The sequence below is a fragment of the Hyperoodon ampullatus genome, assembly GCF_949752795.1.
Source record: "Hyperoodon ampullatus genome assembly, chromosome: 14".
NCBI lineage: Eukaryota > Metazoa > Chordata > Mammalia > Artiodactyla > Ziphiidae > Hyperoodon > Hyperoodon ampullatus.
The window spans coordinates 10,363,591-10,435,679 of record NC_136927.1 but is presented as its reverse complement, the minus strand read 5'-3'; the positions used below and the strand labels follow the sequence as shown (position 1 = coordinate 10,435,679).

Below are 72,089 nucleotides of genomic sequence, written 5' to 3'. Positions count from 1 at the left end.
TTTCTTTCTCGTTCTTCCAATGTCCAGTGGCAAGTTTTTGCCTTCATGCTTTTTTTTTTTTTTTTTTAGATGTTGGGGGTAGGAGTTTATTAATTAATTAATTAATTTTTGCTGTGTTGGGTCTTCGTTTCTGTGCGAGGGCTTTCTCTAGTTGTGGCAAGCGGGGGCCACTCTTCATCGTGGTGCGCAGGCCTCTCACTATCGCGCCCTCTCTTGTTGCGGAGCACAGGCTCCAGACGCGCAGGCTCAGTAGTTGTGGCTCAAGGGCCTAGTTGCTCCACGGCATGTGGGATCCTCCCAGACCAGGGCTCGAACCCATGTCCCCTGCATTAGCAGGCAGATTCTCAACCGCTGTGCCACCAGGGCAGCCCCTGCCTTCATGCTTTTTGAAAGGGGAATATACATAGCCCGCAGCTAGGGTCAGCTATGTTACCTATTTTTCAGCAGAATCAATGGGCAGGGTGCAGCCTCTGCAAACAGACAGACCCAGGATTAATCCTGGTTCTGACACCGGCTGGTAGTATATCTTTGGGCAAGTTTCTTTACCTGCAACGTGAAAATGATGCAAACCTAGGACCCCCACATAAAGCTATCCAGGCTGTGTACTATACAAATCCAAATGTCACCAACTGCTGTTCTCAGCATGTGATCTTCATGGCTAGATATGGCAGGCTTATGTTTTGGGGGTAAATAAGAGATGCCTTGTACATAGCAGGCATTTACAAATTTAGGTCTCCTTCCTTCTGTCTCCCAACTTCCAGACATACTATTAAACCCTGGGACAACCAGCACTCCATGCTCTAACCCAGGGGGTTGGCGGACTATGGCCCCTGGGCCAAGTCTGGCCCATTTTGTGTTTCATAAATAAAATGTTATTCAAACACAGCCATACCCATGTCTATGGCTGCTTCTGCTGTATAGTGACAGAGACGGCCCAACAAAGCCTAAAATACTTAACGATCTGGCTGGCCCTTTAGAGAAAGAGCTTGCTGACCCCAGCCATAACCTCCTGTACCTCATATTTTTATTGCACGTAAAAAGCACCTGGAAATCTTATTTAAAACACAGATTCTTGGGTCCCGCCTGCCAGAGATTCTGAATCAGTACATCTGGGTGAGGCCTGAGAAACTGTATTTCTAACAAGCACCAAGTGATGCTGATGCTGCCAGCTTGGGAACCACGCTTTAAGTCGCGCTGCACTAACCATCTGAGATAATTAATTGTATTAAAATCCCTATTTTTTAAATGGCGAGGTATTAGCACATTGAAAACCCATACAAGCTGAAGCCACTTTGTGAGAAAGCTCAGAAAGCCTTAGGAATTGAGCAATTAACAACTATAAGACATTTTAAGTACAAGGTTCCTTATAGATAATTCATGTTTATTCACAGAAGGAAAAAGTTAATCTAGGCCAGAGACAGTAACCATCAACCAAAGTCAGAAATCAAAACACAAAGACAAAATAAAGAATGTAAAGTAGGCTTTAATTATTAGCCTGTGCACAAAATGAAAAATCCATCTCAAGGTTTTCTTAAATTAGAAGGTTTGGCTCCTCCTAACTGTGCCATCTGTCCAATACTCTCTAAAATACCTAATAATGGTGCATTAAGTGACAACCACATACTTCATGGCTTGAAATAATTTATATTTTTCCCCACTAATAACAGTTTGCAGATGCTTTCCTGGCAGTCCTCAAGATTCCAGACTGATTGCTAACGAAGCAGCTTACTTAAGATGTACCAGGTCATATCTGTTGTGATCCAATGAATGATATTTGGAAACCATCTTATAATGAGTCTTTATAAATTATTATAATTAAGCTGGTTGTTATTAGCCTGCCCTTCCTTGATCCCTAATTTAATTTCCTTTAATGATGTCTTTCTTCTATCCATCTTTCTACTTCAGTGCTTAAAATAAAAAAGAGCAAATCATTTCCCTTTAAAATTGCATAATGTACCTTCGTTTTATTTTGATCATTTAGATCATACCCTTTTTATTAGTAGGAAAATGACCTGAATACTATTTTGAGTCGATTTTAAATATGCAATAAGCCTCAAAAAGCACAAGGCTCTTAAAAGGCGATGGGAGAGTATACAGTTACTTCCATGTCCAGCCCAAAGGTATAAAGTTAAAAGTAAATGCTAGTTTCTGTGATGTCAGACCTTAGAGGAGCGACCTGAAACCAAAATCCTTCAAACTCCATGTGCAGATTCAAAGATTTTTGAAGTCTTACAACTAAACATGCACCCACACAGTCTAATGGAATTGCCCTTAGATCTCATAATGTGTTCCTGAAATAAATTCCCATGCCAACTGGAGTATTAAAATAAAGTGCTTTGGATGGAGAAAAAACTGGTTTACATCCTGGTTCTTTTTTATTTTATTATTTTATTTCATTTCATTTAATATTTACTTATTTATTTATTTGGCTGCACCGGCTCTTAGTTGCAGCATGCGGGCTCTAGCTCCCTGACAAGGGATTGAACCCAGGCCGCCTGCATTGGGAGCACAGAGTCTTAACCACTGGACCTCCAAGGAAGTCCCTATATCCTGGTTCTACCTCCCCCTTTCTTCCCTCCCTTCGCCCCTCCTTCCTTCTCTTCCCTCTTCCTTTTGCTGCAATTCCTTGAGTAGCTTTTCTAATGTGTTAGCTCTTTCACTTTTAAAGCAGATTAAAAATTCCTACCTCATAAATTTCACAAGTTCTATTGGGATCAAGATTTGACTGAAACAATTGTCTGAAATTTTATTCTTTCCTTTCTGCTTTTCTACATTTCCCAAATTTTCTACAGTGGACATCCATTTCTAGAATAAACTTGAGAGGCAATACATAGCTTAGTATTTAGGAGTATGGAACTCCTCAGGGTGCCTGGGTTCACACTTTGCTCCACTGCTTACAAGTTGTGTGACATTAGGCAACTAAGTAATTCATCCATGCCTTAATTTGTCATTCTGTAAAATGGAAATATAAGATGCATCCTACCTCACTGGATGTTCTGAGATTCAAATGAATTAAACTTAGTGAAGAGCTCATGGAAAATACTCAATAAGTGTTAATCATCATCATAATCATTTTGGTTACTTTAGGTGATTATAGAACAGGGTGCTATTCATTTAACCCTCTTTTCTTACTGATTCTGCCTCCTGGACATTCCCATTTATCTTCTTTTCATAATGCAAACGGAGTTTGGTTTGATGGATGATCCAGCTTTATGGGATCACCGCCCAAATAAATACATATCTTTGAATGCTTGTCTCAGGGTCTGCTTCTGGGAGAACTCAGACTGAGACATAGATTTAATGCTGAGAATGCTAAACTGAAGGAAACACGGATAAACCTAAAATTCATAGCAGACTACCTGGGAAATAGGAGAGAGTTCAGTGGAATGAAACAAACATTACCTAACTCTGAAAAGCAGGACTTGAAGGCAAGAATGAGCTGTTCAATAAGTCCCTCTGTGCAAGAAAAGGTGGGGTGGGGTCGATTTTGATGTTACTAGTGGTTCTGGGATGTAAACTAGCCACCAGAGATCACAGCGAGTGGAAATATCATCAGGACTTTTCTTGGAGCACACTTGGTACTACTGTCCAGTTTTAAAAAAGCAGGGGATGTGAATAGGAAATTCACACAAGTAGACTGAGATGAGTTCATCTGTAGAAGTCATGAGAAACACATAAATTTATCATACATTTAAATACCACTACCAACAAATGTCTGATTATCTTTCTGGCAGTGTTGAAATTTACAGAACCAGACTGACCCTCGTAGTGAAAACAATTTACAATGCTAACTAAAATATAAATAACATATTTTTAAATGCAAGCACGAGTGGGTGAGAAAGTCTGGAATTCTCAGAGGCCAAACACTGATTGGGGGCAGGCATCCATACAGGCCAGTGGAGAGTCAAGGCCAGCTTCAGGCTGAGGCCATTTGCAAGTCCAAGGGAACTTGAGATCTGGTGGCTTTCACAGCCTGATTTGGGGGTAGGGTTGGCTGGGATCAGGAGACAAGGCCAGAGCTCACCCACATAGAATGGGGTCCTCAGAGCAAAGATAAACGAAGAAATAAATTGTCCCCACTGCCTACCCTTTCCAAACCCTCCCATGCTTCACACCACACGGATCAGCAAGGCAAGTGGATTACCTCACACCTTGGCATTGAGTGGAAAGGATAAAACATCCCCTGAGAGTCTATAGTCACAAGATAGTCCTCTCTCAGGTTTGCAATCCAGTTCATATTACCTGTATGGTCTGAAAAACCTCAAGCTGTGAATTTAGCTTCAAGTTCTATTTTTGGGGTAAGATCAGCTGCTTTAATAAATAAACCCTGTAACATCAGTGGCTTAACACAACCCATGTTTATGTCTTGCTTATACCACATCCAGTTGCCAGAGAACAGGAGCTGGAGGTGAGCTGCTCTCTAACAGAAGCCCCTCTGTGTTCATCACAGGGCTCAGAAGGGCTCCCTGAGCATGCGCATCTACCTGTCGTGGGGAGAGGGAGAGGATGCTGTGTGGGGACGTTCAGGGGTGATGTGGCAGAATAGGAAAAATGGCCCCAATGAGTCATGTCTCCCTGTGCCCAGCTTATTGTGACTGTGAAGCTCTTCCCATAAAAGGTGGGAATCTACTTCCCCACCCCTTGAAGCTGAGTTGCACTTGAGACATGTGTTGGCCAACAGAATGAGGGGGACGCAACTTCCTGGGGCTTCTGAGCTCAAGCCATAAGGGGGCTGGCAGCATCCATATTTTCCCTCTTGGAGCCCAGCCGCCATGTTGAAAGGATGTCCGGGTCCCACTGGAGAGAAAGGCCACATAGAGGCTGTGAGGGTTGGGACATCACATGGAGAGACAGGCCACAAAGGGGAGAATCATGACACCCCAGCTCACAGTGGTAACAAGGCCCCTTATGTGCGAGAGAGACTATCTTGGACTTTCCAGCCCAAGTTAACTTACAGCTTAATGTAGTTGCATAACTGAGCCCGGGTAGGACTAGCAAAATACTGCCCAGTCAACTGACAGGTTCATGAGAAATGATAAAACAGTTGCTGTCTTAAGGCACTAGATCTTGGGGGTTGTTTATGACACAGCAACAGGTAACTGAAATGGGTGTTCATTCAGTGGCAAGGTTTCTGCGGGCCAGGTTTGGAGATGGGTGCATCACTCCACTCATATTCCATGGACAAGAACTCAGGCTCAAGACCATAGTCAGCTCCAAGGATGACTGGAGCAGTCATCCAGTCTCATCCAGTACATAACAGTCTCGTTATGTACCTAGGTGAGGAAGAAAATGTTTTGGTAGACAACTAGCTTGTTTCTAAAACAGAAATGATCCCTGTTTCACAGTTGCCAAGCACTTAGCATAGGCAGAAACAGATAGTGCCTGAAGAAATTTACCTATACTTCAGACGTCAAAGAATCAGAATAAAGTTTGAAATAAGCCGAAAGATGAAGGAGACATAACTCTGGCTATTATAGCTATTTAAAAAGAACATAAAAGAATGTAATGCCAAAAAAAAACTGAACAAAAAAAACTGAATATAAACCAGTTCCCCAAAATATGATGTATCAACACTGATTCAAGAGTAACAGGAAATCTGAGTGGCCCTATAACCACTGAAGGTAAGGAATAAGCACTTAAAAGCTTCTCCATGAAGAAAGTCCCAGATTCTGATAGATCTGTGGGCGAAGTTGTAATAAACATTCAAAGAAATGATAATTTAAATATTACTCATACTCTTCTGAAGAACAGCAAAAGAAAGACTATCCCCTAACATTTTATGAGGTGTGTATAATGATGTCACGAAAACCAAACAAGAAGCTCAGGGAATGGAAATTTACAGGATATTCTGTAACATATGTCTAAAAATCTGAAAGAAAATTTTAGCAAACTGAATTGAGCAGAGTATAGAAAAGCTAACACATCATGACTATGTTGGATTTATTCTAGGAATAGGATGTTGGTTCAAAATTATATATAATTAAATTATATTTATATTTCATATTTATACATTAAATTATATATGTAATTATATACCTATAATTTACATATTAAACTAAATTAATAAAATTCACTATATTGACACATTAAAAGACTCTGGTTTCTGGTCTGGCATGTAAGGAGATCGGAAGTCATTACTCTGCCCTAACAAGTAAAATGTTGAACAAACTGAAAACCAACAACTCTTCTTAGATCTATCAGAGAATTCATCCATCCAGCAGGGCAAACTGCTGCCCTAAATATTGGAGACACAGACAGGCAGGTAAAGAGAATCGCAACTTACAGGAGCAGAAACCTCTGCGGGAATCAGTTGGGGGGTAAGAAAATCTCAACTGTAACTGATGAATTGTTGGAGCCTCAGCATGGATAAATCTGAGAGTTAAAAACTCCAGGGGGATGCAGTCTTGGGGGAAGAGAGACATCACATTTGTGAGTTTTACATCCTGGAGCTCTACCAGGTTCTCACAATGAAGGTAGGAGAAAAATCCCTTCATGCTTCCAGCAGGGGGAGGGAAAAAGTAGCTATTTTGAAATATGCCAGAGCATTCTATTCTTAACAAGCCCTGCCCTCAGGATAAACTATTTAACTACATCCTAAACTACTGGGGTTTTATCAGAGTCTAACTGACCTGGAGAAAGGGAAATACCCAGCTCCAGTTCCCTCTAGCCATCCTGCCCCATCTAAGTGGGGCGGGGGCGGGGGGGGGTGGACAAAGAGGCCCTTGTAAAGTCCATAGTCCAGAGGCACAAGCTCATGAAAAGACCAAGACCTATCACAGGACCATGGGACATTTCCTCTCCCCTAACCCTCACCACCACATTACAAAAGCCTATTTACTACAGTTCCTTTTACCTAGTGTATCATGTCCTGCTTTCAACAAAAATGACAAGGCATACTAAAGGCAAAAAAAAAAAAAAGAGCAAGTATCAGAACCAGAGTCAGATATGGGAAGAATGTTGTAATAACCAGATTAGCAATTAAAAATAACTATGATTAACATACTAAGAGCTTTAATGGGAAAAGTGGACAACATGCAAGAACAGATGGGTAATATATGCAGGGAGATGGATATTCTAAGAAAGAATCAAAAAGAAATGATAGAGACTAAAACACTGTAACAGAAATGAAGAATGTCTTTGATGGGCTAGTTAGCAGAATGGACATGGCTAAGGAAAGAATCTCTGAGCTTGAGGATATGTGAATAGAAACCAAAAAGTTGAAAGAAAAAAAAACTGAAAATAAACAAAACAGAACAGAATATCCAAGAAATGTGAGACAATTACAAAAGGTATAACATACCCACGATGGATACACCAGAAAGAGAAGAGAGAAAGGAACGAGGTAAATATTTGAACCAATAAGGACTGAGAATTTCCCCAAATTTCAGGCATCAGACCACAGCATTAGGAAGCTCAGAGAACAACAAACAGGAAAAGTGTGAACAAAACAAAACAAAAAACTACAGCTGGACGTATCATATTCAAACTGCAGAAAATCAAAGAAAAGAAAAACATTTGAAAGAAGCCAGAGGAAAACACCTTATCTACAGAGGAGATAAGAATTACATCTGACATCTCAGAAACCATTCAAGCAAGAAGAGAGTGCAGTGAAATATTTAAAGTGTTGAGAGGAAAACCCTATCAAGCTAGAATTCCTTACCCTGCAAAATTATCCTTTGAAAGTGAAGGAGAAATTTAAAATTTCTCAAATAAAAATTGAGGAAATTTTCTGCCTGTAGGACTGCCTTGCAAGAAATGTTAAAAGAAGTTCTTTAGAGAGAAGGAAAATGATATAGGTCAGAAACTCAGATCTACATAAAGAAAGGAAGAGCATTAGGGAAGGAATAAGTAAAGGTTAAAAAGAATAACAGATTAAAAGAGAAAAAATATTAAAATAATCTCAATAGAGTTAGGAAGGATGTTTCGTGAAATTAAGCTTACATTTATTATGTGTTTAAGAAAGACTTCTGAACAAATTAGGAATAGAAAGAAATTGTGTTAATTTGATAAACTGTATCTTAAGAGGAAAGAAGGAAGGACTATGACAAGCATCTAATTTTATGTGAAAATTCTAATGTGTTTAAGAACAGGAAAAAGAAAAGACAAGAAAAAAGCCTGCTGTCACCACTTCTATTCGATATTATCCAGTGAAATAAGGCAAGAACTATAAAACATAAGGATTGGAAGGAAAGAAATAAAGCTGTCATAATTCAGAGTTAATATGACTGTCTAGCAAAAAAAATCCCTCCAAAAAAGCTACTGGCATATTATTATAATGAATAAGAGAGTTTAGCAAGTTTGCTGGAACAAAATCAATATGGAGAATTTAAATTTACTTCTGTAAATCATCAACAGTAGAGAAATAATGATTAGCCAAAAACCGACTTAAAATAAAATTGAGTACTAGCTTGTGACTTTCCACAAAACCACTAGCTGAAATATTGATTGAATTTACTTTGAATCCATACATCTATTCTGGTCAGAATCAACATCTTAACAATATTGAGTCCTCTGATCCTTAAAAATGGTATAGCTCTCCTTTTATTTGTCTTCTCTTTTTTCCTCAGCAATTTTGGAGATTTCATTGTACAGGTCTGTCACATATTATTTCGTTCAGTTATCATTCATGCTATTGTCAGTGGTAGATTTTTTCCATTTCTTTTCCAAATGGTTGATCACTAAATTCACTTATTTCTAGTAGTTTTTACCCTATGGTTATCACAAAGATAACATTATAGTACATCAGCAGAGAGAGATCAATATTTTAACAACTGGCTATCCTTATGGAAAAGGAAATGAAATTGGATCCTTTACTACACACACACACACACACACACACTCACAATTTCCACTGGATTAAAAACTTTAGTTTGAAAGGCCAAACTATAAGATTCTCAGGAAATGGTCCAGACTATCATATTTATGATACTGGGATAAGGAAGAATTTCTTCAAGAAGATATAGAAAATTCAGTTGAGAAGAACAAGATTAATGAATTTGCATATATTAAAATTAGAATTTTCTGATTTTCAGTGCACAGAGAAGCAGCACTGAATAGGAGTTGGGATCTCACACTTGAGAGATTAATGCCCTGGGTTTGAATCCTGGCTCTGCCACTTACTGCCATTGTGAACTTCGGCACATTACTTACATTCCCTGCCTCTCTTTTCTCAAAAGTAAGGTAAGGTTGATAATAGTTCCTACATCATCGAGTTGATTTGAGTATTAAGTGAGTTATAATAGGATAGTAAGTGTTATGTCATTATGTAAATGTCTGTAAGATAAAGTTTTAAATAAGACATCAATGAGTGTCAAAAGTCAAGCTAAAAACTGGGAGAAGATATTTGCAGCACTTAATAACTGACCCAAAGTGTTAGGATATTTATCTATCTATTTATCTCCATCCATCCACCCATCATCCATCCATCCATTCTCTTCCTACAACTCAAAATTAAAAGACATTGAACAAGAGACATAACAGCACTTCACACAGAAGGAAACAAAGACTTTGAGGAAAATTTGTCATTGTTTAGGAAAGTTAAAGATGCTCTGATCTTATGACCCAGCAACTTCACTCTTTAGAATATACCCTGAAGAAACCATTATTCTTGCATGTCAGGTGATTTATACAAGAATGCTTATGGCACTGCCAATACAACACTAAAACAAACAAACAAACAAAAACAATGCAAATTTCCATCAACAGTAGATTGGGTAAAGAAGTTGTGTAATTCAATTTTTAGAAAACGAACAGTTAAATCTATCAACATGGATGAATCTCAAAAACACAATATTAAGCCCATAAAAGCAAGTCACAGAAAAATTAATGCAGTTTGAGTCCATTGATATAAAGTTAAAAACATGCAATATGAAAACAACATGTTGTTTAGGTTATAAACATAAGTGTTAAAACAAAAAAGAAAATCAGAAGAATGATACAACACAACATTCAAGTTAGTTACCTCTGAGGGAAATGGTAGGTATGGGAATAGCATGGGGAATGGGGCACTTCAATTCTAATAGAAACGTTCCGTTCCATCTATCAAATTGCATCACTGGTACTAGGGTGTTCATTGCATGATTATTCTTTATCTCCTCATATGCTTTATACCATATTTATTGTATCTACTCAATTTTTGATAAAAACAATAGCAATCCATGCTGAAGTTATCACTAGTAGTGGAGAATTATGATGTACAACTTTCAAGTGACCACAGAGGGAAAAAAGGAACAAATAGATTTTGATCATGTAGCAAAGGGCAGGAGAAAGAAAATAAAGAAATCCCCCCAAACCTGGAAGTTCTAAAGTCAAAACAGAAGGTGGCACAAATAAAATTAGCCAAAACAGTTATAACAACTAATGTTCATTAAACTTGCTTATTATAAGGCAATGGTTCTCATATTGTTTCAAAAAACAACATTCAGCTATATGAAGAAGTATATTCCAGGAAAATACAAATGAACAGAACAAAACAAAGAATAGCAATATAAGCACTAGCCAAAATAAAGCTTTTGAGACGGAAAGTTTTAATTTGGGCAAAGGGGTTCATTTAATTTTCCAAAATTATAAAAACTTCATTGAAAAGAGCATAGTTATGAATCAGCCAACTAATAATCTCACAATATACAGCCGTTCCTTATTATTCATAGAGCCTATATTTGTGAATTTGCCTACTTGCAAAACTTTATTTATAACCCCCACATCAATACTTGTGGCACTTTTGCAGTCATTCACAGATGTGTGCAGAGTGGCATAAAAACTGGGTCTCCCGAGGTGCAGTTAACTGCTGAGGTCAAACAGGGTTTCACCTGTTTCAGCTCTCAGGCTGTAAACCAGTGTCCTTTTCATGGTCTATTTAGTGCCATGTTTTTCACTTTTTTTTTTATGCTTTTGTTGGTGATCTCCCTGTTTAAAATTACTCTAAACAAAGAGCTGAAGTGCGAGTAACATCCCTAAGGGCAAGAAGGCTGAATGTGCCTTATGGAGGAAACAGGGGTTAGACACGCCTCATTCAGACATAAGTTATGGTACTGTGGGCCATGGGCTCAATGCTAATGGATCAAAAATGCATATTCAATAAGGTGTCTTTGAACAGAAACACACATAAAACAAGCTTATATATTGATTGATGGATGAAAATGTTGTGATCAGAGGCTTGCAGGAACCTAACTTAACATTTCCCCTCGGAGCAATGACTTAGTATTTGCTAATTCAGTGTCCCGGGTACTCTTAGAATGTAACTACTGCAAATAATGAGAATCAACCATATAAAGCAAAAAATCATAATCTCAGCAGGAGGATTTAACATGAATCTGAGACGTCAACAAATCAATCAGGTTAAATTTATTTAAAATATAGAGAACCTAACAATAAAGTACAATAAACTGATCTTGGCCTCTAGCTTGCTTCTCTGCCCAAAGTCATACAACAACGTCCATAGAGATGAACTGTCCAATGTTCCAGAGCCCTGGATCCTTACCCCTTCAACAACTATGTCCAACTCAGTCACCCCCTCCCCTGGTTACATCTTAGATAGTCATCACCAAAATCTGCACTATCTCTAAAATCTTGAGTTTAAACACCCCACTCTCTGTCCGCCACCTTTGTTCTACCTACATCACTACATCACAAACCCCCACGGCCCCCCATTCTTCAGCTCTTTGGAGGCTGCCAAAATACTGGCCCTGTAACTTTCTGATTGCTTATTTCTTCCTCCCTTCCCTGTCTAGCCCGAAGTCCATGACCTCTCATTGTAATCATTCCCTTGCAAGTACCACCAGCTCCCTGGTTCTCTCCCATTCTCTCTCCAGGGAAAGATCTCCCTCCAAGGCTTTATTTGGCCAGTAGCTTATGATCCTCTAGGACTTTGCCTGAGTATAAGTTCTTCTGATGGCCTTTCCTGACCACCCTATGCAGAGTGCAGTCTGCTATCTCTACCTCAATTCCTTTTCCTTGCTTCTTTCATAGCATTCATGGCAAGTTATAAATATTTTATTTGAGGTGTACTCTTTTCTCCCTGTCTCTTGCACTAAAACATAAGTTCTATCAGGACAGGGACCCTGACTATCTTGTTCTCCCTACATTCCCAGTACCTACCGTGATTCCTTGCACATATTAGAAACTCAATAAGGAATGGTTGTACAAAGGAATGATTAGCAAGTTTTCTAAGCCTATTAACAATGTACATTATTTCCAAGTGTCTGTCTGTGGAATGATTACAAAATTTGATAACATATAAGGACATAAATATACCTTAATTCAGTAATAGTATAAATTATACCACCCAATTCTTTCACCACAATGTAATAAAATCAAATATATAATAATTGACTCTAACCCACTGGAAATCTAAAAAACTCTATTTTCAGTATCTCTTGGGGAAGAAAAAGAGAAAATGAAAGATTACAATTAAATGACAAATATTTTAGAAATTAAAGAACACTATATATCAAAATCAACTGCATGGATCCAAAACTATCTTCAGAAAAATGTATAGTCTTAAATGGTCTTGTTATTAAGCAAGAAAAATAATAAATTAACTATGTATTCATGGGAAAAAAGCTGAGAAAAAAAGCATTGAAATGAACAAAGATAAATGAGAGTTAAATTAATCAAGGTAAAAACAATATATTGGAGGTAAAAGGGGAAAAAAGAAAATTATTTGAACATATCAATAAAATAGATAAACTTTTGTCAAGTGCACTCAAGGTAAAGGAGATAAAGCATAAGCAAGGAGAGATAAAACTGGGCACAAATGCACAGGGAGAAAATTAATTTAAGAGTCTTCTTTTAGCTAAACCTTCTTTTTTTTGCTTTCTCTAGATCTTTGCCTAGGAGCCAAGCTCGACTGGAGAGCTGCGCAACAGTCCACACAATGGTTTTTCATAAAGGCAAAGGTTCAGCTTCAAAAGGACCTCCCCAGTGCCCCCCAAATGGAGTAAGTTTCTCTGTCCAGCCCTCAATGACAAGGTTTTTACACTTTCCGTTTGGGCCTCCCCAACTCCCTGCCAGCTTCCTTACAGCAATAGCCTGACCTTTACCTTCTCAGAAAAAATTGCAGCCACATTACCCTTTAACACGAAATAAAACCAAAAAGTATAACAAGGAAAAAATAACCAAAATTGACTCTAACTCCACAAGCTCTTTGTCTGTGTCATTCACTCACGCATCTCAAGCACCTAAGACAGTGCTTGGCTCAAAGCTATTGCTTAAAATTCATTTGAGGAGCAAGTGGATACCAGGTATGCACGTCCCCACCCATTCAAACTCATTCTCTCACCACCCTCTTCTGATTCAGTGAAAGCAGTGGCCCTCTTCGCAACCAAGACCAAGCCTTCTCCCCATGCTTGAACTCCTGCCCCTCCCAGCTTCTCAGGGGTCTTACATTATCAGTTATCCTGTTTCTCTTATTCATAGTCTAAACCACACTCTTTCCAACAGCTTTTAAACATGCTTGAGAGTCTGTTCCACTGAAAACATAACTCTCCTTCAAACAACATCTCCCCTCCAGCTTGCATCCCTCTCCCTCCTGTGTGCTTCCTAGAATTCTTAAAGAACAGTTTGCATTTGCCACCATATGCTCTGGACTGTCTCCATCTATCTGTTGTTCACATCAAAGCCTAATTGGGTTTTCTAAGAGTGAAAAATAAGCACTACACTTTTTCTTAATAATGTTCATTTTTGTATTATACAAATAATATGTATTAATTATAGAAAAATTTAGAATACACATAAGGATGTATTTTTTTGAATAAAATAAAACCATATACAAATGCAATGACCAGAGACAGCCACTCCTTCTTAACATCTTGCTGCAAGCTCTTCCTGGCTCTTTCTTTGTTTACAGTCCTTGATCTGCATGGCGTTGACATGCAAAACTTCCAGCTACCGTGGTTTAGTTATACCCAATAACATGGTTCAAATTTCAGTTTTCTTGTTGTATTAACTGTAATTGCATAAAGGGCAAACTTTGCTTCTTGCTCTTGGGCCCAGCAACCACTTCACAAATAATAGATATGCATCATGATCAGTGGCCAAAGATATTATTTCCTTCAAAGTATGTCAGTGATGGGTCTCTGTGCATTTGTTATTCCATTCACACAGACAGCAAAGTTTGTAGCTGTGTTGCCTCCCTATTTCCCAGGGATAAACCTCTGTTACATTTTTCAAAAATGAACAACTGAAAGAGGAAATTGGCCAAAAACGTGAAACTTCAGCAAAAAAAAAAACTTTTTAAGGGACGATGTTAGAAGTGAAATAAGGATAGAATGAATGTAACTGGATTATGGAAGAAATAGCAGACCACTGGAATGTTGACACTGCTGCCATTGAAAAGGAACTAAGTGAAGGTACATTTATAGACACAAATGTGGAATGTAGTTCTAATGAAAGGATGAAGATGTCCCAAAGGACGTGATGCCACCAAGTCTCTCCATTAAGGAAACTCTCAGACACAAGTCATGACTTTGACAGTGCAAAGAATAAAATGCTGGAAGATGACCCAGACTTTAAAAGGAGGATAACAATTCACCAAGACATAGAAAAGATGCTTGTTCCATATCATACGTTATATGACAAGAAGGCAAGTGCTATTCAAACTGCTACTGATAATTTTTTAAAGAAATGAAACACTTCAATTCCCAGTGCTTCCAATGTTTTAAATTAGAGTATACTAAATAGAGATTAATGTTATTATTTTTTCATTTCTTTATACAATTAAAACAGGTTGTAAGGAACAGCTTGCATAATCCATTTTACAGGCTGCACTACCATGCAAAGCAAGGGCTGCCTGTTCTCTCATTCATTCTCTCTCTCTTCTCTTCTCTCTCTGTTTCTCTCTCATATCAATACATGCACTGTAATAAAAATGGTACCATAATAGAAATGTTGTGAATCCTACTTTTTTGCTTCACATATATTACTTCCATGTCAACACCATTTTGCATTCAGTGAATGCAAAGTGATTTATTAAGACAACATTTGAATTATTGCTTTTGCTTTATGATTATGAAAAGTGCTACAATACGCTGCCTAAAAGTAGAATTGCTAAATCAAAGGGTAGGTGTGTGTATTTTTAAATTAGATAACACAATACTGAACTGAGTTTCTGAGAGTTACACCAATTTACACTTCCTCCTGGAGTGAAAGAGAACCACATCAAAAGTTGGTATTTGTAATCTTTCTAATATTTGCTAACCCGATCAGTGAAATATTTCTTTTCATTTTTTCAAATTGTTGGACTAAATTAAATTTGTGTTGGAGCAAAATAAGACACCATGGCAAATTTCTATTTCACATTAGGAAGTATAAATGTTTAAGTCAGATAGTTTAGAGATACTTATACTCGAAGAGGCCTTTTTGTAGTTCTCCAAAGACCTTAACTGTTTTATAGCAATCAGTGATACCTCTGTCTTCATGGACTAGAAAATAGAGGTTACACGGGAACAGAATACAAGTTTTGGATTCTGTTTATTGTTCTTTTCACTGGCCTGTTGGCTACAGATGTTTAGAAGTTCACAGTGGTCCATATGGGTATCTATGTATACTAAAGATGCTTCTAACATTGGAATCCCCAGAAAAGAGAGTAGGGATAAATAGATATTGGTTAAGGGACTGGTTTTACATTAAGACTCTAAACATAACACTGAGAATGCAAAGGGGTGAGAAAAACAGTAGGTGTAAGTTAAAACTAAGCAATAAATCAAATTTATTTAAATATCAAAAGGTTAATTATAAACTTTAAAATATAATAATAACTTCAAAGATAAGCAATAACTTCATAGTTTATTCTGTCGTGAAATAATGTCCTTGCAATTTATGACATTTGGCTAGCAGAGTCATTTTTTAATAATTGAAAAAATTTTAATATTAGAAGTGTTTAAATTTCCAATTACTTTTGAATCCTCAGAAGGTCTGATAACATGAGACCTCTCATTCCCACATTGCAACTATAGACAGGGGCTGGAAATGTAGCTGCTTCCTCTACAAAGGGACAAGGTCCATAGTTTTCAGCTCACTTTCTTTATTCATTTATATTCCCTGCCTACCTTTCGCTCAAGAGAGTAAACCAATCTTGAATTTCCTTATGAATTTATAATACTAGGGGAAAGAAATGAAAACTTATGATGAATTCTGATTAGCGTAGACATTATACTTGAAAGGGGCAGCAAATAAGTTTATCCCTCTCTTTAGACATTTTATTTCAGGGAAATGATTTTTCTTTCTTTAATATTTTTCCATTGAGTTCTTTCTGACCAGCTGCCCAATCAGATGACCTAACGCCTAAACACTGTGAGCTAACACAATATCTAGGGGTTACATAGATGTCTACCAAATCTTCCATGGTCCTGATGCAAGCACTTATCAGACTTGATGCCAGTGTGACGTGCATTGTAGCTGAGAAACCTGGTCCTTTCATGTATTATCCCCATTAATACTAGTCCATTTTTCCCTAAGGAAAGTGTATAATCTGCCTGAAGTCATTCTCAATACTTTGTGGGAAAGTTTCAATGTCCTCTGTGAAGGGTTAGGCTCTTCTACTTTAACTGTAAATGATTTGCTTCCGAATTGACTGGGCTATGACAAAATTCTCAAAATACATGTTTCAGATAGGTAAGTCGATTTACTTAGTTACTTATTGTATGTTCTTCAAAACAACCATCACCCAGCAAGACGGGCACTGGGCTGGCTCTGCCATTTCTATAAAAAGATTCTAGAAGAACTCTACGTTCGACTCATTCATTTTTCACACGTTAGAAAGAGAGAAAGGCATTTAGCTGGTTTTCCATGTGAGGAATAGAATCCATTAGGACAATTAATAGAGACACGAACAATGCAAGCTTAGAATGAGACTTCCCAGCCCCCTAAAATAAAAGCTAATTAATCAAGGTCATTCACCCCTTTCTTGATGATCTCACGGCACAAGGACTGTTCCTCAATAAAAGCTCTTTTTCTATTCTGTGACTTACTACAGCTACTCGTGTACTAATTGTCAGAGGCCTGTATCTTCAGCATCTTTAGATGCACCACAGTAACTAGCTCCTTGGTCTGCCCAAAGCAAGCCCTCAGTAAATGCCAGCAATCCACTGACTGACTCACACAGTGCCTAACTGAATACTCTTTATGTTCCTGCTCTGGTCAGGTACATCTCTTTCCTCCATCAAGTTGATTCCAGTGTCCCATTAGCTCTAGTGACTTTCTGTCTGATCTATCCTTCTCTCTGCATCCCTCCCTCCTTGGCCCAGGATCAGGGATGGGCCACCTCTCACTTGGACTCTTGCAATCTCATTCCTATTGTCCTCCCTGACACTGTGGTCCTTCTAATACTAAATTCTGAGCATGACACTCCCTTTTAAACTCTTCAGTGCCCTCCCCTCCCTGCAAAATGAAAATTCTTGGGATAATATAAAAGGTCTGCCCACCTGTCCATCTGTCTAACTTACATTTCCCGTTAAACCCAGGATCCTATTGTAAATTCCGGCATAACCAAACAATGTTCCAACATGCCACCTCTCTGAGATCCTTTCTTTAGGTAGGCTGTTTCCTTGGCCTGGAATGTGCACCCCTACCTGTGGGCCTGGGCAACAGTCACTCATTCCTCTCTGCTCCAAACAGCCTCCTCTGAAACCTTCCCTTACTTCCCTAACAAGACACAGTTGATCTCACTTCACCTGGTGCACACCTCCAATAGAGTACGCCTCACATTGTAATCCAACTTGTTTGGAAGTGTTTCTCACTCATGGACTGTGAATTCCTCCAGGGAAGCAGCTGTCTCTCTTCTTATTTGAATCCTTGGTACTTGTTACTAACAGGTTGAGGGACCTCTAACCAGAGAAGGCACTCAATTCCAATTCATCTTGATTGAATGCAAGAAAGAATAAGGGTTGACTAGTCATTTTCTTGAAAACTTCATTCATCTATTCATTCATCTATTCATATTCTGTATTCATCCATTTATTGACTGCTTCCTAAAAGTGGGTAGATTATTGTAATGGACACCCCTGAGAGGCTTAGTAAAAATGAGGCCACTTCACTTGTCAGGCCAGAGGCACTGAAAGCCAAGCTAACACACCTCAGAGTTTTGCTCAGGGACAATGTAGGCCAATTATTAGGGACAACACGTAAATATAATAAAGAGAATAATGCACATCACCATCACCATCATCGTCATCATAATGGTATCTCACATGTGTACATCACTTCACAGTTTATAAAGAACTTAGATGTTTGCAACCTAGATATCACAATTTAAATCACTAGAAATACTTGGGAGGGGGGTTCTGGGTTACGATCATCCTCTAATTTATTAACATAAATGAGGCTTAGAAAGATTATGTGGCTTGTCTAAGTTTACTTCGTGTGATAGCCCTTTCCTGTACACATACCTTTAGCCATCAAACTTTGCAGTTCTTCCACTTAGACTCTGGCTCTACCTACATAACTTACTTTGACTAATGGGGTGTCAGCAAGCATAATACCAGCAGAGGTTTGAAAAGCTGATGCACACCTGGGCTTCCTTGCTCTTGCCCTCTGCCATCACCACGGGAAGCACCTGCCCGGGCTAGCCTGTTGGTCCCAGAGGAAGGAGGAAAAATACCCAGAGCAGAGACTAGTCACCTCAGCCATCCAAACCATGACTATATAAACAGCTAAGAATATAGACACATGAGTGAACTGGGTCAAGGCTAGAAGAACTGTTCAATTTGGCCCAGACTAAGTCATTATCCTCAGATTCATGGACTAACTATATGCTTATTATTTTAAGCCACTTAATTTGAAGGTGGTTATATATAAGGGATTATTATGACAATCTACCCAGTTAATAAAATTAAAACCAGGACTAGAGAAGGTTCTTACTGCAGTCACTCTTTACAGATATTGGCAAATCTGTAGACATTAGGCGCCTAGGTATCGAAGGTTGAACATATCCAATTTCAAGACTCCAGGTGCCTCTCCATTTCCTGGGGACTATCCACCTGGTGTAGTCCTGTGACTCAGTGAGAGAGTGCAGATATACTTCTTTATATCATGGACAGCTCATAATTTTCTAACTTCCAAAGTATCCCTCCTCTCAGAAAAACAATGTCTTTATAGCGTAATATCCCAGGCTATGCTAAACTGTGATTTGGAGACCAGTTGGAGTTAGATGAAGGCACCCACTCTTGGGAGGCAGTTCCTGGGTCAGAAATGGGAGGAAGGAAGAGACGGATGAAGAGGCCAGTAGGAGATGTTTCTTCCAAGCCCCTCTAGCAATCAAGTATAATGACCCCAGCGAGAGAGGAAGGTCATGACACAGGATCCGGAACATGGGATTTGGCCAGCTGGGTCAGGACAAGAGGATGCAGGTGGAGGCAGAGATAATGCTTCGGGGCCCAGGTAACAAAGAATCTCTTAAAGTGGAACCCAGAATATGACTCTCATGAAGGGAGAACAGAATGCTCTTCGGTAGCCCTGGACCTTGGCAGCATTTGTTGTGCTGGGCAGAACTGCTCTTGGAGGAGACATGGTACACTTAGGGGCTCGGCATCCGTGGTTCTGAGTGAACCACACCTCATGCCTCACCACATGTCTCGTGGGTACCAAACACTAGCGAGTGGTCAGGGACAAAATCAGAGCAGTGTCCTCTGGGCTAAATGGACAATCAGAAATAACCAGGTGGCTTTGAAGTGGGTGTTAAGGCCCTGCGTTTATGTAGGTGGGAACTAGGGAGAAGAAAGCCAATTTTAGTGTGAAAATCAGTGTTTAATCTAGAGGCTAGTGATGCCAAGAGGCTCAGCTTCCAACTATTAAAATTAAAATTGAGAGTGCTGAGAGGTAGCACGCAGAGTCAGAAGGCGCTGGCGGCGGGGTCAGCTTCTGGACTGTAGCAAGTATTTACTGAGCACCTGCCTAGTGCTTGGCAATGAGGTTGATGCTGTGAGAAAGACAAGACGAACTGAACCTGAGCTTAGTTCTCAAGGAGTTGGACTGGCCCAGAGGAGAGAGAAATTCAATGGAAGTAACTCTACACCAGACTTGACCTTGCCAATGGACCTGGTTGGTTTTGGTTATGCAGCCCTGGTGCCATCCGTAAGCATTTTGGGATATAAGCAGAGAGGTGGTGTTCCATCTTTGATTGCTGGTCTTTTTGTTGGATTTTCGGCTGGTTATGGAGCTTACTGTGTCTCCAATGGCAAGAGAGGTGTAAAACTATCACTGTTTACAGCTTTCTTCCTGGACACCACAATGGGGGTGAGGTTTAAGAGATCCAAGAAAGTCATGCCAGCTGGGCTGGCTGCAGGTTTAAGGCTCATGATGATTCTGAGACTTGTCTTATTGCTGCTCTTGTCTCACTCTGAGAATTCGGAGGAACTGAAACCTAAATTCGTGTCATTCTGATGTAACGGGCAGAGCCTATTCTTTGTATTGAAAAGATAAATTTCAATATGGAAAGTTCAACATGGTCTTATTTTATGTTACAAACTATAAAAGAAATACCATCACCTCTAATATGGACAATAGCTTGAGGGTTTTTTTTTTAAACAAATGGTTTAACTGTTTTCTAATTATCACATACTGGTTTCATTAAAGATATTTAATAAATCGTGATACACTCTTTGATTTGCTGTCATGTTTTATAGATGTGGTATTTTTTTGATAGTTCCAAATATTCATGTCTGAAATAAGTTTAAATTAAACTACAACTTATCAGATGATGGAATGCCCCTTAAGTGGGCTTCACAGAATGCTAATGTTATCTATTTGTCATTTGTGTTATATTTGAAATTACTTTTTTCCATTTTAATTGCATTACTGCCAGTGTTTTTTTTCCTTAAAAAACTTCAGCCTCAGCACACTCTGTACCAACAGAACATATTCAGTATTCAAATAAAACATTCTGTTTTAAAAAATTAAGTTAAATTAAAATTGAAATGTAGTATCTCCATGATGTAATACCACACCCAACAGAAGGAATCAGATGAAAAAAGACAGAAAATATGAAGTGTTGGCCAGGATAAGAAACATGAACTCTCACACAACTCTGGTGGGAGTGTAAATTTGTACAACCACTACTGTTGAGCAATGTCTACCAAGGCTGACTTATTCAAATCCTCTGACTCAGCAATCCTCCTTCTAGGTGTAAGTCCAACAGAAATATGTCCCTCTCTGTCCACCAAAGACATGTATAAGAAAGTTCACAGCACCACTGTTTGAACAGGGAAAAACTGGAAAACAGCAACAATGCCCATCGATAATCACACTGGATGACTAAATTTTGAAACAGTCACACATGGGATACTATACAGTAATCAGAATGACCTACAACCACCCCCAATAATCTGAATAGAGCCCACAAACTTAATACTGAGCAAAGGAAGACACAAAAGAGACATAGTGTATGATTCCCTTTATAGAAAATTTGAAAACAGGCAAAATGAGTCAATGCTGTCAGAAATGAGGATGCTGTTATCCTGAGGAATTGGGCAGTGGTGTCCAAAAGGGGCATGAGGTGGGCTTTTGGATGATGGTCATGTCCTGTTGCTTAGTGAGAGTTCTGGTTACATGGATGCTTTTAGGTTGTGAAAATTGAGTTGCACACTTATGCATAGTTTTCCATGTGTATGTTATACTTTGATAAAAATTTTAAAACTTGGTATTAAACATCAAGTCGAAGTAATATGATGTGATATGATGTGATAAAAATTTGGTTGTCTTACAAATAGCTGACACTGTGTAGTGTTGATAGTGTCGGCTATTTGTAAGGCAACCAAATTTTTTTTTTTGGCCACGCCTCATGGCTTGCAGGGTGCAGGATTCAACCTGCACACTCGGCAGTGAAAGTGTGGAGTCCCAACCACTGGACCACCAGGGAATTCCGACAACCGAATTTTTATTTCAGCAAATAATGCTCTCTGAATTTTAGCTTTCTCATTTTAAAAATGGGGAAAATGATATCTGTTCTATTCATATGGTTGATTTGAAAATCAAGTGAGTTAATGGGTATAAAAAAACTTCATAAACTGTGAAAATGTATACACATGGAAGATATTCCTGTTGGAAAAAAAGTAGAGGAGGTTTCAATTTTAATTTTTAAATGACTTTTCACTGTTAAGGAATAGCTCCCTTTGGCAAATGATAGTAATTGTAAATGTTTTGGATCAAATTTTAAAAAGCAGGTTTGTCAATTATATAATGGTCTTTAATGTACCCAGATTGTTGCTTTTGTTTCAGAAAACAGAAAATTACATGATAGCTTGTAAATGGCACATTCAATTTCATACACTGAGAATGCTTGAAAAGTAAAAGGTCCACATATAATGCAGGAACTCAAATTTAATGGCATCAAATGATACATAATTTGATTCGTTCAGCCACATTTCCAGAAATTAATCACTGAGTGTTAGTGTCTTTCTGTCCTTTGTGACTTGGTTTGTCAAAAGAAAACTGCCCTTTTTGCCATATCACTACTAATCAGCATTAGATGGCATTTCAATCCAGTGCTCAGCATCTGGAAACATTTTAAAAGGTCAGACTGCTACTCCCTTATTCAATTTACTAAAGTTTCACAAACATAATGAGCCTCCCAAGATGCTTAGAAACACCTTTAGAAATCAATGGAAACTTTGTTAGAGCAAAAATTGGGAGAAAAGATTAGGAGAGGAAATTGGAATGAATGATCTGTCGCTTCTTCCTCTCCCACTGATGTTTTTTCTCTAGATCAGAGTGCCTGAACAGTACCACCGTTGAACTTTTAGGATGGCTAATTCTTTGTGGGGTGGGAGCTGCTATCCTATGCATTATGTTTAGCAGCAGCCCTGACCTCTAACCACCTGATGCCAATAGTCCCCTCCCCCAACATTGTGACAACCAAAAAGGTCTCCAGCCAATGCTAAATATCTCCAGGAAGGGAGAGGAGGTTAAAATTTCCTCCAGGTGAGAACAACTGCTCTGGATGGAAATCTGCTAATGCTTTTGTCTTCAGATCTTCTCCAAGACGTTGACACCTTTGTACAATTTTCCCAAACTTTCTGGAAACAGTCTGGATGTAAGGTGCCCAGCTAAGGTGTGCAAGTAACCGGGTGGTTTGGCAAACCCATGTTGTTCTCTGGCACAGTGGGTCAGTGCCTTTTGTGAACATCTTTAGAGCATACCTCCATTGACAGCATCACATTTTGAGAAGATCAGAGAGGACTAGAAATCAGAGGACAAGAGGCAATCACTGAGGGGAATGAAGATAATATTCAGGTCTGCCTGGGAAGGGACTTGATGACGCCTCTCCGTGTCTGTGTTTACCTGGTGCATGTGGAGCTGCCCTGCTCACATCCCCTCACACTTACTGGTGCAAAACGCCTGGCTTCCAGATGCCAGCAATTGAGATTCTTTGCCTTTTTTCTGGCCACTGAACCACCTTCAGCTCATAAGCAAAGGTTGAATGGAAGTGCAGGGAAATCAGTTTCCCTGGGAGCAGAACCTCAGTCTTTGATGGACTGGATGAGAATTGATGGATAACAAGCCCAGCTCCCTCCAGCCTCGACTGGGACATCCCTGGTGTGTGTTCCCCACTCGGTCCCCCCAGTCCCCCACAGGACTGAGCTCCAGCTGGTAACCTGGCTGCGTCCCACTCACTGTTTCACTTCCTGGCTTCACCCTCAGTGTTTCCTTGGATCACCTCCAAACACACTACTTGCACTTGAATCCTGTTTGGAAGTTTGGTTCTGAGGAAAATCAAAGCTAAATGGTCTGGTGGGATATGACTTTTTGCCGTCACATTCTGGAATATTCCAAACCCATGAAGCTAACCTTGGGAGAATTAGACTCCACAGGGCTTCTCGGGGTCCAACTTATTTGATCAGAAAGAATACCTTCTCCAGCCTTTATGGGGAGTTGCACAGTAATAACCCTTTTTAGAAGGGCAAACAGCACAATACAAGTAGGTGGTGTTTTATTCGTCTGTTTTTTGTCATTCACTCATGTAGGCACAGAATGTTGCATGGTAACTCACAGCTCTATGAACTGTAATTTACTCTTATAAGGTTATAATCTAGTAACAAACAATTTACAATGCCTGTTTAAAGGGAAAAAGAAAAAAGGTTTCTATAGGACTCTGAACCTCCACAGATGCCAAGTAAGCAAACCCAGAGAAGGAAATGTACTTGCTTATTTCTTAAAAACATAGCTCAGTCATATAACCAAGTGATAAAACACAATGCCTCTTACTTTAATGTCTGAGTTTAAGAAAATCTCTCTATATAACTCTTTAGTATGTTTTCCTCAAAATTCAACTGAGTTTAATGTCTGGGTTTAAGAAAATCTCTCCATATAACTCTTTAGTATGTTTTCCTCAAAATTCAACTGGGAATGGTTTTACATGATGAATTGAGCCATCAATTAAGAGGAAATGCAGTGAAAAACACACATGTGAACTACAAACGTTAAATGGATAACAGACAAGTAGGAAGTGTTTATCAGTACTGTATGCATATGAGAACTTGTTGCTTAATCTTTTTGAAATCAGGTTTAGAATTCTGATGAAATACATAGCATTTAAAACCTTTTTAGAATTCAAGACTGCATAGTGTTTTAAACATATCTGTTTACTGATTGTTGGGTTAATCAAAGACTGTATTCATTTTTGTTATTTACCCATATAATCAATTTAAAAAAGGTTTTAAAAGTGTAAAAATGACTAAACCTCAAAGAAAAGTTCTACAAGACAGAAGGATACTAATAAAATTTGAGAGAGATCCCATTTACAATAGGAAGAGATAGTCAACACTGCAATTACTGAAGAGATTAAAAAAAAACCTTTCAGAGTAAGAACTGGAAATGTATGGAATCAAATGTGATAGGACTAACCAAATAAGACCTAGGCATGGCAGATTAAATTAATTAATGCCTGTATCCATTCTGGGCTTGCCAATGTGGCTTACTTTGGCTAATGAAACAGCATCAACTTGATGTAATCAGAGGCTTTAAAATGTGCATGGGTATTTTCACACAGTTTCTGGAGGGCCACCACTGCTCTGAGAACACACCTGGGCTAGCCTGCTGGAGACGAACAGACCACGAGGAGCAGTGCTGAGCTATTCCAGTTGACCATCCTAGACCAACTAGCTTCCAGGTACCCCACCTGGCCCAGAAGCAGAACTGCACAGCAGACCCAGAGATTCGATGGAAGCAATAAAGGTTGTTGTCTTAAAGCCACTAATTTCTAGAGTGGTTTATTACTGAGAGGTATTAGATATACCTGATATGTTAGGTACAGATAATCAACAATGACTGGAGTAGAAAACAAGGTGGGAAATTTTTGTCATGAATGTTTGAGTTAGCTCTTATACTGGCAGTAGGATGTTGGGTGCAAGAGTTAAACATATTAAATAAATGTAGGCATCACAGAAAAGTTTTGTGATCCCATTGTCAGAGGTGATTTCTCTATTAGGAGATTTTCTAAACAATCATAAAGTAAAAATTCCACAGAACAAATACAGAAGTGCCAACACTCAACAGTTCTCACCAAGCACTGAAGTTAAATCTTTACCTGGAATTGTCCATTACATCGGAACTCATGGTCTGATTAATCAAAGCTTGGAATTTTATTAGCAATTGTTAATTTTATTAAGAAATAGTAGTGATGCACATGTGCCACGTACGCTATATATGCTACACCGCTAGTATGTTTCACCATGATTTTTAAATGCTATTTGTTTCAAGTAAAGAACAATTGACACTGGTCTCATAATATTTAAGTTTTGATAATGCCTTAAATAAAACTAGTGATTCTCAAACTTTGTTGCATATTAGAATCACCCAAATTTCTTTTTTCATCCCAATGCCCAGGTGACACCCTAGAGCAAATACACTAGAATCATGGGACCATGACACAGGCATCAACATTTTTTCATCTTTTCTCAGGTGATTCCAATGTCCAGCCACTTTTGACAACCAACAACCTAGTCCTAAACCTGTGCTGTCCAGCTCGATAGCAACTAGTCACATGTGGCTACTAATTATTTGAAATTGCAGTCTGAATTAGGATAAGCTGTAAGAGGAAAATACAAACCAGATTTTGAAGATGTAGTATGAAAGCAAATGTAAAATATTTCATTAATAATTTTTTATATTTATTACATGATGAAATGATAATATTTTGAATATCTGGATTAATACATTATCGAAGTTAATTTCACCTGGTTTTACTTTTTAAAATGTTACTAGAAAATTTTAAATTTCATATGTAGCTCAAATCTGTGGGTAACCTTTCTTTCTTAGACAGCACTGACCTAGACTGTCCCATTAAACTAGAATATAAGGTATATAAATAATTTTAATATTCATGTGACTTTACAAAACCTTGCTTAATGAAGTATGTGTTTACATTCTAGAAAACTGGATATAATTTTCTGTAGTGTAGGAGGTTCATTTTTAAAGAAACAACCCTCTATAACCCAGAACTGGGTTTGTTGCACTGTTTTTGTCGTTGCTTATGCAAAATAATTTGCATGTATTTAATTTTTATGATTATACTCAATTTAATATTTTAAATGTCATATTGATGGAACGTTTACTTAGGATTTAAAACTACAGGTATAATTAAAATGTGCAAAAGCCATCTTATTGAAAAGTTGTGTGTCAATGACATTTTGTCAGTGGGATAAAATATTAAAGGGAAGAGGGAGGTAGAACTGGAAAAAATAACAGATATTGTGCCTGCTAGCCATTTTATATTATATTTTGATTTTTCATGATCAAATATTCTTATAGTAAGAAATACTTATATTGCCATTATCTTTACTGAGTAGGCAATATTCTACTTGTGATACTCACCAGGTTGAATTCTTTTGAATAGTATTAATTTAAAAAAATCATGGAGAGAGGATGCCGTGTATGAATCTGTAGTGCAGAGCTATGTTTTAGTTCTAATTTTAAACCATTTAATGTGAGCACATTGGTTAATTCTGCAAGGCACCATTCCAGAGTTGGTAATTTTTAAAAAAAATTTGGTCCAGGATGTATTTTAACTTATTCCACATCTCCTATTATCATTATTATTCATCAGATGATAATTAACATCCATGGCTGGAGGCCATTCCTTTCAATTTTATTAAAACTCTTCCTTTTCTAGTATACAGTTTCCTTTAATCCCAGATTAATTTATTTCCCACTCACTGTGGCAAATCTCCTGAAATGAATATATTCACAAATTCTTATAATAAAATAACATCCTGATTATTTAAAAATTACTAAAATGCTGTGTATTTTCCCTAAATCACTTGCTTTTGTCAGTCCTGCAGTTGGCTTACTCTCATCCACAGTGGAATATTTCATTCTCAGCCAAAAGGAAAAAGGGGGTCACATCATGACAGCCCTGGCTACAGAACAAACATGATGGCCATCTCTGTCCACCTGGTTCATGGTTTCCAACTCAATTATTCCTTGTCCTTTTATGAACTCTAATCCCCACTGTTTGTTATTGTCATGTTATATTTTTATGTATTCTCCTCATAAATCTTCATGAGGTCAGGGGAATTTACCTAAGTTATTTTTTTTTTAACTCTAAAGTTAAATTCTCCTTTAAACAAAACAATAGCCATGACGGAAAAAGAAAGAGGAAACGAGGAAGAGAGGAGCTTTTACCTCTGAATGGCTTGTAAAGGCCACTCCTGCCTCACCCTCTCTTATTATACCCTGTAAACTCTGAACTGAAGCAAGTGAGTCAGGGGAATGAGAATGCTATTTTATTTAATATTTACCAGCTTTGTTCAAACTTTTTTTAAAAGATGCTGCTCTACCCCATTGGCTTGTGCCAAACCAAACTGTGCAACCTGAGGGCCACAATGGAGGCAGGATGAGGAGAGGAAGCCCCCAGAATCAACTTCCTGAACAAGGTACAACTGGCTCAATCATTTATGCCCCTCCTAAGGTGCTTGCCACATTCTGCCTTACATTATAGCTATGGACTCATAGGCTCTTTGATCAATTCCCCGAGGGCAGGGATGTTGCCTAGTACATAACAAATGGCAATATCTGTAGATTCAATGGAATATCTTATCCATTTTTGCATGCTCCCAATAGCTACAGGATTGACCCAAAAGGGATTCAATAAACACACTGATTGAATGCTATATCATGCATCTACTCTGAGACTGAAAATTATTTCCAGTGTAAACTTTCCTTAGGTGGCTCCCTCCCAGCAGCAAGTAGTTAATTGTACTGGCACTAAAATTGAAATAAAATGTTCAGACGTGAAACCATGTCACTACTTTGCATGTCTGGTGTTTTAAGAGTACAGCTAGAGTCTATCTTTAGTTAATGGCTCATTAGGCATTTATTTGAAAATAATTAAAATATTCATATGTATCACCTTTTTGGTATATCATAGCTAGGGAGACCAAATTGTGTTACCTCCTATATCAGTTTTTTAAATTTAATAGTATTACCCAGTGAATCAAGAAAATTTCACAGTGCCAATATCCACACTCTCTCCTCTTTTGGTTTCTGCCTCTGGTATTCATTCACAAGTAATAGCAGTTGCCATTTATTCAGACCCTAGCATGTGCTGGGTGCTTTACCCATTTTTATTTAATTTGTCATAACCTTATAAGTTAAAGATTATAATCTCCATTTTTCAGATTCAGATGATAATTAACTCATGTAATCTTCATAACCTCGCAAGGTATATTAGTCAGGGTTCTTCAACTAGAGAGAGAGGGAGAGAGAGAGAGAGAGAGAGAGAGAGAGACTTATTTTAAGGAATTGACTCACATGATTGTGGAGGCTGGCAAGTCCGTAATCTGCAGGGTGAGCCAGCTGGCTGCAGGCCCAGGGAAGAGTTGCAGTTCAAGTCCAGAGGCAGTATGTTGGCAGAATTCCTTTTTTTTTTCAGGGGAGGTCAGTCTTTTTCTATTTGGGCCTTCAACTGATTGGATAAGGCCCACCCACATTATGGAAAGCAATCTGCTTCACTCAAAGTCCACTGTTAATGTCACCTGAAAAAAAATACCTTCGCATAAACATCTAGACTATGTTTGACCAAATATCTGAGTACTGTGGCCTGGCCAAACTGACACATAAATTAACCATCATACAAGGTAAATATTATGATTTCATGCTACTGTAGGGGAACAAAACTTGCCACCCCAAAATGTCTCTTTGGTATGCAGATTTTTTTAGAATTGAAAACAATCAAGGCCCAAAAGACTCAGGAATAAATTTTGACCTTCCCCCTAATTGCCTAAAAATTTTAGATATAGGGCCTATTCCAGGAATAGAGCTATCACGAGAGATACCTGCAAAAAATATGGGCTAGGGATGGTAGGGGAATAGGGCCTAGAGATCAAAGTCCACTCTGTGTCCCATTGTCTCTGCCTGACCCAGCAAACAGTTATTTACCAAACATTTATATGAATTGCCTTCTCCCCCTTTCAAGTCCCAAACCACGACCCACAGCATGTTCTTTTGCCTTTAAACTGAAGATGATATTTAAGGTAAGGGTGTCAGTCATTTTGGTGAGTTACTCAGTTTTCCTGGCTCTCTGCCAGGAAATAACATATGTTATTAAACTGTTGTTTGATTTTCTTCTGTTAATCTGTCTCAATTGAATTCTTACACCAGCCAGAAGAACCTAAAAGGAAAGAGGAAAATTTCTTCCTCCCTGACATTATAGACGAACACAGCAAGGCTCACAGATATTGAGTAATTTGCATGACATCAGACAGTTTGTTTCAGAGCATCTGGACTTTATAAAAGGGGTTTTTGTTTTCCAAGTCCATATATTTTTCACTACATATACTGTCTCTCAAATTAATGTTTTTTTAATTAAGTAGAAATGTATTCTCCCAGGACCAAACTCATGTTAAAAGAAGCATTTAGTGATTGTAGCTGTACATTTTAAAGGTCTAATTTATCCACTAATAAATATCTACCAAGGATGATGATCTAATCTAATGAAGTAGGTGTCTGTCATGAGAAACAACTCTTTACAACCAAACAGGCAGTGACAAAAACTAGGGAATCCTGTCCTTCACAATCTCTGAAAACGTTTCCATGTATTCTATTTCTGATGCCAACGCTTGAATTCAGGACCCTTCTACTTCTACAGCATTTCACTGCTAGTCTTCACCTTATATTCCAAAATTCTGCATCTAATCAGACCGCCAGAAACACCAGAACCTTCTCCCTCACACCTTTAGTATTTATCAGTTATCCACTAAAAAAAGCTGAAAATTTGAAGTGAAGCATCAAAAATCTTTTCCAGACGAGCTTCAAGTACCCTTCCAGCCACCGTTTTTGCACTTCACTATGAAAAACACATTCAGATTAAACTTGTCCCCAAGAAGGTTCATGAGCTCATATATTACTTGATTTTTTTTTTTTTTTTTTTTTTTTTTTTTGCAGTTTCTGCCTTTGCGTTGACCTTTCTCCCAGGTGAGCTTATCTTCTGATTCCATCTCTTACCCTTCCAGGCTTCTCAAAGTTTTCTTACCACCCCAGCCAGAGGCAACTCTCCTTCCCCAAACTGCTTAAGAGTGTAGTTAAGGTTTGCAGTTTCAGGTACTGGATGATCTCTATTTATGCACTTTTCTCATCTGTTCAAAGAGAGGGCTGGATTCAGGGCCCGAAAAGGAATCCCAAAGCCAATGCAATCGGTTCACCATTACCTGAGGATGCCCTGTGTTCTGCACAAAGGCTCTGTCAAAGTAGGTGCTCAATAAATATTTAACACCTTAATTGACGAACGATACAGAGAAGAAAACTGCAACTTGTGGGACAAGAGCGAACTTCCTTCTCAGCGAAGGGTGACTTTTGGCCCTCTTCCACTTCCCTACGTTTCACAGGTCCAGGGTCACAGCCGACTATGCCACCGGACCCTAGGAAGGGAAGGGCACTACGCATGCCCAGTATCCAGGGGCGCCTCCGGGCGCGCAGCCTGCTCGGCCCCGCCCCTCCCGTCGCTCGGGTGCGCGCGTGCGCGGCCCCGCGGAGCGTGCCCTGCGTGCGGGTGCCCGCCGAGCCCGCCGGGCGCTGGTTCCCCGAGTGCCCGGGCCGGGGCTTGAGGAGCGGGCACCGGGCCGGGGCAGCGAGCAGTAAGCAGAGCAGACGGCGGGCGCTGCCTGAGGCGACAAGGACAGCGAACGGTGAGTGAGGGGACCGTGAGCGAGCGAGCGGGCGCCTCCGCGCGTGCGCAGCGTCGGACCGCCGGGCCAGGGGCGCGCTCCCGGCCGCGGGCCGAGGGGGCAGAGCTTGGCTGGGCAGGGACGGGGCTGCCGGCCGGCGTCGGGACAGGGGTTGTAGGGGCGCCCGGATCCCCGTCCCGGCTCGAGAGGCGCTGGCCGCGCGAGTGGGCTTCGGGAAGAGCTCCAGGCGGGACGGTGCTGGTCCCGCGCGGAGGTCTTGGCGTCTGGGCCCGAGGGCAGAGCTAGCTGCAGCTGAGGACGCCGGGGAGGGGCGAGGCGAACCCCCCGAGGCTCCTGCCTGCAGTACGGGCGCTCGCTGAGTGCGCGGCCCCCGGAGGTGGCCGAGGTCCAGGGAGGGGGCGCGGCCGAGCAGCTTCGGCGCCGAGCAGGTGGCGGGGCCGCGCCCCTCGCCCGGGAGTCGCGGGTTGGAAATGGGAGCAAAGTTCCCCGGAGCAACTTTACTGGGGCGCAGCCTGCGGGGCCCGGCCGACACCCCGTCCTTCGCCCAGCCCTGTTGGCCGCAGGACCCCCGCGAATGCTGGTGGGCTTTTGCGGGTTCAGTTTCCTTCTGGTCCTGGAGCTCGTCCTCCAAGTTCTGAGCTGTATTCACTGCCAATTCGCTCTTAAAATAGATGTGTAAGTTTGGTGTTTCGGTAAGAAGGATATTTGCTCTCTTGGGAAGAAAGGGCTTATATTGCCAGTTTGTTTGTTTTTTTTAATCTCAAAGAAAGTATTGTTAGGGCATACCGGGGACTCCTATTTATCAAGAAACCTATTGTCCTGTGTGTGCTTGGAGAAAGCCAGCTAATTTCTATTATTAGCCGTAAAAAGACAAAGGGAGATAACTGTGCTTTCTTTTCTCCTTACTTTCTTTCTCTCTCTCTCTTTTTTTTTTACCCTTTGGTTTAAATACTCTCTGCCACCTCGCCACATCTTGGAGTACTGTAGTTCCCAAAACTGGCTGCACAAAAGGATCATTGGAGACTTTTAAAACTCTGCTCAAAATTTCACCCCAGACCAATTAAAACACGGTGTGTAGTTTATAAAGTTCCCTCGGTGATTCCAATAGTGCAGCAGAGTTTGGGAAGCATAGGTTTAATTTAAGAAAGTCAAGATTTTAGTTTTGCAAAGTAGCATTCAGTTTGTAACTGATGAGACGAAACTCTGGCTTCGTTTTCCATAGACAGGAACTCACAAAGAGTGGTTTGTTCCCGCCGGGGAGGGAGGGAGGGAAGCGTCTCTAATGGTTCAAACTTTAGCTGAACTGTATAATACGACTCCAGCGTCCAGACATTGTTCTAACTGGTGTTTTGAATTTCTTTTGGGCGTGTTGAATTTCCTAGTAGTAAGCCCACCTTCCTAACCCCTGCCGCACCCAAAGGGTTTCATCTTTTAACCCTCTCTCAGCCTCCCTCCCCCGTTTCCCCTCTTAACCATCCCCCAGCCTCAGAGAGGATCCCCGCCCCCAGCATGTACCGACTCTAAGGGGTGACTTCAGGTTACCATAGCAACGGGTCTTCCAGGGGAAGTGGACGGGTCTACCTTTGGTTTTCTGAATAGGACTCTTCCTTTTCTAAAGATTTTGAATGAGCCTTTTCAGTTCTTGGCCTCAGCTCAGGTAAGGGTGAGTTCACGCAATTCCACTTTTTCTTTCTAAGTAATTTCAGAGTTATTTATTAATGCTGTTGTATGAAGTGATAATGCTAGCAGCTCTGCTGTTCTACCTTTACCAGTCTTTGCGCTAAGAACTTGTGTAACAAAGTTCCAAAAGAGGTGGAAGCAACTTTTTTTAAAAAATGGTTTTTCTTTGGGGCACACAAATCTACGAAGTATATGCATCATTTTTCTAAACTCCGAAGACATATTTAAGAAAATTTAAAAGTGAAATATAATCCTATATCCATGCAAAAACCTTTGCTAATTTGTGGCCCAAAAATGTCATTGTCAGTTTGTAAATTGTTTCGTTCCTAGAAAGTGCTTTGCCATGATTCTTTGCAAAAAGTTAAACCACTTGTAACATTATACTTTAAAATAACAAAGGAAAGGCACAGTTTGTCTACAGATTCACCCACTCCTTCCCTTCCCCAACACACACACATCCAAACAAAGATAATTTTTTAAAATGTTCACTCTTTTATGTTCAAAACAGATATTCCGCAGCCAACTAATTCCAGTTTACCTTGCAAGGAACTCTTAAAACTGTTCCACACAAAATAGTACAGACATATTTACGTGTCTTTAGGCTTTTTGTTTTTATGAAACCTTTCCAACTTTAGTGTGTAAATAATAATCAGAATTCGATCAGTCAATTCAAAATGCTTATGGTAGTATAGTGACTCCCAGCATCTATTGGGGATTGCAGAGGTTTTCTTTACTCTTGTGTTATGTGCTAGTTAACTTTCTGGTTATCAAGCAGATTCCATAAGGTTAATTTTCCCCATTTTACTCTGAGAAGAGAATAATAGTGGAAAATCCTCTCATTTGATGGACCTTGTAGTTCACCAGTAATGCTGTGCAGCTAAGGCAGTAACTGCTCACCTAATCTTTTCATTCCATGTTTAAAAATTGAGGCCTTCTAAGCATCTACAGTTGAGAATTTCTATTCTTTCTATGGTTTTTAAACATTTTAAAATGAAAAACCATTGTCCTTGTTGTAGACATTTTGGGAATTACCAAAAAAAGTTAAAAAAATAAAAATCACAGGTACGTCCAGAAATAATTGTTCATGGGATGATATGCTTCCATTTGTCCCATTTTATTTGTCTGCGTATATATACTTTTAAGCAAAATTGGCACTTTAATTTCATTTGTGTTTTTGAATACTGCCTTTTCGCTTAATGTATCACAGACATTTCCTATGCCCTTAAATCTTCTTTGAAAATAAGATTTTTAATGATGGGTATGCCAGAGTTTATTTAGCTAGTTTTCTCTTTTTTGACATATTTCCATTTTCAGTGTTTGGAGGTATGATATTAAATTCTGGTTGCAAATCCTAGCTTGGCCACTTCCGATCTAAGTGACCTTAATTACCTAATTATTTGATTGTGCTTCCTTTATCCATAGAATGGGGGTAGTAATTGTGCTGGCAACATAGAGTTTTGGAGCGATGGAATGAACCAGATAGAGGAAGGTCTTCAACAGAGTCTGGCAAAGGATGTAGGCTCAGAAAGTAATAGCAGACACACAGGCAGAGCTGGGGTAAATGCCCTTGTCTGAAAGTCTTACTGTCTCTGACTTGCTCAGGCTAGATTTATAGCAGAATTCCTGGGGCAGAGGTGAACTCTTTTATGACTCTTGAGGCCTGTTGCCAAATTGCTTATGCCAGAACACGTCAATGCCCTTACACACTGAACGGTCTTTCCATAGTGTCAGCACTCCAGTGTTTAATCTTTCCTAATCTTCTATAAAAATGTGGTCTTATTTTAATTCATATTTTTTTGGTAACTAGTGAAATTAGTAATTTGCTTTTTATTTGTTCATTTTGCCTTCTGAGAGTTGTCCAGGTACTTTGTCCATTTTATTGTTAAATGATGATTTTTAAAAATGATTTAAAATATCTTTTAATATAAAGAGATAATATATGTATAATTAAATAGTCTATATATATTATATAACATGCTCTTAATATAAAGAGCAAATAATATAAATATGCTCTTAATGTAAAGAGCATTGTGCCTTTATCATATTTGTAATTTTTTTTTTTTCCTCCACAGCTCATTATTTGTCTTTTAATTTACTTTATGGTGTTTTCCAAACAACAGGATATTTTTACTTTTATGTTGTCAGCTCTTTCCATCTTGTCCGTTATGACTTTTCCTTGTAAATATTTACGTTTGAAAATATAAACAGAGGTGAGGTAAATGAAACAAAAATTTTGGAAATATATTAAATTTGTACATTTAGTTCTATATTAGCACATGGATGTGAATTGTTTTACAGCACCTTCTCCTCCTGAGCCAGCCCATCTAGTCTACCAGCACCATCTGTTAAACAGTCCATCCTTTCCTCAATGGGTTGTGGTCTTCCCTTTAGTATATTTTAAGATATTGACTAGCTTTTGGGTCTGATTCTGTTTTAGGTCTTACTCATCTATCATTGACCTCTTATCTTAATCAATGTTAAATCTTTCTCAATGTACATTTAGAATATATAAAAGTATCTGCTAGAGGAAGTCACACTGTTCTTTAAAAAATCATAATTATAGTCATCTATCCTTTCAAATAAAAATTATATTACTATCTTTATACTAATACATGCACATAATTTAAATCTAAGAATACTAAAATACTTATTGTAAAATAAGTGGTCCCCTATCTCTCATCGCCCTCCACCCATCCCCTCAGGCTCCTCAGTGGCAGTCTTTTGACTGTTACTGGTTTCTTTTGAGTTTTTCACTGGGACCACATACGAGGTCTTTTCCTGTTGGGCTGGTCAGAGGGTGGTCATCAGGCAGCACCCTGCGCTGAGGAAAGGGTCCAGCTGCCAGTGTTGGGGAGACATCTGGCTGGAGTCTTAGCATGCTCTTCACTTTGGGGAAGGTTCTGGTGCTCTCACAGTCCAAATACTTACCTGTTTTATCTACTCTCCCAAGAATCAGTCTCCAGTCTTGCTGGGCTCAGGCAGGGACTGTGGGCCAGAGCAGGAGGTGGGAGGGGCATCCGGGAAGTGGGGCTGCTAGCCTTATTTTAGCCCGCTACCCACTGGAGTGCTTCTCAGCTTCTCTCACTGCTGGTGGAGCGTTTCACTCTTAGGGCTGCTGAGCTGCTACTTGTCCATCTGCTTTCCACTTTCATGATTTTGTTGTAATTTCCACTACAGTTCTTTAAGTCCTTGCATCTTTGTCTTCTGGAAAGAACTCTTATTGATTGATTGATTGATTGATTGATTGATTGCGGTACGCGGGCCTCTCACTGTTGTGGCCTCTCCCGTTGTGGAGCACAGGCTCCGGACGCGCAGGCTCAGCGGCCATGACTCACGGGCCCAGCCGCTCCGCGGCATGTGGGATCTTCCCGGACCGGGGCACGAACCCGCGTCCCCTGCATCGGCAGGCGGACTCTCAACCACTGCACCACCAGGGACGCCCTGGAAAGAACTCTTTACTGCCATTTTTGTGGAGTTTAGAGGGAGGATGTGCTTGAATGTTTTGTCAAATGTGCCATCTTAACCTGGAATGCTCTGCAGATGAATCCTTAGAACTGAGAAATATCCAGTTATTTTGGTTCGTTGGCAAGGACTGTCATGTACATGTGAAGTGGTCAGTGTTTCTCTGAAGGGATGTGAAAAGTTATACAGACCTTCTGTCTCTTAGCAGAGGTGTTTTGTTTGTTTGTTTACTCTTTATATAAGTCCTAATATTTATTGTTAGGGTTCTTCTTAGGTATTTATGTTTTTGTTGCTGTTGTGATGGGTTCTTCAAATTGCCTATTGCTGACATAAGATGGTGGTTAATTTTTGTAATTTTATTTTATAGCTGGTTCTTACTCTAAGAGCTTTGCAGTTTATTCTCTTGGGTTTCCTAGTTACGTAATGACACTTGTGTCTACTTTCCAACAATTACACCTTTTATTTTGGTTTTACGGCAGGCTGCACTAGTGTTAGCATTCTGGAACATTATAAAATACATCTGGAACATTATCAAATAGTAATGGCAGTAATGTGCAAACTTTTGTTCTTTAATAGGAAAAACAGTAGTACAATATTGGCTTTTGTTTTATCATAATTCCTCATCAGGACAGAGGAAATCTATCCTTTTATTTCCAATTTACCTAGAGGTATTTTTATTATTTTTTTTAAGGGATAGGAATTGAATGGAATTCAATTAGCAGTAATCTGCTAATAGGAATTAGCAGATTTCTGTTAGCAGCTACGGTTTATCACTGGTATTTCTTAACAGATCTACTGACTTGAGTCCCAAATATTAAACTGGAGTAGATCCTTCCTTTTGAATAATTCTTTAGAAAAGCGAATTCAGTTTGTGACAAAATTAAAAGGTAACATCACATGCAGTGCATATTCATGTCTTCTGTGTTGGGGGCTGTGTGGGATACAGTCACCAGGGCTTTTTCAAAAGAAAATATTGTAAATTGCAGAATCCAACAATCAACTCTCATCTTTACTCTTGGCAGCACTTGCTATAATTGGTCATTCTCTCTTTTGATTTGACTTCCTTCATTTGATTTTGAGGACACCACAGTCTCCTGCTTTTCCTTCTGTACCACTGGCTTTTCAGTCATTTTTTTTTTTAATGTGTGTGGTTTTTTGTTTGTTTGTTTGTTTTCACACCAGCCTGTTAATTTGGAATACTTCAGGGCTCAGTTCTTGTGGGACTGTTGTCACAAACAATTGTAAGATTTTAATAAAGTACCATGTAGCTCCTTTAGACTCCCAATGTATATTTCCAGTTGAAGTAGGTCTCTTAAACTCCTGATGCATCTATCCAACTACTTTTTTGACTTCTTCACTTGAATACGTAAAATATACTTCAATTTTAAGGACTAAAACGGAATTTCTGATCTTCCTCTGCAAACCTGCTCTCCCTGTAGCCTGCCCTATTTTGGTGTCAGGGTAGCTCCATTTTTTGGGTTATTCAAGCCAGAAACCTTGGAATCATCCTGACTCTTCTCTTTCTCTCCCACTTTACATCCAGGCTGTTAGCAGATCCTGCTGCTCTATCTTCCAGATGTATCCAGAATCCTGTCTTCCAAATAAATCCAGGAGTTCAACCCCTTTTCTCACGTCTACTGCAAGCACCTTCCTCCAAGTCTCCAGCACCTGTTGCTTGGATGGTATGCAGTGGCCTCTCCTTTCTTCTTCCCTGCCTTCCTTTAATATGTTATTGGCATAACAACCAGAGTGATCTTTTTAAACCATAGGTCGCATATGCTTAAAACCCTTCTCTGGCTCTCCATGTCACTCAGAGTAAAAGTCGAGATTCCTCATAATGATTCACAAAGCCCGACACCTTCTGGTTACCAAGACTTCTGACCTCCTCCCCACTCCTCTCCCTGCAATGGAATGCTCTCCATTCCAGCCATCCTTACCTCCTTGCTGATCCTGGAACCCTCCAGGCACATTCCCACTTTTAGGTCTTTGTGCTGGGTTTACCCTCTGCCTGTAGTATTTTCTCCCCAGATGCATTCATGGCCAGCTCCCTCACTGCCTTCAGGTCTTCACTAAGCTACCACCCTGTCAGTGATGTCTATGCTGTTTACAGTTGCAAACTGTGCCTGGTATCCCTCTTGGAATGCTTTACATTTTCCTTTCTCCATAGCGTCTACTACCTTCTAAATTACTGTATGACTTATTTATTTATTGTTTATTTTTAGTGAATGCTCTTTTCCCGTCCCTGCTAGACAGTAAGTTCCATGTGGCCAGGTATTTTATGTCTGTTTATTAATGTGTCCCAAGTGTGTGGTACATAGAAGATGGTCAGTAAATGTTTTTTGAATAAATGAACATAGTCTGCCTTCTCCATTTTTTTTCCAATGAATTTTTCATAAAGCAGTGTAGTCCTTTGGCATCTGTGGATCTAGCATTGGTGATTTAGCATCCCATCAGCAACGGGGAAGTTGAAGAACATGTTTAATTTATAATGGATATAATAATACAGAGAGTGGTTATGAGGATTAAATAGGATACTGTCTGTAAAGTGCCAAACTGTGCCAGTGTGTAGGAACAGGTCACTTAACTGTCAGAAAGCCTTAGCCATCTGAATGATGTTAATTGAATTCTAGAATCTGCTCTCTTTGGATTTCGGTTTTTTAAGCAACGGTGGGCAGTGGCTTCACCTTGGGAACATTTCAAAATACAGGGGAGCCTGAGCTCCCTGATAAATATCAGTGATGTGCTCTTCCTTTGTTTATTCTTTAACCCGTCTGTTAAAGTGGAATGCAACCACTTGTTTCTCCTTTTGTGCTTTCTTGCTGTTCAGGACATCTCCACATCTCTCAGTCTCCTTTAAGTCCTTTTTTCCTCTGAGGTTCTAGCTGAAATAAGTGTTTTTTTTGTTTGTTTGTTTGTTTGTTTTGTGATACGCAGGCCTCTCACTGTTGTGGCCTCTCCCGTTGCGGAGCACAGGCTCCGGACGCGCAGGCTCAGCGGCCATGGCTCATGGGCCCAGCCGCTCCGCGGCATGTGGGATCCTCCCAGACCAGGGCACGAACCCGCGTCCCCTGCACTGGCAGGTGGACTCTCAACCACTGCGCCACCAGGGAAGCCCTGAAATAAGTTCTTTTATAAGGTGATTTTGAAATCCTTCAGAGGCACAGAGAAGCACATAGTTGAACATGATATTAAATCCACAAAGTCAAAAGCTCTCAGGCCTTTAGCTTCAGTTCCCCAGACAAGCATGCGTTGTGGCCATCCCTGCAACAACCATCAGAGCCATCGTTTTGCTTACAGAGTTTCTAGAGTCTCCTTTTGTGTCCTTTAAATCTGAGAATATCTCAGAAACATCAGGCTCCCTCCTCTTTTGATAGAGCAAGAAATATTTGTAGGCTTTTTACTGTGGCAATTACTGTGCAAATAAGGTGAGTCATGTGCCAGAAAAAGATGATTATTTTAGAGATTGTGAAGGCAGCCAAAGAATAGACAATAAACCAAAACCACGATGTATGTATCTCTAGAAATGTATAAACCCAGTGCCAGTAACCTGAACACAAAAATGTGAACATTTTCTTCAATTTCTAATTTTTTTCCTCAAAAACTATCTAATTACTTAGTTTTTTAAAAACCTACTTTATTTTTCTCTAATAGTATATGAACAGGGGAGGTCCCCATATTCAGAGAGTGTAAACATTTTAGCCTCAGTTACCATACATATTACAAATAAAATTTCACAAGCACCACATTCTGAATGTATCACCTGATGAATTTGCCTTGTCTTTGAAGATGAGATCATTGTATTTGTGCTTTTTTTTTTTATATATACAGCAGGTTCCCATTAGTTATCCATTTTATACATATTAGTGTTTATATGTCAATCCCAGTTTCCCATCTCATCACACCAGCACCCTAGTCCCCTGCCACTTTCCCCCTTTGGTGCCCATACGTTTGTTCTCTACATCTGTGTCTCAATTTCTGCCTTGCACCAGTTCATTTGTACCATTTTTCTAGGTTCCACATACATGTGTTAATATACGATATTTGTTTTTCTCTTTCTGACTTACTTCACTCTGTATGACAGTCTGTAGATCTATCTACATCTCTACAAATGACCCAATTTCATTCCTTTTTAAGGCTGAGTAATATTCCATTGTATATATGTACCACATCTTCTTTATCCATTCGTCTGTCGATGGGCATTTAGGTTGCTTCCATGTCCTGGCTATCGTAAATAGTGCTGCAGTGAACATTGGGGTGCATGTGTCTTTTTGAATTATGGTTTTCTCTGGGTATATGCCCAATAGTGAGATTGCTGGGTCATATGCTAATTCTATTTTTAGTTTTTTAAGGAACCTCCATACTGTTCTCCATAGTGGCTGTGTCACTTTATGTTCCCACCAACAGTGCAAGAGGGTTCTCTTTTCTCCACACCTTCTCCAGCGTTTGTTGTTTGTATATTTTCTGATGCCCATTCTAACTGGTGTGAGGTGATACCTCATTGTGGTTTTGATTTGCATTTCTCTAACAGTTAGTGATATTGAGCAGCTTTTCATGTGCTTCTTGGCCATCTGTATGTCTTCTTTGGAGAAATGTCTATTTAGGTTTTCTGCCCATTTTTGGATTGGGTTGTTTGTTTTTGTAATATTAAGCTGCATGAGCTGTTTATATATTTTGGAGATTAATCCTTTGTCCATTGATTCATTTGCAAATATGTTCTCCCATTCTGAGGGTTGTCTTTTCGTCTTGTTTGTAATTTCCTTTGCTGTGCAAAAGCTTTTAAGTTTCATTAGGCCCCATTTGTTTATTTTTGTTTTTATTTCCACTACTCTAGGAGGTGGATCAAAAAAGATCTTGCTGTGATTTATGTCAAAGAGTGTTCTTCCTATGTTTTCCTGTAAGAGTTTTATAGTGTACGGTCTTATATTTAGGTCTCAAATCCATTTTGAATTTAATTTTGTGTATGGTGTTAGGGAGTGTTCTAATTTCATTATTTTACATGTAGCTGTCCAGTTTTCCCAGCACCACTTATTGAAGAGATTGTCTTTTCTCCATTGTATATCCTTGCATCCTTTGTAATAGATTAGTTGACCATAGGTGTGTGGGTTTATCTCTGGGCTTTCTATCCTGTTCCATTGATCTATATTTCAGTTTTTGTGCCAGTACCATATTGTCTTGATTACTGTAGCTTCGTAGTATAGTCTGAAGTCAGGGAGTCTGATTGCTCCACCTCCGTTTTTTTCCCTCAGTATCGCTTTGGGTTTTGGGGGTCCTTTGTGTCTCCATTCAAATTTTTAAGATTTTTTTTTCTAGTTCTGTAAAAATGCCATTGGTAATTTGATAGGAATTGCATTGAATCTGTAGATTGCTTAGTGTAGTATAGTCATTTTCACAATATTGATTCTTCCAATCCAAGAACATGGTATATCTCTCCATCTGTTTGTATCATCTTTAATTTCTTTCATCGGTGTCTTATAGTTTTCTGCATACAGGTCTTTTGTCTCCCTAGGTAGGTTTATTCCTAGGTATTTTTTTCTTTTTGTTGCAATTGTGAATGGGATTGTTTCCTTAATTTCTCTTTCATATATTTCATCATTAGTGTATAGGAATGCAAGAGATTTCTGTGCATTAATTTTGTATCCTGCAACTTTACCAAATTCATTGATTAGCTCTAGTAGTTTTCTGGTGGCATCTTTAGGATTCTCTATGTATAGTAATAGGTCACTTGCAAACAGTGACAGTTTTATTTCTTTTCCAATTTGTATTCCTTTTATTTCTTTTTCTTCTCTGATTGCCATAGCTAAGACTTCCAAAACTACGTTGAATAATAGTGGTGCGAGTGGACATCCTTGTCTTGTTCCTGATCTTAGAGAAAATGCTTTCAGTTTTTCACCATTGAGAATGATGTTTGCGTGGGTTTGTCATATATGGCCTTTACTATGTTGAGGTAGGTTCCCTCTATGCCCATTTTCTGGATCGTTTTTATCATAAATAGGTGTTGAATTTTCTCAAAAGCTTTTTCTGTGTCTGTTGAGATGATCGTATGGTTTTTATTCTTCAATTTGCTAATATGGTGTATCACATTGATTGATTTGCGTATATTGAAGAATCCTTGCATCTCTGGGATAAATCCCACTTGATCATGCTGTATAATCCTTTTGATGTGTTTTTGGATTCTGTTTGCTAGTATTCTGTGGAGGATTTTTGCATGTATATTCATGAGTGATATTGGTCTGTAATTTTCTTTCTTTGTAGTATCTTTGTCTGGTTTTGTTATCAGGGTGATGGTGGCCTCATAGAATGAGTTTGGGAGTGTTCCTTCCTCTGCAACTTTTTGGAAGAGTTTGAGAAGGATTGGTGTTAGCTCTTCTCTAATTGTTTGATAGAATTCACCTGTGAAGCCATCTGATCCTGTACTTCTGTTTGTTGAAAGATTTTTAATCACAGTTTCAATTTCATTACTTGTGATTGGTCTGTTCATGTTTTTCATTTCTTCCTGCTTCAGTCTTGGAAGGTTATACCTTTGTAAGAATTTGTCCATTTCTTCCAGGTTGTCCATTTTATTGACATAAAGTTGCTTGTAGTAGTCTTCTTAGGATGCTTTGTATTTCTGCAGTGTCTGTGGTAACTTCTCCTTTTTCATTTCTAATTTTATTGATTTGAGTCCTCTCCCTCCTTTTCTTGATGGGTCTGGCTAATGGTTTATCAATTTTGTTTATCTTCTCAAAGAACCAGCTTTTAGTTTTATTGATCTTTGCTATTGGTTTCTTTGTTTCTATTTCTGCTCTGATCTTTATGGTTTCTTTCCTTCTGCTAACTTTAGGTTTTGTTTGTTCTTCTTTCTCTAGTTCCTTTAGGTGTAAGGTTAGATTGCTTGAGATGTTTGTTGTTTCTTGAGGTAGGATTGTATTGCTATAAACTTCCCTTTTAGAACTGCTTTTGCTGCATCCCATAGGTTTTGGGTTGTTGTGTTCTCATTGTCATTTGTCTCTAGGTATTTTTTGATTTCCTCTTTGATTTCTTCAGTGATCTCTTGATTATTTAGTAACACATTGTTTAGCCTCCATGTGTTTGTTTTTTACATTTTTTTCCCCTGTAGTTCATTTCTAATCTCATAACATTGTGGTCAGAAAAGTTGGTTGATATAACTTCAATTTTCTTAAACTTACTGAGGCTTGATTTGTGACCCAAGATGTGATCTATCCTGGAGAATGTTTCATGCGCACTTGAGAAGGAAGTGTAATCTGCTGTTTTTGGATGGAATGTTCTCTAAATATCAATTAAATCTAACTGGTCTGTTGTGTCATTTAAAGCTTGCGTTTCCTTATTAATTTTCTGTTTGGATGATCTGTCCATTGGTGTAAGTGAGGTGTTAAAGTACCCCACTATTATTGTGTTACTGTCAATTTCCTCTTTTTTAGCTGTTAGCAGTTGCCTTATGTATTGAGGTGCTCTTATGTTGGGTTCATATATATTTATAATTGTTATATCTTCTTCTTGGATCGATCGCTTGATCATTATGTAGTGTCCTTCCTTGTCTCTTGTAACATTTAGTATTTTAAAGTCTATTTTATCTGATATGAGTATTGCTACTCCAGTTTTCTTTTGATTTCCATTTGCATGGAATATCTTTTTCTATCCCCTAACTTTCAGTCTGTATGTATTCCTAGGTCTGAAGTGGGTCTCTTGTAGACAGCATATATATGAGTCTTGTTTTTGTATCCATTCAGGGAGCTGGTGTCTTTCGGTTGGAGCATTTAATCCATTCACGTTTAAGGTAATTATCGATGTGTATGTTCCTTTACCATTTTCTTAATTGTTTTGGGTTTGGTTTTGTAGGTCCTTTCCTTCTCTTGTGTTTCCCACTTAGAGAAGTTCCTTTAGCATTTGTTGTAGAGCTGGTTTGGTGGTGCTGAATTCTCTTAGCTTTTGCTTGTCTGTAAAGCTTTTGATTTCTCCATCGAATCTGAATGAGATCCTTGCCTGGTAGAGTAATCTTGGTTGTAGGTTCTTCCCTTTCATCACTTTAAATATGTCATGCCACTCCCTTCTGGCTTGTAGTGTTTCTTCTGAGAAATCAGCTGTTAACCTCATGAGAGTTCCCTTATATGTTGTCATTTTTCCCTTGCTGCTTTCAGTAATTTTTCTTTGTCTTTAATTTTTGTCATTTTGATTACTATGTGCCTCGGCATGTTTCTCCTTGGGTTTATCCTCTATGGGACTCTCTGTGCTTCCTGGACTTGTGTGGCTATTTCCTTTCCCATCTTAGGGAAGTTTTCGACTATAATGTCTTCAGATATCTTCCTGTGTCCTTGCTCTCTCTCTTCTTCTTCTGGGACCCCTATAATGTAAATGTTGTTGCGTTTAATGTTGTCCCAGAGGTCTCTTAGGCTGTCATCATTTCTTTCCATTCTTTTTTCTTTATTCTGTTCCACAGCAGTGAATTCTACCATTCTGTCTTCCAGGTCACTTGTCCATTCTTCTGCCTCAGTTATTCTGCTATTGATTCCTTCTAGTGTAGTTTTCATTTCAGTTATTGTATTGTTCATCTCTGTTTGTTTGCTCTTTAATTCTTCTAGGTCTTTGTTAAACATTTCTTGCATCTTCTCAATCTTTGTCTCCATTCTTTTTCCGAGGTCCTGGATCATCTTCACTATCATTATTCTGAATTCTTTTTCCAGAAGGTTGCCTATCTCCACTTCATTTAGTTGTTTTTCTGGGGTTTTATCTTGTTCCTTCATCTGGTACATAGCCCTCTGCCTTTTCATCTTGTCTGTCTTTCTGTGAATGTGGTTTGTGTTCCACAGGCTGCGGGATTGTAGTTCTTCTTGTTTCTGCCCTTTCTGTATTTCTGCTTTGTTAATGTGACGATTCATTCTTTAAGACTTACCATTGCTACAGTTTATTTTATTTTGAACTCGAAACAGTCAGTACTGTTGGCCAAGACTGAATGGAAAGCATTGACCTGCCTCTCTGCTGCTGAATTGCACAATATCCCTTAGTTTACGTTGTTAATGGATAGCCCCGTTGGAAAACACACCTTGTTTTTTATAGTTCTACTGCTGGGCTGAGGACCTGTGTAAGTATTTGTTTTCATTGTGAAGGTTTTTCTTTTTAATTGCCACCTTTACTTGTATTATCCAGTTTTTTGGAAGTGGTGATCTTGCCTACTCAGCACCAGCAAACACACGTACTCTGTAGTGAGGGACTGAGTTTGGCCTTCAGGCATTACACTGTAGGTCTCTGGAAAGACAGGGCTCACATCTCGACCGCCACCTATTTTCTTACCTTTGTTCATGGGACGTGTAGTGGCAAGTCCAGTGTAATAGTCAAACTGCATTTAGATGTGTTTTGGGGGGCTTACTGGGGAATCACCTACATTCCTAGGAAGTCTAGAAAATGATAAAATTCTTAACTAGAGTTCAGCAGGCCTCTCTTCTTAAAATAATCTTACTGTCAACATTAACAATGTGAGAAGGGGCCCAGAAGCACCTCCCGCCCCAGATGCAGGTTCAGATTCGAAACCCGCTGTTCTAGCTGTTGCTTCCTCTTTTGCATAGCCCTTCCCCCCACCCCCATGTAAGACATCCACTCAGGCAGGAGTGCATCCCAGAGTGCTCCCTCCCTGTTCCTGGTTTCTTTCCTCACCCCTCCTATAGCCTCAGGAGATGAGGTGAGTAGGAGCTAGAAGCTGGCCCGGCTGCTGGAACGGGAAGGGTAGTCACTCCCACTCCCTGCCAGTCTCTCTGCAGACTCCCCACCCCTGCCCCGAAGGATTTCAGCACTTATTTCAGTAAATGCTGTAGAATATCTTTATAGGAGTTAATAGATTTTCTAGTTAGTTTAACACTATTCAACAGGTATTTCTTTGGGCCTTATGGGATCAGCCCATGCTTACCTGAAAATCTGGGTTACTTTATTATCTACTTTCTCCTGTCACTGCCATGAAAGACTCCTCGAAATGCCAAAATCAGTCCTGAACTCTGGGCTAGCATACAGCTCCCGACACATTCTCAAAATCGTCACCAGCCAGTGTTGTGCTCAACCAGGTGGGTGTTTGTTAGGGATGTCGCTACCTAATTCGGTATTTCGGTTGGGTTATAGGAAAATCAGATGCTTGAGGTCAGATCAACCAGTATTTTGATTTTACAGTCTTTCTATAATAATATATAATTACTGAATGTAAGGTAACTAGGAGGATCACAATCCTACTAACATGCACAACCTCTAAAATCGTTTCAAGAATGAAGCTGAGGAAGCGTTTGAACACCAGCTTTTTAAGAAAAGGCAATCTTTAGGGCTTCCCTGGTGGCGCAGTGGTTAAGAATCCACCTGCCAATGCAGGGGACACAGATTTGAGCCCTGGTCTGGGAAGATCCCACAAGCCACGGAGCAGCTAAGCCCTTGTGCCACAACTACTGAGCCTGTGCTCTAGAACCTGCAAGCCACAACTGCTGAGCCCACGTGCCACAACTACCGAAGCCCGCATGCCTAGAGCCCATGCTCCGCAACAAGAGAATCTACCAAAATGAGAAGCCTGCACACTGCAACAAAGAGGAGGCCCCACTCGCCGCAACTAGAGAAAGCCTGCACGCAACAACAAAGATCCAACACAGACAAAAATAAATAAGTTTAAAAAAAAATTGTTTAAGCAATTTTTAAATGAAAAGTCACTACTGTATTTCCTTTGTCTGGACTTCTTCAAAGTCCTAACCTAAACTTTATTTCCAACACACTGTTGTCAATTAATTATAGAGGAATATTTTGATATTACATAATATCAAATACTGTACTATATAGAAATAGTATATAGGAAGATATTAAAATGGTGTGTTGGAGGGGGAGGCAGTTTCTATCTAATGTGTGTCTCTAAATGAAGGAAACAAGTGAACAACAAATTCTCTTAAATGTTGACATCTGTGCTTACCTTGCAGCAGTTGCTACTTCTCATTTTCCTATAGCAGAGAGCAAACTATCAGAGAGATAAACTTGCTTCTTTCTTGCTGGTTTATATGAAGCTAGAGACAGTTGTCTACTCAAAGTTCATTTAAATTTTTCTCTTAAGATCTTCAAAGAAGGTGTCAATTGATATATCTTGTACCTTGTATTTGAATTTTCTGAGGTTGGGGTAAAGCTAAGGTGCCAAACAATGTAATAGAACAAATGGAATATTAGCTCTTTGACTGCTGTTAATTTTTTTTAAGTTTTCTTTTTAATTAATTTGTTTATTTTTGGTTGCGTTGGGTCTTTGTTACTATGTGCAGGCTTTCTCTGGTTGCAGCGAGCGGGGGCTACTCTTCATTGCGGTGCACGGGCTTCTCATTGCAGTGGCTTCTCCTGTTGCGGAGCATGGGCTCTAGGCACACGGGCTTCAGTAGTTGTGGCACGTGGGCTCAGTAGTTGTGGCGCACAGGCTTTAGAGCGCAGTCTCAGTAGTTGTGGTACATGGGCTTAGTTGCTCCATGGCATGTGGGATCTTCCTGGACCAGGGCTCGAACCTGTATGGCCCTGCATTGGCCGGTGGATTTGTAACCACTTGTGCCACCAGGGAAGCCCCAACTGCTGTTAATTTTTTGTGTCAGAGATTATCATTTTCTCATGTCCTCCATTCTGTCTACCTAATGTGCAAAAAAATGGTTGAGAATTATGCTCTGAGAATTAATTATTATTTTCTAGTAGAGTAGAACCAAAAAGCAGGTATGTGTAAAAACCTGGCCCTGATCACTTACAGTTTTTTTTTTTTTTAAAGGATCTTCTTTGAAAACCTGTAGTAGCTTACCACAATCATACTTACAATAAAATCCAAACTCCTTATGATGCCAGGTGAGGCATCGGTGGTTCCTATACTTTTTGACCTCAGGACTCTTATACTCTTGAATATTTTAAGAAACCCAAAGAGCTTTTGTTTATAGGGGTTATCTCTATTAATATTTACTGGAATAGAAGTGAAAACAAAGAAAAAAATTTAATATTCACTTATTTGTTTAAAAAATAAGTGTTTTGATTGAAGCTTATGAAGAAAATCTGGCCTCACACAGATATATAGCTGGAAAAGGAAGGAGTATTTTAATAGTCTTTTCAGATAATGGTGGATATTCTATGATAACCTCAGCAAAACTTGAATGGTAATTTCTTAAAGGTTGATTGCTATGTGGAATCTAAAACCATCAGTGAACTTTTTGTATTCCTGTTATACTAAAATCCATTGATCTGTCTTGTACTTTGAATGGACCTTTTACCAACATGCATGATTCTGTAATGTAATAGCATTGTTATTAGAAAACATTGGTTCACTGAGTTATGCAGATCTTTAAAATGTTGACATGTTTCACTATACAATATAAAAAATTACATTTACCTGATGTCACCAGTGTTAATCAGAAACAGTCTTTAAGAAGTCTTTACCATTCTTGGGAAGCTATCAAGCTCATGGTGGCATAATCAAGATTTCCAAAATTCTAACTTTTGCTTTTTCATCGGCAATAAATAGTTAGTTTTCCTTGAAGTAACAGGCTCATTTCATTCATTTTTGAGAAAATGTCTGCTAAATACCTAAGTGTGAATAAGCATACTTTGCATATTTTCTCAAGTGCAGTGGTGTTCCGTGAAAAAAATGGCTGGTTCAGCTCTCACACAAGCAGTTGCACAAGTATTTTTTTCTCAAGGCAACCGTTCTATTTCAGTTTCACCAGAAATGCTTTAAGCATACTTCCCATTTCACCACATAGAATATTAAGAAAATGTATACTCAAGGGCTGAGATTTAATAAAATCAACAGTTTTTACTACTGAATCTCATAGAGATTCCCCAATGAAATAATACATGCATTATGGCAAAGGAATGCACAGTAGCTAATCTATTCACACAAGCTGTTTCATCACTGTTCCTAAATCCCCCAGCCCCCGCCACGCCCACCCCAGGTGTGGGTGGAGAGGCATAGGGAAGGCAAGGCCACTTGACAGGTCCTTCAGTGCTGTTCACTTTGGCTGCTTAGGGCCCACTGGAGTGACTGTCCAGGCTTAGGAACCAGCAGCTTCAATTGTGGAAAGGCAAGAGTCACAGAGCCTGACTGTGGACCAGTCCTTATCTGTTTACGGCTCCCTTTTCTGTTGGGAGCAGATGGCTTCTCCTGTGATGGCTTTTGGTGATGTGTCACCACTGCCAGATGTCACAGAGAGGTTTCAGAGGGCCTCAACCACTGCATCTATTTCAAGTACCTTCTGAACCAGTGCAGTTCAAACTGCTTAAAATACTTAACACAGTAAGACACACACACTTTAACCAACAGGTGCAAAACAGTGTGTTTACTTCATCCTACCTTCCAAACAATGTGCTTTTATAACCAGTTGAACTCGTTATTTAGAAATTCAAGCTATATTTTTTGCCAACATACAATTCAAGCCATTACCTTTTAACAATTTGTTTACATTATCAACCCTACTAATGATTTTAAAAATCATTGCTGCTGGTAAGTTTCCTTTCATAAACACACCAACCCAGCAAGAGACTTTGCAGCCATGGCTAGGGTATTCAGCTCCTCCACTATTGATATGACCATTTCCATTTATGCTTACTCCAATAACGTAAGATGATATATAGACCGAAGTTGAGATTTTTTTATTTTGGGGGAAGAAAAATAAAACGTGATTACTTAACACTGCAGTTTTTCTTAGTAAAGTGTTTCACCGAGACAGACACTTGCTAAGAAGTGCGTTTTTCTGCTTGTGCTTGTGCTCTGCAGTAATCTGAAATGTGACATTGCCCGTCTCTAGCAGTGTGGTTTGTTTGCAGGGTAGGGGTGAGTTTGTAGACTATTCATATACTCAGTCCTGAACACACAAGCCTGTTTTATTACTTTGTTTGAAGATTGGGTGTGTCTAATGTAGTAGAAATTCTTGCATTCAGCGTTAAGTACAGGCGAAACACGTTTCAAAGCCACATATAAAAGTCTTCTTAATTATCCATTTTTTAAGATTATTCATATGACTGCTTTCCTCCTTTCAAGTGAATTGCTGAGAATTTATTATCCTTTCTAGTTCATTAAATCACTAAAATTCGCTACTGGTGCTATAAATAAATACGCCAGGCCATGAATTGAGACCAGTTGATAAAGACAGCTTTGTCCTGGGTAACTGAGTCTTGATCCTCATTAGCCCATACTTCTCTCTGACTATGTGAATATCTGTCTTACATTAAATTTTAGACTCTAATGAAGCGAAACCTTGCTCTGAGCACATATGGGGCTTGCTTTAAATTGTGCTTCAGTATTTTCAGTTGGACTAGATGCTAGATGGATGCAATGTTATAAAACCACATTTGTGCTTAGACATGTTCGGGAAGCCTCAGGACACAGTTCACAGATGTCTCAGTTCTTTGCCACCGTACCTCGTGTAAACCTGCATCTCGGACAGCTGGAAACTTGACAGCCCTCAGTTTCAGACCATGTTAGCCCAGGACCAGTTGCACTCCACAATGCAGTCTAAGGTTCTAGATGGATTTATAAGTGCTGGACTTGATCGTTCCTGTTACAGAATGATTGTAAGCCAGGTGTGAGTGTGGTGCTTTTATCTCTTGTTGGGAGGCATGGAGATGAGGCCCTTGGAGAACTCACCTAGTCAGACCACGTAAGGCAGGATGAAATGTGAGGAAGTGCGGCGTGGAGAGGCTGGGAAACCTTCCTTGTTGAGGTGTCTGTGGACTGCATTGTGAAGGATGGGTAGGCTTCCGACAGGTGGGCTGTAAGGAGGAGAGGGCAGGGAGGATGGCGGGAAGCAGTGGGCTCGTTTCAGTTCAGGAATAGTTTTGTTTGCAAAGTGAGTGAATGAGGAGTACAAGTCACAGGGCCTGGAGTCAGGTCATGGAGATCCAGAATGCACTAAAAACTGTGTGGCTTCCTCTCGCTGAGAAAGGTGAGACAGAATTTCTTCTTTTTTTTTCTGGAGAGATGCTTGTTCTGCACTCCTAGCATGCTGAAGCAGCAGGTGAGACCATCCTCCTTTCACATGGTAACCTCTTTAGGAAGAGCAGCACAGAGTAGTTGGTTAAGACTTGGCCACATGCTGGGACTTGCCTGGTGGCACAGTGGTTAAGAATCTGCCTGCCAATGCAGGAGACACGAGTTCGAGCCCTGGCCTGGGAAGATCCCAAATGCCTCGGAGCAACCTCCGAGCAACTAAGCCCATGCGCCACAACTACTGAGCCTGCACTCTAGAGCGCGAGCCACAACTACCGAAACCCGCACTCCTAGAGCCCGTGCTCCGCAACAAGAGAAGCCACCACAATGAGAAGCCCATGCACTGCAACGAAGAGTAGCCCCTGCTCGCCACAACTAGAGAAAGCCTGCGTACAGCAATGAAGACCTGACGCAGCCAAAAATAAATGAATTCATTAACTAATTAATTAATTTAAAAAACTTGGCCACGTGCCACTTAATAAATACCCCTTTTCATTTCCTTTTTATGCCATATTTTAAATTTTATGAGAGAGTATTACATTAAACAAATACTGACATCAACTAGGTCTCCTGTACTGAATTCTCAGTGGATCATGGCATCCCTATAGCTGGCTAGTAAAATGCTTATGCAGAGACCTGACTCCTGTAAATTTTGATCACCCTTTTCAGAGACTGTCAACTCATCGTTGGTTTGGTTCCAGTCATCATGCATACCGTGGATCTTGTATGAGTCTGTGCAGTTCTTGACTGTGGTAAAACCATTGCTTCTCTGAGTGTTACTTAAAAAATTCGGAGCACTAATAGTTGAGTGGCCACTTTTCGAAGATATATTTTTGACTCGAATGCTTTTAATCTGGTCATTTTACTTAGGTACACATGTAAATACTGTCTACCTGTTGTTGTGTGATGCAGAGATTGGGGAAACCCAAATTTGAGAACATATTTTCACAAATAGTCTTGACTTTCTAAATGAAACTTACTTGAGCATTATTTTATGAGCAACTAAATTTTATACTATACCTCCGGGCAGTTGTACTGACCTACTTCTATAGTAGCTCTTAATTAAAAAACAACAACAACAACAAAAAACTTGCTAAATATATTATTAGAATTGAATTTTTGTTTAAAGTACCTCATTTGCTTAGTTCTGACACATGCAATGAAACTATGTATAGAAACCCCTCAACTTTTATTCTGATTAGAACAGCATGAGAGATAGAAGCAACAAGGGGTACTTTATTGGTGCCAAGTAATTATTTCCTGCAGCAAATGGTGGTCGTCTCTGAATGTTACTTGGTGTTGATATAGTTAAGGTTATGCCAACATTTACAGTACAGTGTGCCTTCATATTGTGTCCTTCACAGCAGTCATGGGGAATTGTAGACTTTAAAGCTAATTAAAAGTAGCGTAAAACATATTTTTTTATTTGGACTTAGAACAGATTTTACTTTGAGTTTTTGCCAGAAGCTGGTTTCTGTAATAACCCTCCATCACAGGCTTCTAATTCTACTTGGATTTTTTGTTAGAACGTGTTTTTGTGACTCAGTTTAGAAATGTATGTGTTTTTTTCATTTTCATTTGGTGGTCTCTACTCTAGAAAGGATTATTAAAAATTGAGTTTGAAGATGCCTGGTAATTTCAGATGTGTTTGTGTTTTCCTGTAGCACAATTTCTCTCAGTATAGCAGATCTCTTATTTTTAGATCTTGTATTGTTTGCTTAAAATAACTATATTTCATTCTAGTCACATACATTGTAAAAATGAAGGAAGGCGTTTCATTAAATAGTAATTAACTGAGGCTCTTGTGGATACGTGTATGGTGATAGTCAAAACACAAAATTGGTAACTTGTCTTTTCTATGTGACTTTGCTAAAATAGGAAATGAAAGGTTTTTGGTTTTTGTTTTTTTCTCGCCTTGCCTTTAACAAAACTATCCTACTGATTTTACAGTGATAAAAATTTTTAATGTAAGATTATGTATATCATTCCTTCAGGTGTTTTGTGGGGGCTGTACTATGTTGAGGGAGAGGAGAGCAGTGCTCATTTCTAAGTGCCCCTGAGTGACTGAGGGCAAATGCAGTGAAGTGACTTGTGTTTGGGAATCTTGTTTTATCTTGCAGAGCTTTTTCACTAAGTTGTAGATGTTGGGGAAATTGGTTTGTTACATCTACCCTGTTAATAAACAGGACTGATATAGCATGGTTTGAAGGTTGTCAGGATTTTTTCTTCCTGTTCCATGTGCTCATTGGAAAAGTGTGACTTTATCAAATAAAGCCAGACATTCTTTGGTTAAGTACATAAGTGAAGAGGGCCTTTGGATTTTAATGATCTGAGTGTAGAGATGATTTTGGTTATTATCTTCCTAATATCAGAAAAAAATATACTAGGCAAAGTAAAAAATACCTATTAAAAATATTTTTTATTTGACTAAAATATATTTTCCTCCTTTGTCAACTAAAGCCAGCAGCCGACCTGGAAAAAGCCGTAGCTGTGGTCAGGCAAAGTCGTTCTTTCCAGAATTTCCAATATGTTTAATGTCCCCTGTTGGGTCAGAACAGCCCCCCCTTGGGCCTTCTCAGAAGAGACCTTCTGAGGCCTGGTTTTACTTTTCTTTGGATAAATTGTTTTCAAGTACCTAGGAGAAAGTCATACATAAAATGGGATCATTGTAATATGATAATAGTATTTCTCCCTCTTAAAACTAATATTTTAATATTGATTCTGTTTGTTTGAAAATTATTAATAATTTCAAAGGAGTCATTTAGCTCCAGGTTTAACCTATATATCACATTATTGTAGGTTAATAAATCTTTGATTGATTGATTGATAAAATATCTTTAGCAAATATTACCCAGAGAGTTAATAGGCTTCTATTAAGGAGATTTAAGTACATGTATAGTTGTGTGCCTTGAGAGTTTAGTAGAAATGCGTTGTATTAATGCTGAAACTCTTACCAGTCCTGGCAATGGAAATTCTCATTTTGGAATTTCCATGTAGACTTTTTACCATATCATCGGTTGTCATGGTAGCAGTCTCAATTGAGAATTGTGATTATATACTTTATCGAATGACTAGTTGATGAAAGCTCAATTATTCTAATGTAGTTCAGCCAGAATTCTGAGCCGGCATCTTGCCTGGTTAGGGGAATAATTAACCAACCTAAAGAAGAGAGCCCTTTTTTTCTGTTGAATTATATATATTTTACCTTATTTCACTGATTGTAAGGTACCATCAGTTGTAAGGTATGCCTTTATTTTATATACCAACAAGAAAGGGGAGGAGCCTGAATTTATACTCATAAAATGCCATCAATTATAAGATTCAGCCCAATTTCAGAGATGTTCAAATGTTGCAGTGGGGGAGAAAAAGGAATCTTATAACCAATAAAATGTGGCACATGTCTGTATATACATACATAGAGTTTTAGTTGGGTTTTGGTTATAATCATAATATTAAAATATAAAGAAAATTATATTAAATAAATCATTATTTTTGCCAAACATTATACAGATTCTTTAATTCTAGAAATCTAGAATTGGAAACGATAAGAGATACTGTGTAGTCAACAACTTTCACACACAAGGAAACTTAACATGAGATGACTCAGAGTATATAAAAATTAGCAATTGATTATCTTGTTTACTAAAGGATCTTAAACTTTACAAAAGAATTTATAGTATTTTTTTAAATACTTATCATTAGAGTATCTCATATGATATATTTTATATGTTCCTCTCAAGATCACCTCATTTAACATATGATAGAGAATGATATGGCATTTAGCTGAGTTGTTTAATAGTCCAAACAAGGTACCCATAGACATAGCTATAATCATCAAATACCATGTTAACTGCTACATGAAATTTTAAAAGAATCGTTGTTCCTGCCTTCAAAGAATTCTACCTTTGGGCATTTTTTCCAAATGTAATGTACCATTTTAAGGTTAACTGGAACTTTCTGTGGTGAATAGGAAATGACTTAGTGAAACAGCCCATGAGCCTCATCCCTCCAGCCACACAGAGGCATGCCTTGCCCAAGTGTTCTTCTTAGTTATCATCACCCTTGGTGCTAGAATTCAAATTGGATCATTGTTGAGAGACCAAATTGAGTTGCTAATGTAGACATTGCTGGGTGGCTCTGGACTACTTGCCGCTTTGGGCTCCCTCAGGAGGTGGGTACAGCTGGGTATCCACCAACAGGTGGTCTCGAAGTCCAGTGGACACCCAGCCTGGAGTGTGGGTTCCAGGTGCACAGTTGGGCATTGTGTGGGACCTGATCACAGTGCACGACACAGATCTTGATCATTGAACCTCACCTGCAAAATCTGGACAAGAGCCCCAGCAAACTGGAGCCTGCTTGGTGGCGCTGGAGCAAGCCTGCAGATGGATGAAATGTCAGTAGCTGTAAGCCAGGAAGATTAGGAGGGCAGGGAGCCAGATGAATCTTTGGGGTTTTGTGTTTTGGAAAATTGTATCACAAATATTTCCTGCTTTGGATACAATTATTACTAATAGTGGAAATGTACCTTTGCAGAGTGTTTTCAACTTTTATCAAAGTGCTTTCACAAACATGTAATCTTGCCTTCAGGAGAAAGCTGAAAGGGATGAGCTAGGTAGAATCACCCCATTTGGCAGATGAGTAGAATGAGGTTTACAGATTCTAAGTAACTAACGCTAAGTTCACTAGTTATTGGCTCTTTTTTCCCCACTATACGGTGCTGCCAATGCTTGACTGTATTTATTTCCAAATTTAGCATGCATATAGTCTGTTTTCCAGCAACTGTTGCTATCTTTAGGGATTGCCACCATTTTGTCACTTATGTTTTATACCTCCCAAATCACAAACATAACTTTTGCTCAGTACTGAAGAGAAAGATAAGCAAAACCAAAACACTGTTCCATCATAATTGATCAGGTTATATTACTCTCCTCTGTTAGGTTCTGGAGGTGTTCACCCTGTAGCTGTTTAGGTGTCTTGTAGTAAACCAAATACAAGTCCAGACAAGGAGTGCAAGGTTAGTTAGAGCAAGTTAAACGAGAGATGCCAGTGTTGTTAGTTGTTGACATCGCATTTGTTGGTGTTAACCATGCATGGCTGGTTTTCTAATTTTCATTTTACTGGAGAGCTTCTTCTGTTTTTGAGCGGATTCCTCATGGCTGCTGCGCTCCTGTTTTCCTTCCTGTTACAGTTCCTCTCCATTTCTTCCCAGAAAGTGTCCTTCTCCCATTCTTCTAGCAGTTGCTTCCTGCAGGGTACAGAGTATGTATATGTTCATGGTTTTCATATCTGTAAATTCGGACATGTGTTTTTCTTTTAAAGTAGATTAGAAATATGAAGATAAAGCATTACATAAGATTGTGGGGTAATTACTGTGGGTGAAAATTAGAGCGAGTGGAACAGACACAATTAAGCAAGCAGTCAGGAAATCTGCGCTCTGGTCTGGACATTGCCCCACAACCTAACTGTGGACTTTTCACAAATCCCATAATCTTCTGGACCCCTAGTTACCTTATCTGTGGGACAGAGTTGCATTAAATGATTTCTGTAGTCCCTTTTAGTTCCAAACCTTACTCAAGTCCCCAAACTGAATAAACAAGATTCTATAATACCAAATAAAGACCGGATGTCTGGCAAACCTTCCAGTGGTGAAGAGGATGATCTAAGTGAGCTTAATTCTGTTCATAATTTTATTATTATCGGGAATTGAATGGGAAGAGATAAAGGTGATTGAACTTTCCGGCAGTTATAAAATTATCTGAAATCCACTGCTATTAGCTAACCTTTTAAGCTTGGTTCCTAATCTTGCTCACCATTGCATGCCCGATACCTAATACACTTCATGATCAGCATGTTTGTATTTTGAGAATACTTTCATAAAAGATTGATGGGCTTCTTGACTTCACCTATTTATTTACTTTATTAGGGCAAATTAACCATGTCTCATAACAGCTTTAAAATTCAGGACGTGTAGGAACAAGTGGTATGCTAGTCAGAAAGAAATTCTAGACATGAAATTTGACAGTAGATACCAGGCTGGTATTCTTTATTCTTCAACCCAGTGGGTGATGTTTATGGGTTACAGATTCAATAGATGGTATTTTAAATATTTATATTTAATTTCAAGGGGGGGAAGAAGACATAATTTGTGTTTAATGAGATAGAGTATAGAAATGAAAGCAGAAAATAAAATGATACGATGAATATTTTGACTATTCAAATTAATCTGCGATTTCCATAACATTTTATTATGTTCTGCATCATGAATTACTCTGAAAGACAGATACGGCTTCTCTTTCCAGAAAAATAAATGCAAACTCCCAATTTTGCATGTGATTTGAGGGGTTTGTTTCATGGGCTCCATTAAGTTGATGCAGCCTTGCCTTCTTCCTTGTCTGGTGGCCCCTAGTCCAAATTCCTGATAGGAAAGAACCCTGGGATATTAAGCCTTAAAAGTCCTTGGAAATAATCTAGACCAGTGTTACTTAAACTGTGGTCATGAAATCAATGGACTGTATCAAAACCAACATTAAAAAGAAAAGAATAAAACAAAATATCAGAGTGTTTCATAACATGCTAAGCATAAGTTTTGTTTTGTGACCTTGCTTCCATCTGTATGTAGATATATGTGTTTATGTGTGTTAGTACCGGGTCTGAATACAAAATGGATTTCTTACTGTGGATTGAGGGCAAAGTTTGAGAAACACTCATCAATTCTGGATGAACCTCTTCATTGTGTAGGCGCTTTAAAGGCTAAATGATGTGTTCTGACACTCTCCCTCCCTCCCCCTCCCAACACACACACAGCTCTTTAATTTTTAGTGGCTGAGCCAGGACTGAACTAGACTATTTGAGTGCTAATTGTGCTGTACCACAGTGCTAATTTTTTGAAATAGAATTTGAAGTAGATTATTTTTAAATATTAGGTGGTTCATCTGTTTCACACTTGGCATTTTTTAATCCTTTATTTTTCCCACTAATTGTCTCTGTCTCTGCCCTTTAAAATAATATGGGCTTGAGCTTCTTTTCCTGAAAATTGAAAAATATTTGGGGACCTCTCAGTTGGCTGTCTACACATCTGAATCATAGAATTTGACACTTAGGGGCTGATCAGAATTTCAGAACAAGACATGAAGGTTCAAAATTAAATTATTTTGAATTATTTGTCCATTCACTTGAATGTGAAACGTGGTTCCAGAATGTTGATACGGGAACATTGGGAAGACCTTGTAACATTCCCTTAGTCATGTGTATGAGGTTTTTCTCAAACTTGAATGTCATATAGATTACTTGGAGAGATTCTGATGCAGAGTCTGGCTGAGGTCATGGGTTCTAACAGGCTCCCAGGAGGTGCTGCTGCTGCTCCTTCGACCACACATGCAGTAGCAGGGACCTTATATTAACTGCCTTATTATCGTGGTAAGAAAAGGTGGCTCTCAGTAAGCTTTTCATTGTCTTGATTTTATTCACATTTTCATGCCTTTCCATATTGGCTACAAAAATTAAAATATCTTTCTTGTTTTTTAAAAAACCGGATTATTTTTTGTAGTTAAAAACATGTCTTTAGGGCTTCTCTGGTGGTGCAGTGGTTGAGAGTCCGCCTGCCGATGCAGGGGACGCGGGTTCATGCCCCGGTCCAGGAGGATCCCACATGCCGCGGAGAGGCTGGGCCCGTGAGCCATGGCCGCTGAGCCTGCGCGTCCGGAGCCTGTGCTCCGCAACGGAAGAGGCCACAACAGTGAGAGGCCCGCGTACCGCAAAAATAAAAAAAAACAAACATGTCTTTAAAACAGCCGTGCTCATCGGTCCCCACATCCGTGAATAAGGACAAGGCCCCTCTTTGCAGCACTGTTCTAGGTGATTCCAGTTTAATTCATATTTCCAAGCTTCTACACAAAACTTAATTTTCTAAATAACTGAAACTTAATTTTATAAAGAACATTTTCTAAAATATTATATAATTTTCTTTCTTAAACTATTATGTGCACTTTTTCCTTTATTCTAGCGGTATAAGAGTAGTGTTTTTTGGAGGCTTCTGGTGAAGGGTGTTGAACTATATGCAAAATGAATAAAAACCACAAAACTTCTAAGTTCTGTGTCTGTCTTTTATGCTTTTTGTCTGTTTTGTCTTTCCAGCTGCTGGTAAGTCTGTCTCAAAACCCTTCATTTCCCTTCCATTCTAATTGATTACTTCTGACCTGAAGGAGCCAGCTACTAGGTTTGTTAGAAGTGCACGGGGAATTAATCCCAGTCAAAAGGAGCTCCCTGTCCTGGGGACTTTCCTAGGATGGTGATGGTCAGGAAGTTCAGTAGCACTTGAGCAGGAGAGAAATCCTTTGGTTTTAATCATATTCTGAAAAGTTAGCTCTAATAGGAACTCACTTGTTTCCTCTTTGTGCCTTTCTCCATGTGTTTCTTTCTCTCTCTCTCTGTTTCTCTCTCTCTCTCTCTCTCTCTCTCACACACACACACACACACAGTGTGGTGAAGTGTGTTTGCAGGCAGTTGGAAGTGTGTGTGTGTGTGTGTGTGTGTGTGTGTGTGTGTGTTAGCCCTATGACTGAGAATACGGTACTTGTAGTAAATAAGTGGCACTTCAGGGTTTGTACGAAATGGAGGTGAACAACCTGTGCTAAAGACCATGGTTCTCTTTGCACACAGTCTGTCCTGCAGTGGCTTTGTAAACAGGTTTAAGAATAATAATGATGACAGTAAAGAGGATATTCCTTGGTTCAGTTTAGTGATTCCGGGTCCCAGGGATTTAAAGTCTGTTTTTAGCTGTGTTATCTTTAGTAGATTGCCGGTTATAACAGCAACCAAAGCTCCCATTTGTTGGGCCCTCGCTCTCAGGAACTCATTATCCAGATGGATGTGGTGCAGCGAGCAGGGCTGTGGTCATGCAGGTGCATCAGGTGGGGGCAGCACATGGCTGCCGCCTTTCAAACCAGTAGGAGCGATAGTGCTTCATTCTCCTCATTAGGCCCCCCTAGAAATGCATGCGCATGTGTGGAACCTGCAGCAGGTGTTTTGGCTTTTCCTTACTCAGCAAAGCTGGAAACGTTGGAGGATTCACATCTATAAAAACCATGTAGTAGTTAGTACCGTTCTGATTCAAAGCCGAGAGAACCTGTTTGCATCTTAACTGTGCAGCATTGGAACATGTATCATTTTGGGTAGCCTTATTATTGGTTTCGTGTTAGAATTTGTGAATTACATTCTTTAAAACTGTGACGAGGCTAAATGTAACCATAACATTTAGGTTGGATTTTTTGGAAGTCCTGAACAGGGCCCCATTTCACATATTTTTAGTGAATTACAACCTTTAAACACTGATTACCAGATTTGTCTCACTTGAATCTTATTTTTACATCCAGGATATGTCTTATGTTTCAGTGCAGCTAAACCTACTGGTATCATTTTAGTCTAATTAACAGTATTTTGTGATCTGGGACTCCTGTCAAAGATCGTTATAGGAGCTAGAAAACACTGGGGGGGTAAAATGAACACATGACCTCATCTCTTATTTGTACTAGACTATAACTTGCATTCAAAGAGACTAAAAAAGGAAAAAGAAAAATTTCATTCCTTCCCATTAAGCTGTAATAAATGTGTTTAATATGGTTTTGCTATTAATAATCCCTTTTAGCTGGTAGAATGGAAGATTTTGTTTGAAGTACTAGAATGCTGCCGGGATAAAGATTTTACTAGAAACAGAGTAGATATCAGTCCCTGCTTGTTTAACTGGGGGAATAAAAATGCACATCTACTGAAGAAAAATCTGTGGACATAAACTCTTCTCTTCCTGTTTTCAAATATATCTCATAGGTTGTTTATCTTATTTAAATGTACAATAATATAGTAGCCAAGAGAATGCAACTGCTGTTCCTTTAATATCAGAACTATGCACACTACAATAGGTGTCACTGTTTTGCTTGGTCCAATCATGACTGGTGACTTCAGCTATTGGCTCCGAGCACTGGCTGTCTGACTCCATCTGCAGGGCTGTAATACCTACTCTCCTCCGATCCATTCACCACACAACTTCAGCCGGCCGAACAGACTCACGCGGCTCCAGCACATCTTGCTAACCTAATTCAGAAAACAAGCGCTACGGCTCTCTGCCTGTCACCTTCGCGCAGTGTAGCATTTTCAGGTGATCTAGGAAACTGGGTTATTTTTATGAGCAAATAAGAGAAACAGGAATCATGATGGGGATGTATTTAACAGACCCAGTACTGGATAAAACTTAAAACCAGTTTCTAATTCAACATAGTAAAAAGGTCACCTTGCTCGGCTGAGAAAAGAAGCAAAATATCAGCTTGCTGGTTTCTGTTCTCATCTTAGCTCGTGCTAGCCTCTTTTCCTTGATGCTCACACCGATTTGGAATATCTGGCTCTAAAGAGAGACCTACTGTACTCATGGTAGATGACAAGGAAAAGAACATGAAATGTCTCACCTTCTTCTTGATGCTTCCAGAGACGGTAAAGAACAGGTCCAAGAAAAGCTCGAAGAAAACAAATCCCAGCAGTAGCAGCAGCAGCAGTAGCAGCAGCAGCAAGTTGCCTCCAGTTTGTTATGAAATAATTACCTTGAAGACTAAAAAGAAGAAGAAGATGGCTGCTGATATATTCCCCCGAAAAAAACCAGCCAACTCCAGCAGCACCACTGTCCAGCAGTACCACCAGCAGAATCTCAGTAACAACAACCTTATTCCGGCCCCGAATTGGCAGGGTCTTTATCCCACCATTAGAGAGAGGTAAGTGCCGGGCCAGCATATTTACTTTAAAAGTTTTCCTGTGTTGGAAGTTTCTGCTTTTGCACAACGTGTAATGTATTTTAACATAAATCTGTGTTTCCTCTTTTCCCAGAAGCTTTATTGGTAATGGAAAACTGCCTTGTATCTTTTCCAGAATAGTACAGCTGTTTTCCTCTTAGATAAAAATGTTTTTGTAAGCTGTAACATTTAGGTGACAGGGTTGTGTCTGTGGGTTATAGAAGATAGAAACCTTTTATTTGTCCTTAAGTCTAAAGAAAAGTTTGGATAACTTTTTTTTAAAACTTCAGTTACTTCCATGTGTTTGCAGTGATTACAAATGCAGTTGTATAGTTGGAACCTTTATTTGTAGCTTTACCCTGAAGTTATTAAACCGTTGTTTAGCTTGTGAATCTTTTGTGGGTTTGTATGTTGGGGAGGGGGTGTTAAAACGCTGTGAATTAATGAATTGCCTCTGTTTACAGAAATGCAGTGATGTTCAATAATGATTTGATGGCAGATGTACATTTTGTGGTTGGGCCACCAGGTGGGACTCAGCGGTTGCCAGGACACAAAGTAAGCAACAGATGCATTACTCGTTTAGTACTGAGATTTACAAAGAGGGACCCTCTCCGTGAGCCTGGAACTGGGGGTGGGCAGCTTGCCAATGGCAGGCAGTGCGTGTTTCACCCGATCACAGAGAAAGCGCAGCGTCTCCAGAGGGCCTTGGCCACGCTTAATTTTTTTCTTTGTTTCCTTCTACCCTGCTTTATGTCTCACACAAAAACATGCCCTCTTAACTCTACAGTCATGGGAAGTTGTTGTGATAGGTTAGGAAAGTCATACGTTTACCCTTCTCCTAGAAATCTGTTAGATAAGCTTTTATTTTATTTATTTTATAATGAGGGAACTTGAGCATCAGTCTGTTAAAGCCTTGATAATTAGCAGCATAGAGACTGGTTTGTGTGAACTTCTGTCTTTTGCTTTCATGGCCAGATCCACTGTACCTTGGCTTTGTCAGTAGAGCAGGTGTTAGGTGCTCTGTGTCCACTAAAGCTGATTGCTTAGAGTTGTTTTTCTGGATTGATTTGCTGAAAATGTTTTCAATTTAGTGCATGAAATAAGATTTCCGTTTCTCCACAGTATGTTTTAGCTGTTGGGAGCTCTGTTTTCCATGCAATGTTTTACGGAGAACTTGCCGAGGACAAAGATGAAATCCGTATACCAGATGTCGACCCTGCTGCTTTTCTCGCTATGCTGAAGTAAGCATCTTGCATATGTTTGGAAAGAGTTTGTTTATGCTGTTTTTGTGCTCTTATGGCTTCACAGTTAAGTATAACTTCCAGGTAATAGAAAAGAGAGACTGATGAAGAAAGTGGGTGTTGCTTACCTTGTAAGTGTTTCTGATGAAAACTCCTGTGCATCTTTCCATGGGGAGCATGTGGAATGAAGCAGGCGTTTACAATCACACCTTGGCATGGAATTTGGGGGCAAGTGGCACGTATAGTGATTTCATTTTTAATGGCTTATAATTAAAGAAAAATAACTTTCTGGTGTGTTATCTAATAGAGCATGTTCTCTCTGAAAGTATTGTGTGTGAAGAAGTCTTTAAAAGGACATAAATTATATTTTTTGCTTCACAATTCCAGAAATTATATACATTATTTAAATACTACCAGTTAGGAGGTTTTTAAGTTTTCTAGGAGTTATTGTCTCCTAGCAACAAACATAAAACTTATTATCTGTTGAAACTGTCTGATCTTGATGCACACATACATACACATGCTGTCACATGAAGTCAGATACTATTTCTCAAGGATAAGAGACATTTACATTTTGTAGTAGAGGAGAAATTTTTGAAAGATGAGTAATTTTCTATAGATTTATATGGATTTGTTCAGAAAAACTTTAATTGGTCGTACGGAAATGTAAAGTTATAAGATATAAATTTATTTAAAAAATAGTTTTCTCTCTCATGGGTCTTTTTCAGAATCCAGTAAATGTTATTAACCAGATAAATAGGATCTACTTCTGTGACCTGCATTGGTGCTGGACAGTGTGATAGTCCACTGTGTGGTTAGGGTCCAGTGATTATTCTAGGTAATATTTAGGTGATTTTTCTTGATTCTTATTCTAGCACACCAAAGTGTATCAGAGTTCAAGGTTACCTGCTGCTATGGGGATTTTGAGTCACTGGAATAAATTACAATGTTTGTTGAAAAAAATTATTCATTGGGTCAACAAGTTGGACAGTCATCCCACAAACATTTAAAATGTTGATATATATTGTCTTCTGCCTACTGAAAAATAAGTATTATAGTTACTTCCGGAACTTTAAAGTGTTTAATTCTTTATGTGCAGTATAGTTTTGAAATCCATTTGCTGCTCTCTAGAACTTTCATAGTGGGAGATAGGGAAATTAAAGGCAAGTGAGCACGTGAGGTACCAAAACATAAACTAATCCACTACTTTTAACGAACAGACACTTTGTGACCTTGGTAATGTTTTAGAGATACACATACAGAACTCAATTTTACCTGTAGTGATTTTTGTGTGTCGTTTTTTTCCCCAGTGAAGTTAGCTTTGTATATTTGACATTATTTCTGTTGCAGAGGAGAATGCTGACACTAGTTCGGCATTTTGTCATCACTGTAGTCAAGTAGACTGTTGTGTTGCCGCAGATAGATGTACGTAATTAGGAAACCCAAGTACAAGTCACAAAATTCCGTTTCACCTAAGCCATTTGATTCATCATTTGACAGGCATCTTTTCTTATAAATGTGTTGCCTAGAATATATCTTGATACAGCTTTTTAAAATTATATGAGCAGTCCACGTAAAGTGGTAAGAATCAGAAATGTAGCAGGTGCCATTTACTGTCATGCTGTGCTTGATCAGCACAGCGTAGTTGCCTGGGATAGCGGAGGCCAGGTTTTCCTCACCCCTTCATTGTGGGTGAGTAGCCAGTACTACTGGAAAGGGGGCTGTCAAGAAAAAGGGAAGACTGCTCACTTGCCAGTTCTAGGGTAAGAGCTACAAAGTGCTGACCGTGCTGCAGAATCCTCCCCACGGTCCTGGTGCTGCAGGTATTTAGTCGAGCAGTCTTGCCATCTTGCCAGTGGCTGGCTTAGTCTATCAGAAAAGAGTAAGGGCTTCCTGGGAGAAAAAATTCAGGTTCCATTCATGATTGTGGTCATTTTTCTCATTGCCATCCTTATATTTTTGTACTTTCTTACAGAAGCTATTGCTTATTTTCTGTTACATGTGTCTCACTAAGGAAAATGTCACAGCAAGTAGCTAAACACCTTAGCTAGAAGCATTTTTTAATTATATTATTAGTATGTATTTTTTACTCATGTGCAGTTCTTACTATCTCTTAGTCAGCCACGGCATCTAAAAGAAGCAGATGATTTCTATCTTTACATACCATCTTGGGAGACTGCCATTGTCCCCCAAAACAATAAGTGTCTTATCTCCTGAAATGGGGACACTTCACAGAAGCACACAAATAGTGCATACTTAGACTTTCTTACTTTGTTTTTTAATTAAGTGTATCTGGAAATAATGTATTCTTTAATTCTGAAGGTGGAAGGAATGTGTGGGGGAGAAGAAAGAATTTAGAGTTAAAAAAAAAAACCAAAACCAGATACAAAGCCTGCGTTGGATTCTATGTAAAATTAACTGGAAGATAGCATTGGAGCCCATATTTAAAAATCTTCTGAACTTGGAACTACTTGAAAAATATCTTAAGATCAGGTTTTGTTTTGTGTTTAAGGAAAATCCAAGTCATTCTTATATAAAAGTGTCAAGATGCAATCATTGCTAACATTACAGTATTGATATTAAAGATACTTGTTTCCATCTGAATTTGCATAAAAAATTTTAAGTAAGTCTACATACATATATTTCTCCTAAAACATATGGGGGTTATTTTTAACTAAATATAGTATAGTATATATAATAGAACTTTGCTATATTTTTTCCTCATATTCACTATTTTTTATTTCAGTCCTTTCTTAAACAGTTCTAGTATCTTCTATTTTTTGTAGCTTTAAAATAGAGGCTAGAATGATTACATGAAGTTAATGTCTTTAATTACACGAACTTTCTACTAAGTTAAAATATTAATAACTTATGAATGTATTTCAGATGTTGTTTTAGTGTCTAATCATGTTTGTAATAACTGTCACATAAGATGATTTTCTTGGAACTAACTTGAAAGTAGTTATATCTTTTCTCACTGGACACGCTCATTTTTGTGAAAATTCCGTTTACATGCAGCGCTCTTCCTTGCAGATACATCTATTGTGATGAAATTGACTTGGCTGCTGACACAGTCTTGGCCACTCTTTATGCTGCCAAAAAGTACATCGTCCCTCACCTCGCCCGGGCCTGCGTCAATTTCCTGGAGACCAGCCTGAGCGCCAAGAACGCCTGTGTCCTCCTGTCCCAGAGCTGCCTGTTTGAGGAGCCGGACCTGACCCAGCGGTGCTGGGAGGTGATCGACGCCCAGGCCGAGCTCGCTCTCAAGTCTGAGGGGTTCTGTGATATTGACTTCCAGACACTAGAAAGTATCCTCTGCAGGGAAACTCTGAATGCCAAAGAAATTGTGGTTTTCGAGGCAGCTCTCAACTGGGCTGAAGTGGAATGCCAGCGACAAGATCTGGCTTTGAGCATCGAAAACAAGCGCAAGGTCCTCGGGAAGGCTCTTTACTTGATCCGCATCCCGACCATGGCCCTGGACGATTTTGCAAACGGTGCTGCACAGTCTGGAGTCTTAACTCTGAACGAGACGAACGACATCTTCCTCTGGTACACCGCGGCCAAGAAGCCCGAGCTGCAGTTCGTGAGCAAAGCCCGCAAGGGCCTCGTCCCGCAGCGCTGCCACCGTTTCCAGTCGTGCGCCTACCGGAGCAACCAGTGGCGCTACCGGGGCCGCTGCGACAGCATCCAGTTCGCCGTCGACAAGAGGGTGTTCATTGCGGGCTTCGGGCTGTACGGCTCCAGCTGCGGCTCGGCCGAGTACAGCGCCAAGATCGAACTCAAGCGGCAGGGTGTCGTCCTGGGGCAGAACTTGAGCAAGTACTTCTCAGACGGCTCCAGCAACACCTTCCCCGTGTGGTTTGAGTACCCGGTGCAGATTGAGCCGGACACCTTCTACACGGCCAGCGTGATCCTGGACGGCAATGAGCTCAGCTACTTTGGACAGGAAGGCATGACAGAAGTTCAGTGTGGCAAAGTCACTGTCCAGTTCCAGTGCTCGTCGGACAGCACCAACGGCACTGGGGTGCAGGGGGGGCAGATCCCCGAACTTATATTCTACGCTTGAGCGCGCTTCCCAGAGCAGTGCGGGCTCCGAGGTGCACACCACACTCCTGCTTGCTTGATGCTTAGCTCAGCTGCAGATACGCTATCAGCGCAGGCGATTTGTAATGAACGGAGCTGTAGGCAGGTTCTAATTTCTTTCAACCTTTTAATTATGTACAGACAAAAATGCGGCATTCAGCTTTTTACTCTATGCCTAAAAGAGCCAAGTTCTCATCAAGGCTTGTGGTTCTTAGAGTTGGATCTATACATCTGGGGAGATTTTGAGTTCTTTTCCAACTGCCCGACTGACCTCCCAGTTTTGTCCCTCTTAGGAAAATTTTCAGATCACCTCAAATTCCCTTTTGGGCTTTATTTTAAATAGGAATAAATAGTCTAAAATAACAATAACAAGAATTATTTTTAAACAGAGCCCTTCACTTCCCAAAAAACAAATAAACCTCAGTGTACAATTTTGAAAGACGTTTTGCTTGATAATTAATAATTTAGAAAGTAGACAGTAGTCACCTTTACCTTCTTATTTTATTTCCTTTTAAATATTTTACTTTTGGGCATTGCTTTTCTTAAATCCTAAATTCATAAGATTGTTAAATTTTAAACTGCAAAGTGTCAATGTAAAGTAAGCAAGTAAGAAATTGGAAGTTTTAGGTCATGACTTTTGCTACAAACAGATTTATATTCTTTTAGTTTAGAAGACAGACTATTGCAGTACAGAGACTTCTTTTAGAAGTAACTAAATTATAAAATTTTATTGTCATTAGGAAAAAGTTGCAGGCCTATTAATTTAAACTAAAACGGTTTTAAAAGGAAGCCTAAAAAAGTCCCATACGACAAATAGTTTAATTGATGGCAAATTATAATACAGAGTTTGAAAAAGTCAGACCCTTTTCCCTGCTTAGCTTCTGATCCCTGCCATTTGCTGGTTTTCAAAAGTTGTACTGTATAGAATTCCTATTCCCTTTTTCCCATGAAAAGAGGACCAAACAGTTCTTTAGATGAATGGAATAACAATTAGTTTTGTAGCACCACATGTTAATGTAATAAGATATTTTATTCATTGATTTTTTTTTTAATCTGAAATGTATTTCACCAGATCTACTTTGACCACATTGTATCTTCTTAGTTAATTATAATTCTGTCCTGTTCCTGGACTGCTAGAATCTGGCCTCTGGCCATCTTAAAGTGCCAATATATGCCTGCAGGGTTTTTAGGAAATGGTCTAGAGCGATACACTTGATGATACCTAATATTCACTGCCTCAGCATCACATCCAGCTCTCTTATTTGTCCACGGATAATGTAAACAAAGGAGGGAAAAGCTCATCAAAACATTCTCCTTCAGCGAAGGCTTGTGCTGGCTTAGTGCCCGTGACCCTGGTGGTGTCCACTGTGTTCACTCCCAGTTGAAGTATCCATGTGTTTCTGGGCAGCTTTTCTGCCCAGCGTGATCCTGAGATGGCTTCCCCGCCACCCAGAGTGTGGTCGCTGGCCGCCTCCTTCTTCTGCTCTGTGAGCCCGAAGCTGGCTCTGGAGCAGGGGTTAGTCCTGGGGTGGGTGTGTGCGTGGGTGCCTGTGCGCGTTCAGGTGCATGCCAGCTCAGGAACTGTCTCCTCCCTGCCTGGTCAGTGAGGCCTGGGACAGAAATGGTCCCCCTGCTGGCCCCAGCTGGGCCCCAGTGAGTGACTGCCTGTGCTTCTGGGCCACTTCTCCCCCTGTAGACGTGGGCTTGTTGCTTCCGCTGGCTTCCCTGATGGAGGAGAACACTGGATTACAGGAAATGTTTTAATCACCTTTACCATTACCTATGTCTGTTAGCATAGATGATCAAAAGCTATTACGGTGATTATAGATGAGTATTCCCAGGACGACTTTCCAAAATTATCTAACAGTTATTTCTTATTAGCAAGATGACAGTAGTTTTGGCAAACTATGAAATAAAGGTACGTTTTCAATTTAAAAAATACTTCTACAAAGGGTTTTATTTATAAATTATGGTTAAACATTTCGGTAACTCATAGTTACCTTGCAAATTGGTAGACTATATACCTAATTGGAAGGCACTCATTTTTAAGCCAGAGGAGAAGAAACTTTATTTAGCACTAATTTCATTATATCAGATTGTTGGCGGTGGGTGTGATAACCTTAGAGTGAAGATTGTTCATTCAGTAACACCCATGGTCAGTGCTCCTGTTAGTAGCTGCCCTCCAGAGGCTGGGGAACCGCTGGGTGAGCGCCACGTGAGATCCTGTACACTAGATGTGGAAGAACTTAATTTTATATTAATTACTATCACCTGAAGAAGAAAAAAAAACAAAACCCATCCATTATCTGATTGGCTGGTGCCAAGATCTGTGGGTTAAATTTGAAAGTTCTACTTAAAATAAGAAAATTTTATCTTTTAAATCCTATTCTCCCTTCTGCATTTTCAGTGACATGGAATTAAGGCTAATGTGCTTGCTTTATTTTCTTTGGTAATCTCAAATTTTGTAGCTTTTTAAACTAGAAACCATCGTTCTGACAAAGCGGGCAACTGTAGTGTATAAACGCAACTTTATTGAATAATGCCCTATAGATGCTTTTCCCAATGTATCTGGCAGTCTTTGTCATTGTTTATATCCTGGGGATAAGGGGAGCTAGGCTAGCAGTTCTAATGTAACATTCTTTAAGCATATCTTAATATAGTATTTAAGTAAATGGTCTAATTTCTACATAACTGTTGCACTGAACTGTCTTTTTTTAAAGGTGTTTAAATAAGCTCACTAATTCAAGACACTAGCCACTTGTGCATCAGAGTGCTTGAATTCAGTAGCTTACAGCATTATTTATGAAGGAAAAATACATAAATATGAAGTACCTCATGTTGAATGTTATTGTACTGTATTTTTAATGTAACAGTGCAGATCTTGTTAGACACATGAATGTATATAATCATGTTAAGTGAAAATAAAATAAAACTGGTTCATAGATTTTTTTCCTTAGCATTTTTGTAGGTCTCTTGAAATAGTAAAAAAAACAAAACAAAACAAACTCATTCTGGCACTTTTGGTTCCACTTATATTTTACAGAGATGGTTTTTTCAGGAGCATTTGTTTGCTAAGTTATTCACATATCCTTGATCCCTAAAGAAGTAAAAATCTGAGGCAAAAGCCTAAAAGAACAATGAATATGTTAATCAGTTGCATTGTGGAAAGCCTGACTGTTAAGTTGATGAGAGAGAGTGAATGAAGTTGATGAGAGGGAGTGAATGGATACATTTATATTCCAGGAATGGAGTTTGTGGTTGGCTGGCATTCTGGGTAGAGTTGCTCAAATGTCTGGTAGATCTCCCTGTACTCTGGGCTATTGATACCAGATCACATCTAGCTTTAGATGTGACCAGTGCTGCTGCTTATTCCTGCCTTGTTATAATTGCTTACGTCTAGGAATAAAAAAGATAAATGTCATATGACAATTGTGAATATAATTTTTATGTCCTCAACTGTTTTCCATTATATTTCCCTATATCAAGTACATATATACACACACACACTCATATATAATTACACACACACGTACATTTTTTTTTTTTACTACAGCTTTCTGTTACTTTTATACTAGAGTTTATTGTGAAACCCTGTGTATTTGCTTAACTACTTCATCTACTCATAGTTCAGTTTCTATAGCATACCTATTCAAAGGATTTTTGGAATTATTCCAGAGAGTAAGAGAACTGGAAATACCCATTCTCATCAGCTTAATTACAGATACAACCTGGATTGCAAAGATCTTTAATCCAGGAAAGTCTTAGCCATTATCTCTTCTGGTGCTCTTTAAACTTAATCCACATGTGTTTGTTTTCAGTATCCCAAGACAATTGGAAATGATCCTCCTCTTCTGTCGGCACTCAGGATCAAAATGTCATTGAAATTACACTTTCTTCCCAGTTGACTCTTTGGCTTGCCTACAAAAGCCATGGACTTAAACTTGGGAAAAAACAAGAAGGAGAAAAGCATTCCTGAGGAGCTAAATAGCATGAAACTTAGAGGCCGGAACAAGCAAGTGGCCCTGAAAACCGGGGGTACCTTAAGTGTTTGTTAGAGAGGGCTGCGTGTGCCTTTGAGATGCTGCAGTAGATGACTACGCTTTTGATTTCTATCAATAATTAATAGATTTCAGCATTTTTTTCTGAGCCATTTACATTTATTGACCAACTACTTCCTTTGCTCAAAACTTCATGTTATCCTCCACTTTTTATTTTATTTTTTTATTTTTATTTTTTTTGTGGTATGCGGGCCTCTCACTGTTGTGGCCTCTCCCATTGCAGAGCACAGGCTCCGGACACGCAGGCTCAGCGGCCATGGCTCACGGGCCCAGCCGCTCCGCGGCATGTGGGATCTTCCCGGACCGGGGTACAAACCCGCGTCCCCTGCATCGGCAGGCGTACTCTCAACCACTGCGCCACCAGGGAAGCCCCTCCACTTTTTAGAATAGATCATCTAACAAAACTCAAACCGGGGGAAAATTTCAACAATAGAACCTCTTCGTTTATTTCCATAACCAACCTAAGCACTGGTAAGAAAAGTTTCTCAACCAAGATATGGTCAGGTAGGTGAGACGAAAATACTTTTGAGGAAGAGAGGAAGACTGGTTCACCTTGTCACACACCAAGCAGTGTAAGACACTAACATCTGTAGATCAGTCCCTGAAGAATCGTTGGGTACCTTTTCCCAACTTGGGCATCTCCCCCCTGTTTCTTCTTCTGAGGCTTTTTTGAGTGAGGATGGTGGGGAAGGTGCAATTCCTATTTATGCAGATCTTAAATGTCCGCATAA

The 72,089-nt window shown here is 39.3% G+C and overlaps 2 protein-coding genes across 3 annotated transcripts; both read left to right on the top strand.

Annotated features, from left to right (window-relative positions):
- Positions 1 to 20,025: 20,025 nt before the first annotated feature.
- Positions 20,026 to 20,376, top strand: LOC307062988 (transmembrane protein 14A-like; the record flags this gene model as incomplete). The annotated part of the gene is made up of 1 exon (XM_079718960.1): positions 20,026 to 20,376. The coding sequence occupies one exon, from the start codon at positions 20,026 to 20,028 to the stop codon at positions 20,374 to 20,376; it is 351 nt and encodes a 116-aa protein (XP_079575086.1).
- Positions 20,377 to 32,750: 12,374 nt separating this feature from the next.
- Positions 32,751 to 67,283, top strand: BTBD3 (BTB domain containing 3; the record flags this gene model as incomplete). 2 transcript variants are annotated; one of them, XM_079719596.1, is made up of 5 exons in its annotated part: positions 32,751 to 32,769; positions 61,679 to 61,958; positions 62,441 to 62,531; positions 63,099 to 63,217; positions 66,251 to 67,283. In XM_079719596.1, the coding sequence occupies 4 exons, from the start codon at positions 61,816 to 61,818 to the stop codon at positions 67,281 to 67,283; spliced, it is 1,386 nt and encodes a 461-aa protein (XP_079575722.1). The 2 variants fall into 2 exon arrangements, with proteins under 2 accessions (XP_079575722.1, XP_079575721.1); XM_079719595.1 differs by lacking the exon at positions 32,751 to 32,769 and having other exon boundaries at positions 61,621 to 61,958.
- Between the last annotated feature and the right edge of the window lie 4,806 nt (positions 67,284 to 72,089).